This window comes from Pinus tabuliformis, chromosome 4_1, assembly GCF_031772625.1.
Source record: "Pinus tabuliformis cultivar Carrire ecotype Pingquan chromosome 4_1, CPIR1, whole genome shotgun sequence".
NCBI lineage: Eukaryota > Viridiplantae > Streptophyta > Pinopsida > Pinales > Pinaceae > Pinus > Pinus tabuliformis.
Window position 1 is genome coordinate 374387098 of NC_142303.1, and position 72089 is coordinate 374459186.

General features: G+C 38.9%; 1 protein-coding gene across 1 annotated transcript; it reads left to right on the top strand.

Annotated features, from left to right (window-relative positions):
- Positions 1-1741: 1741 nt before the first annotated feature.
- On the top strand, positions 1742-44064 carry LOC149175871 (uncharacterized). Its single transcript, XM_089419767.1, is given in 12 exon segments — positions 1742-2488; positions 2727-2909; positions 3090-3201; positions 3303-3336; positions 38279-38307; positions 38512-38543; positions 38643-38795; positions 38908-41212; positions 41336-42857; positions 42860-43114; positions 43234-43320; positions 43431-44064. Coding segments are annotated over 12 exon segments (4836 nt in total). The 5' UTR covers positions 1742-2429; the 3' UTR covers positions 43496-44064.
- The last annotated feature ends 28025 nt before the right edge of the window (positions 44065-72089 follow it).

Below are 72089 nucleotides of genomic sequence, written 5' to 3' on the forward strand. Positions count from 1 at the left end.
TCATCAATATGATGCTAAAAGGTCCTATTATTAAAAGAATAGAATATATTTTACAAAATTAGAAGAGCACTTGCTCTTTCATGTTCTTTGCCACCTCAAGAGGGACATTGATGAGCTACCGAATCATGGAGCGCTTTTGGGTGCAAGTAAATATGATGTCAACGGAGAGAGATCTAGGCCATCTTCCCATACCTTAACATAAGGTTGGTCAGGGCAATAATAACGACAATCATTAATGGTGTCAACATAGGGATGATGTGTGGAGGTATAGTCAGCAAATGGGACAAGTGGGGGAAGGTCATAGCGCACGTAACGCTTGGCATCTTCTCAGATTCCCAGGGCAACAAGCTACAAGGCATGAGAAGGGTATTAACTCAGCTCATGGTAGGCGTAAAGAAGTCGTAATTTCAACGATTTGGGAGGACTGCATATCACAATGGAGAATTAATGGTGAGGGGATGGGGTAAGGATCCGTCTCGTGTCTCAGCGAATTGGATGCACGGATGGTTTGGCAAATCCCTCGGACAGGATGTCTATTTAATGGGTATGAAGATCGATAATTTTCATGTGATAATGGCATGAGCAGATGGTAATTGCACGGAGAAGGAAAGTTGTTTATTTAAGGATTCACGACCCTCCCTCAAGTCCTTCGTTGTTTCAAGCTTGGAGCGCCAGTTTGATAATTGCACGGTCTAGAGTGACTTTGGTATGGATATGCGTGAAGGTCAAGAAAGGAAATCCCCTGAGGATGATTTGGCTCGCTAAAAGAGGGCCATCGAATTCTTGTTTAAATTAATAATGGGAAGGCTAGACTTTATTACTCGTCAGGTTGAGATGTTGGAGAAAGATCATGCTTCCAACGTTGAACGTATTAATGTTAAGATTGAGAGTGTTGAGGTGTCACTGGAGTGAAAGATAATGAAGATGGATACTGACTTGCTCACTTCCAACAAGGATTTGATTAGTGACAGTATATTTGCAGAGGTGAAGGAGATCATGACGAAGTTACATGAGATGGTTGTTGCCAGTTGTAAAATGATGAGGAGAAGCCGAGCAACCGAGGCAAAGAAGTCAGCGAGGAGGCGAGGAAGTTGAACCCTCGTTAATGTTTTTTCAAGTATTATCGTCATGTGTTGATATTGGGTTTGTTCTTTTGGGTATATGGTATATAACAATGTTTTGTTATAGTTTATAGGCTTCGTAAGGGGAATAAAATAGTTTTATGGTTTTACTGAGATATGGAAGCAACTGTACAAACTGAAGCTAGTTTTGATATGGTGATGTAAAAACAATTATAATCGTGTAACAGAGATTTTGAATATAAAATATCCTTTCTGTTTAAAAAAAATGAATAAAATATTCATTCTAAAAATTCAATGTCAAAAACTTTCCAACATTATAAATATAAATTCTCAATAAAATTAAATTTATATTAATTTAAAAATAATATTAATATATATATATATAAATTTTTTACCAACTCAAGTGAATAAAATTTATACTATTATATCAATATAAATTAATAATTAAAAAAAATATATTTTTATAGTATTTAACATTATTTATAATAATTAAAATTTAGTTGTGATAAAATCTCATCATATATTAGTCAACTACTCAACCAACAACACTATACGGTACATTGTTGGAACAAATTTGTGGTGGGGTAAACCACAAACAAATTGCCCTGGTGGGATTAGACATGAAAACCTTTGGCAATGAGTGAGTCAGTCCAAGGACTACAGGATTGAGTCACTTTGAAAATAATTTTCTTTCAAAACAAAATTACAGAAATAAAGCCAGAAATTAAAAAATAGGGAGAGAGGGGAAATGGGAGCATTGGGAGCATTGATTGGATAGCAGTGCGGTCCGGAAAATAAATGGACGGATCTGCTGTGGCTCGTAGTATCAGAGCTCGAATGGTGATCTGAGGGCCTTACCGGAGCCGGATCGCTTCTAAAATGCTGAATTTGCTTTTATCTGGTACGTGATCTGAAAGCATCGGTGGATCACCCTATGTGTTGGCTCCGGTTTTGTCTTATTTTGCACGCAAGTTCGGTATTTTATATATATATATATATATATATTCTATCTCCATCAAATCTCTGCCAGGGTTTCCATGCATTCCGCCATTAAATAGTGAGCTCATCGGCTCTCTTACCGGAGGAAAGCGTTCCGATTTGAGCTGCATTGGGGGTCACAGTGTTAAATCCGATTTGATGAGCTTCAAATCGCTCGGCATTTAAGCTGCGATCGAAGCAAGCTTTTGTTTAGCAGTGGATCCGCCTCTGCTGCGGTTGGAGGATCTTTAATGGCGTGCTTATCGATTTGAAGGATTGGAGCTCTGTAATGGTGAAATTAGCAGTTGCAGAGTCTATGCTTTAAAGTTACAGGGAATCGGGCCCACGAGAGCTCCGGTACGAGAGGAGATGAAGGCGGATACGCGCCTAGATTATGCCGCTTTTCAGCTCTCCCCCAAGCGTACAAGGTGCATTTGAAAGTTCTGTTAAAAATTCATGTAAATTATCTCTTTTGTGAAGGTTTTACTGTTTTGTTCGGGATCCGCGGGGTAAGTGTTGAAATTCGAACGAGATAGATGTCTTTATTCATGAAAAACTTAAGGTTTGGATTCGGCGGTGAGAATTTAATCCGTTAGAGCACTTTGAGAGCTTTTCTATTTTTGGAATGCGATGACTCGATGCTGAGCTTCGAACCTGTGACGGCAGGTGCGAGTTGTTCGTTTCTAGCGGTGGCGAAACGGAGAAGCTCGCGTCGGGGCTTCTGAAGCCGTTCGTTACGCATTTGCGAGCAGCGGAAGAGCAGGTTGGGAGAGCCGGGCGTTTAATCAAACTTGAAACAGATGAAATTCAAAATGATGCCCCCTGGTTCACCAAAGGCACCTTGGAAAGGTCAGCCATTGCGGAATAAAGGAACTTGTTTTAATTTTTAATGAATTCTTTGTATCACGGGGTAAAGATGAGTCCAATTTGTCTCTTTTTTCTTTCTCTGTCCTTTGACATCTTTAACTAAATTCCCTACACGGACGAATGATAGCTAAATTTTACCAAATTCCCTAATTCTGTGGATAGATTTGTCCGGTTCGTTAGCACTCCCGAGGTGCTGGAGCTGGTCAACACAGTTGACACCGAGATGTCTCAGCTGGAAGCTGCCAGAAACTTCCAGAATACTCTGTATTCAAAGGTGGGAAGGATACCAAATTCTTGCTATTTTATTTGGAACAGTATTTGGCTTTGCCTGGGGTTAAAACCGGAATATATTTAATGTATTTTTAATTTTAACAGGGAGCTGGCGAACAGGCTTCTATTTCAGGGTCAGGTATACACTGGATCTTATCTGTTTTATGTGTTTGTCGCTTATTGCCTCACTGCTATAAAGTGAATGAGTGCAAAACCAATTGTAACCCTCTTGTAGCTTATGTTAAATGCTACTTCATCAATCAAAATTTTGTACTTATGATCTGTTCCGATTGTTATGGTTGTCTACTGTTTGGAGTTATAAACACTTAAACTTCTCAGATCTTGGGTTGCTACATACTATTGAACCATGAATTCTCCATAAACGATTTTAACACCTTTCATGCCACTTCAACTACCTTAACAACTTTGTAGCAGCTGCTTCATCTGCTTTTCTAATATTCCATATCACTCTGCGTCACTGAAGCGAGAATGTCATAGAGCAATTGATGTCAAAATGTTTTTATTAGTATTTAGTGTCTATTTAATCATAGCAAACCACTGAGAGAATCATAAAAAATTATTGACAACATACTCATCTATTTCTGTAAATTGAATTCTTATATTATAGATAATAAAAAGCAGTATAGTTTCTGCGGATATCCTACCAAGCTGTAAGATCAAGCAAAAAAAAGGGAAAATAGGGCGATTTTTTTGTCTTGTAATGGAATGTTAAGGCTTACGTTTACTGCGGTTACCCATTCACTTTTATAAACATACATATATACTCTAACTTACAGTCCACGACAGACACCATTTATGGGGACATTGGCTACAACAGCGAGACCAAGTAATGCACATTTCAAACCACAATGTGCTGATCTATTAACTGAAGCTCATCTGATTAAACCACTAATTACTTACAATGAACATGGTGATTATTGACAGGTTACTGTAAGTATTTTGATAAAATATATGTGCAGTAGAGAGACTTGACTCCACCTTTGCTTATTCTTTTAAGTTTTTCCAACCCAGAGATGGTTCACTAGATTTTTACTCTGTTCATTCTTCCTTGCTTTGTTTTGTTTTCTTTCTCTTTTCTGTAATTTGTCTCTATTCTTCTTTTCTGTTTCTCATATGGAAGTGATGCCATGCACATAATCACGGAACAAATATCATAGAATCATCTCATCCTCTCCAGGAAGCTTGGGTTCCCTCTATTCTTAATCCTACTTTGGATTATTCATCTAAAAAGTCACTTGGTTGGTGAGGGGAACTTGCAAGCTCTATGAAATCATATAAACTGCTTATTAAACATTATATATTTGTATATAATTTGTTCTGAATATCCCACTTAGATCTTATTCCAAATAGGTGATGGGATGTTTGGATATAAACCATATTCAACATTACATAGGCATACGATTGTAATGCAGTGGGTTCTAGATCTTCACAATCCTCTCTGTTGCAATAAAAGACTTTCAAATACTGTCTGAATACACTTTCTAGCGATGGCATTGGCTGTTTGTTGGAGTCCAACTGAAAGAGGGTAGAATTATCTAATGAAGTCCAGCAGCCTGCTTCGCAGTTATGAATGCATCCTTCAAAATGCCTATGTCCTGTTAATATTTCAAATATGAATATTTGAATATCTTGGTTGGGCTTTTAGTGCTGGATGTAATCTCTAGTTCTTTTGGTCTAGTTTGGTCTCTTGTGGATGCTGATATAAATTTCAATTTAACCATACTGTATTGAACTCTGTTGTTCATCTGTATCGTTTAAGTAAACTTGTGATGAGAGAGTGGTGACCATCTGAAAATATTCTCTAGAAGTTGTAGGATAAGAGTCTACACAGTATCATTATTGTCACTTTATATGTCATCTTGAAAATTGGTTCTGGTTGCTCTTTTTCATATCATAGGTGGCCTTACCAAACTTAAAAACACACTTCCACTTATATTTTTGGAGTATCCCTTGTACCTTCAAGGTAGCATTAACTCAATTGATTATTGACCTTGATACTGGCATTTGGTTTTCATCCATCTATCAGAATCATTTCGATGACTACACCCAGGTTTCCAAGCAAGTTCCTATCCAATGTCGTTGCTTGTTAGGATTATTACAAGTAGTTGGATTTCAATACCTACTTTCTTGAGTACATCAATGGTGCAACCTGCCAGGGGTCAAATATGGTTATTGCATTTGATCAACCTGATATTAGGTTATCTTTGGAAGATCTCAACCATCATTTATTGGCTTCTTCTGATCAGAGCAATTCAGACCAGATTTCTCTTCTAGTAAGGCTACTGGTATAACAAAATTTCTGCACAATGCCTGTCAGTTTTATACTTCATAATTGAAGGGGGCTGATATAGCATACAATAAAATATGCAATCTCTATTAGTTACATACCTCAAAATCAGAGAGGGATGAAACACAACCTTTACAAATATGCATTGAGATTCACAAAAGTCGCAATCATGATGCACACAGCACTAGTATGTGAGTGGTTTGTCACAAAGGACGAGTTACTATGATCCACAGAAATAGGGCAGCTTTTAAGAATTAACATTGCTTTCAGAAATAACACTTACATGGACTCAATTCCAGTGTGGGAGCTATCAGAGTTTTTGTTGAGATAAACCTCATTGTTGATGTTAAGATAATATAATATAATTTTGTTAATGTCTGACAAATATCCACAAAAGTAGGTCAATGAGATTAAAGGAGTACATCTGGGTAACAATATAGAGCGGGAGTGCGAAAGCAACTTCTAGATCAATGCTAAAAGCAGGAAAAGACAGAGATCTAAGTGTCTAGATAAAAGAAGAAATGTTTAGCCGATAGAGAATACATGGTATAGTGTTAGTATAACAAGAATATTATAAATCAGAAGAATTCCTATAAATAGAGGATTGCAAGGCTTACTGGAGCTGGCTGTCGAAGATGAGTGAGATTGAGTGGTGGGTTCCTTAGATGAGTCATCAATAACTGTGCAAGGGCTGATGCGCTAGCAGATGATGTCTCTTGGGGAGTGGCCGAGGTTGAGGGGGTGACACTGTATGATCCCTAACATCCAGGGTTGTGGAAGAGAAATTTTCGATGGAAACTTGACTATTTGGTTGCACTTGTGGAGTAGTGTGTTGTGTCAAGGGAGCCCAACTCGGGTTGTTTGGATCTGATCCTTTTGTTGGTTTGCAAGTGTACGTCTTGTGTCTTGGGATGACAACTCCTCAAGGGTCTCAAGGAGGTCAATTGAGCACCTCTAGGAGGGAGGTGAAAAAGAACTCCAAGGCGTAATTGATCTAGAAGCTAAAGTATCATGAGTTGTTTTTTGTTGGCACGAGTAGACAAGACAACTAGGAAATATGAGGTGGTTCTCTTGTTGGCCTCCCACTAGAGTAGGGTGCAAAGAGATTGAGATCTTTGTCAAAGCACCTACCTCATATAGGGAGCAAGGCATATTTGATTGGGATAGCAAAAGGTGGAAAGGGAGCTTCCTACATTTCAATTTATGTAATAGTACCTCCCTTGGATATCATAGTAGAAAGGACATTAGAAGATGAGATGCACTTCTAGTTGCGACTCTTGTAAGGGGCAAAGCTAGCAAACTTTGACTGACAACAAAATGTGATGTTTGAGTTGGAATCTCTAAGAGCCCACATGAAATTGGCAAATGGGAATCTTGAGGGCATGCATCCAATGTTTACACATGTATGAAGGTTGGACAATAAGGCCACTTATCAACTCTAGAAAGTTTTCTTCATAAAAGGTCATCTTTGGATCAAGGTCCTTAGGAGGTGTGATCTAAGTGATTTAGATGTATAGTCTATAAATCTTCTCTTTGATTGCATTGTTTAAGTGTTCTTTAGATGACAAGAGGTGACTTGGGACAACGAAGGAATAGTTGAAGGTGGAATGTGGTTTCGAGAGATGATCATGGATTAAAGACGTCGAGAGACTTCTAAGAACTAACAATGGTTGAAATGCCTTGAGGGGTTGATTGAGGTAATGGTCTCGGAAGAACAAAGTGCAAGGTATGGATATCGATCTCTCTCAACAACTAATTCCCCAAATATTTGGACTTTGTAAAGGAATGTGACCAATTAGAAGATGATATTGAGGTAAAATTGATGAGCTATGAACTAAGCCCCATTGCTTGCATTGGATGATGTGTTTGAAGGGGTTCTAGGTTGCTTAGTCCTAGCCCAATTAGTTTGGAGTGTCCCCAAACCTTAGAACAATAAAGGACAATTGCTTTGATGATCATCTCTAAGAGGTGCATCTCAGATGAGATGTCACGAAAATGGTTTTTGAAGCATTATCTCTCAAGAAGGTCTAGGGAGCCATAACCATTGTTTGAAATGCATGTCACATGTTGAATGAGGCCCTGTAAAACGAGTCCCAAGATAATATAGAGATCAAAACAAAAACACATAACCAAGGAGGTTATAAATGGCCTCTACAACAAAAGTTTGTGATCAGTACTACTGGCTACTGATGGAGTTGCCAACATCATCTGGCTCAGTGTTACTTGGGAGCGGGAGCGAAAGTGGGGAGCGAGAGCGAAAACGGGAGCGGGAGCGACATTTTCAGAAGCTCCTGGTTTGGGAGTGAATCCCGGAGGAGTTCAACAACCAATGTCACTAACATCAAGGTCCATAGAGGGATTGGTGCTCTTGATTAAATACGAGTTCCATACCCTAATACATGACAAAATTCAATGGAAACAGTGCAATCCTCCAATCCTGAAATCCTGAAAAACTGATAAGTCTGCTGGATTTTGAATGAAATCTAAAATTCTACTTTCTCCATATGAAATCCAATGAGGCCAGAACCACTTTCAAACATCTTGAGTCATTTCATGGTAATGTTAAAAATTGAAGTAAAAGGATGAAAATGAAGATTAAGGAGAATGTCACTTTTACTTTAAGAATTTAACATTACCATGAAATTTGAATAGCATATCAATACTAGGAGAGGGGAATGGACCCCAAATAGCACTTAACCAATTTGGAAAACACCTTGGAGTCCCCAACAATCAGCTAAATGTTAAAAAGTTAAAAAAAATTAGAAAAATCGCTGTTTTTTAGGTCACTCGCCGGATTTAATGACTCGGCCGAGTAGATGTGGAAACGCCCGGGTTGACCGAGTCATGACTGACTCGGTCGAGTCATGCAATAACTTGGCCGAGTAGATGCGGAAACGCCCGAGTTGACTGAGTCATGACTGACTCGGCCGAGTCATGCAATAACTCGGCTGAGTCAGTCATGACTCGGCCTCCCGAATTGGTTTTTCTACCAGGTCATAAAATTCTTCAATGACTCGGATCAACTCGGCCGTTTCGGATTCGATTCAGCCGAATCTTAAAACAATGATCTAGATAGAAGGCTATATCATCCAAACAAATGACATATATCCTAGATTAGATCCCCATGCACTTCCAAATCCTTCAATTAGTCATTTGTCATGAGTTTCTTTACCTTGGCCTTAGATGTTAGGAGAGTGGAGGGGTGACTTGTGCCTCTTAGGGTACCATGTCACCCTTGTTCCCTCACGATGGGTTTTGTTAGTAGGATTCTTAACAATACTTGCATGATTTTACATTATTACTTTGCTTCTTAGTTTCATTGTCTTAGACCACATATTTATCTAGCATGACATACTTGAGACTTACTTCATGCTTTATATGCTTTAATACTATATAGAATCAACCTTTGTGCTCACACTTGTATCTCATCTTAATGTCCTTAGCAATCCCTTTGGCCTATTTGTGGCCAATAGTTGGGCATTAATAAAATGATCTTCTTTTATCATTTCACTCGATATATATTTGGAAAAGGTTTCATCTTATCCATTGAAGGAGTAGATTTGGTGGAAATTATATATGGTAGAGGAGTTAACTCTTATCCACAAAGAGGGTGCATTGGTTGAGGTGGATGTATGGAGTCTATTCCCAACTCAAATTTATTTATCTAGTCCTAGTTGATTGTTCTTTCCATGAGAGGGTTCTCTAGTTCTAGTTGAATGTGAGTTTCAATTAAGATTTGCATTCATAATTGAGGTGGAGGGCACACCACTTAGGGGCACAAGTTTATTTAATCAGTTTTTATAGGCCAAGGAAAGTATTGGTTCCTATTGTCCATTCTTTTTCTTTTGCTTATTCTCTTCCTCCTTTATATTGAATCCTATAAGTTGGGCTTCAAGGCCCTTAAGGATTTTTGGTAGATCAACAAGGTCATGCACATGATCTTATTTTGCATCCCCTTCAATTCGTTAGGATGAGCTTGCTCTTGAATTGTGTTAGAAGCATGTGTTAGGGCATCTTTGATTATAAAAGATGAGTTTGTTTGGTTTGTCAAAGTGGACTTAATATTTAGAATTATTCAAAACAAAATGCCCTCTTTGCTTTGCTGGACTAGATTGTAGGACATCTCCCAATTGGCAGGATTTGGGATTGCTCTATTGATTTTCTTCTTTACCATTTGACTCCTTCACCCATTAGATTTACCATTGATCAAGCGATGTCCTTTCATCTAAGTTGCATGAATGAAAGTTGGAAAGAGGTATGGCTTTCCAAGAGGGGAACATTTAGAAACATGACCACCTCAAAATGGGAATGTCAAGGAAATGTAGTATATAAAAAATACTATATATATAATTTAATTATTTAAGTGACTTGGAAATGATCTCAATCATTGATCCCTAAAATGTTTTGGAAGGGGGATTTGGATTAGGGATTTGAGCTTAATGAAGGTTATGAAAAGAAGCCTAAGGGAGAGGAGAAGACACAAGAGAGTAGACACAATAAGAGAAAACGATTTTCTCTAGTGTGAATGGTTTAGTAGACTGAAGCGCACTGGAGGAAGACTATCGGAAGATTTGAGGATGTATTCAAGAGGCCGAATTGTTGGAGATTGCAGGGCCGAGTAGCTGAAATGAGAGGAGGTCAGTTTGATTGGAGAAACCGATTTTCCAGAGCTAAATTTCCTGAGGTGCAGTGGAAACTCTAAGGGAAGGTGCAAGGTCAATTTTTTGGCGAATTGCTAGGTCGAAATTCTCCAAGTCGAATTCCTTTGGAGGCTGATTTCCTATAGGTCGAATTCATCAGTGGGGGCTGAGTTACAGGTTCCAGTAAATGTATTTTCCTTGTAATTCTTTGTGGGTTGAAAACCTTGATTTTCTAGATTAATGAATGATGGAGAATTGTTGTCGGTATTTATCTGTTTTTATGTCTGATTGATCTCCTAATTTTTATTTTGATTTATATATTTCTAGAGGTTAAAATACCAATGAATTTTTTTGTTGGTAATTTGGAATTTATTGGTTAAGTAAATAAATCCCTAGGAATAAATAATTGTCGTGAGAAAATAATTTTGGTATTGTATTAGGAGATTTAACATTTTATCAAAGCTTTCTAGATAACTTTGAGAGAGAGATCTGAGATCACTAGGGTTTGCTGCAACGAGTTTTTTCTTTGTATGATAGTAGAATTATTTTTAAATTTTGTAGTTGGGGTTTTGTGGCCAAGGTCAATTTGTGAAGATGGCATCACTGAGTAGTTTACGATATGAAGACAGGTTGGATGGTGCCACTAACTTCAGTCCCTAGAAGGAGAGGATAACCATGATTCTAAAAATGAATGGTTTGTGGGATTTTGTGAACGCAGACATTCAGGTTCCTTCAAATCCAAACCTAGTGGTCGAGCATGATCTCAAGGATATGAAAACAAGTTGTATAGTTTTGGATGGTGTGAGGAATCACATAATTCCTCACATATTAGGGAAGGACATGTCACGTCAGATGTGGGTAGCCCTAACCGATCTTTATCAGAGCACAAACGAAATCAGGAAGACAGTGCTGGGGAGAAATTAAACAACATCATGATGAATAGATCAAAGATCGCAACATTTGACATCATGAGGATCCAACAAGCTAGTAATGAGCTTTCAATTATTGGGGAAGCAGTGAATCATTCAAAGCTGGTGAAGGTAGCTTTGAAGGGTTGCGTTAAACATTGGACCACCTTTGTGGATGAGGGCCTTGTTAGGCAACAACTTCTTGATTGGATCCAATTGTGGGATGACTTCATCTAGAAGGATATTAGGGATAAATCATTGACTAGAGTATAGTGAAGGAGTAGTGAAGAGAAAGATGAACTTGCTCTTACTACACAAGCGAAAAAGGACAAAGGAAAGGCCAAGCAGAATCAGAATGGAGGTGGACCTTCACAAAATAAAAAGGAAAAGGACATGAGCAAAGTCAAGTGCTTTGCATGTCCCGTGTTCGGGCATGTTGCTAGTCAGTGTCCAAACAGGAAGAATACCAAGGGAAAGACAACCGTGGTAGTCTCTGCTCAGATGGATGAGATGGCTAAAATGTTCAAGAACTTTGCCTGGGTGTCATGCCTTTTTGGAACTTCATGAGAGGTGTTTGGTTTTTGGACAGTGGAGCATCTCGTCACATGACAGGATCTCGAGAGATTTTCACAAGCATGACCAGGGAGCCTAGGGATATACATGTAGAACTTCCTGATAATGCTAAGTATGCAGTAGAAGGCATTGGTAACATTGAGTTTCAAATGTAATCAAGAGGCATGATGGTGGTGAATGAAGTATTGTTTGTACTAGGTTTGGAGGAGAATCTCCTTTTATTTTTGGTAATAGAAGACAGAGGATTAGAAGTTAGCTTCACATGAGGTGAAGTGGTTGTTGGGACAAAAGGAACTGATCACAACAAGCATGTAATTGGGAGAAGAGAGAAGAATCTCTATCTGTTGAGTGGACAACCGTTGAAGGCTCTCATACATGAGGAGAGATTTGGTAGAGGAGGATGGGACACCTACACTAGGGCTCTTCCCATGTTGTGGAGAATGGTTACAGGTTTTCCAGAGATTAGTGTGGAGCAGGATGGAGTGTGCAAAGGGTGTGTGCTTGGCAAGCAGGCCGGGGTTGCATTTCCTCATAGTGAGATTAGGTCTAAGGGAGTGCTAGACTTGGTGCACTCAAATACTTGTGGTCCTATGTCTGTGGAGTCGATTATAGGGTCTTTGTACTTTGCGACATTCATAAATAATTTTTCCAGGAAGACTTGGATTTACTCCCAAAAGACTAAGGGAGAGGTCTTCGGTCGGTTTCAAGAGTTCAAAGCTCTTTTGGAGAATGTCTACTGAGAAGAATATTAAGGTGTTGAGATCAGATAATGGAGGTGAGTATACCTCCAACGTGTTCCAGGATTTTTGCAAGGCAACAAGGATAAAAAAGGAGCTCACGGTACCTTACAACCCTTAGCAAAATGGGGTTGTTGAGAGGAAGAACAAAACCATAATGGAGGTAGCAAAGGCAATGATATATGATCAGGAATTGCCTATGTTTTTGTGGGCGAAAGCATGCAATATAACTATTTATGTGTAGAACAGGAGTCCTCACAGGATATTAGAGGATGTGACTCTTGAGGAGATGTTTACAGGAGTGAAAATGGATGTGAACCATTTGTGCATCTTCAGTAGGACTAAGGTAGAGCCCTTGTTAGAAAGGGGCGTATTTGTGGGCTACTGTGAGGTCTCAAGGCCTATTGAGTTTACATTCTAGGATAGAGGAAAGTGATAGTCAGTGGGATGTCAAATCTGATGAGGGCAAGACCTCTAGGAGGTCTCATGAGAGAGAGAGCCAACATAGGTAGTGGATCGGGAGCAAGAGGCTCCTAAGGCTGAGGAGGGACTAACAACAGGTACACATCTTGTAGATCTAGAGGAAGAGCGAGATGTTCCTTTGAGCTTTATTAGGAGGAGGATGGTATGGGTCGAACAAACCTTGAAGGATGTTGAGGAGCATGTGGAGGCTCCTAGCATCACTTTCATGCAAAGTAGACCACCAACGAGATTTTCTAGTTATTTGACCTTGTCGAGTAGCATCAATGAGTTCGGGCCTTCCACTTTTGAGGAGGCTGCAGATGTGCAGGATTGGAGGGATGGCATGGTGGAGTATAGCTCCATCATGAAGAATGATGTGTGGGAGATAGTGACAAGACCACAGGGAAAGTCTGTGGTCACTTCTTGATGGATCTACAAGATCAAACATGTAGTTGATGGTAGTATCGAGAAGTACAAAGCGAGGTTCCTGGTGAGAGGGTTCTTCTAGCAGGAGGGAGTGGATTACGATGAGACATTTTGCACCTGTTGCTAGATATGCATCCATCCTAGCAGTTATGTCCATTGCTTCAAAGATGGGGTGGAGGATACCTCAAATGGATGTGAAGACCTCATTCCTCAATGGTGTGATTGAGGAGGAGGTGTATATTGAGCAACCTCAGCGCTTTGAGGTGCATTGGAGAGAGTCTCGTGTATGCAGGTTGAAGAAGGTTCTTTATGGGTTGAAGCAGGTTTCTGCGCGCATGGTACGCTAGGATTGATGGATATCTACTTGGTTTGGGATTCACCAAGATTGAGGTAAAGTCTAACTTGTACTATGTACTTGTTGAGGGTGAACTACTAATCTTGGTACTTTATGTGGAAGATCTTTTCTTGACAGGATCAGAGAAGCTCATAGGGATGTGCAATGAGGCTCTTGCTTTGGAGTTTGAGATAAAGGACATCAACTTGATGCACTACTTTTTGGGATTAGAGTTGTGGCAATAACCAAAGAGATTTTCCTTGGGTAGGGAAAGTATGCAATTGAGACCTTGAGGAGGCTCAGGATGGAAAATTGCAGGCCCATGTCTACACTGATGATCAATAACTTGAAGAAGTTGAGCGCTTTTGAAGGCAAGTTGGTGGATCCCACGCTATATAGGCAACTGATAGGTTCCTTGATGTATTTGGTCAATATTAGGCCATATATTTGTTTTGTTGTGAACACACTCAGCCAGTTCATGGTGGAGCTGAGACAGGTTCATTGGGTGGCAATGAAGCATGCGTTGAGGTACCTGCGAGGTATGATGGACTTTGGACTGAGATATGTTAGAGTTAGTGGAGTGGAGTGGAGCTGCAAGTGTACACAAATTCTGACTGGGTTGGGAGTGTTGTGGATAGAAAATCCACTTTTGGATGTTGTTTCAGCTTGGGATCAACCATGATCTTGTGGTACATCAGGAAGTAACAATTAATGACACTTAGTTCAACAGAGGCAGAGTACATGGCAGCGAGTATGGCAAGTTGTGAGGTAGTATGGCTTCGTAAGATGGTTGTGGGATTATTTGGTCTAGAGATGGGGCCAAAAATGGTTCATTGTGATAATCAGAGGTGCATTAAGCTCTTTGAAGATCCCATGTTTTATGACAGGTCCAAGCATATCGGGATTATATATGACTTCATTAGAGATAGGTTCTAGAGAGGTGCTATGAGATTGCAGTACATTTCCACAGAGGAGTAGGTGGCAGATATTCTCACTAATCCTCTAGTGAAAGGGAAGTTTGTGAAATACGAAGATGAGCTCATGGTTGTGGAGAATCCCTTCCTTGCTAGGAGGCAGTGTTGAAACTTGTGGTAGCTTTGAAAGATCTTCTGAATAAGCTTGGTGTCTTAGCATGCAGAAGATGATTTATTTCCTCTTTAAGTGCTTGCTTGGTGGAGTAAGTCTAACTTAGGAAAAGTACAATAATTAAAGTTAATGAATTATTGTGGACTATTATGTCATTTTCTAAGGATAAATAATTTAATGATTTAAGTGACTTAGAAATGATCTCAACCATTGATCTCCAATATCTTCTAGAAGGGAGATTAGGATTAGGGATTTGGGCTTAATGAAGCTTATAAAAAGAAGCCTAAGGGAGAGGTTAAGACACAAGAGAAAGTGATTTTCTCTAGTTCAAGTGGCTCAGTAGACTAAAGTACAGAGGAGGAAGACTATAGGAGGATTCAAGGGCATATCCAGGAGGCTGAACTGTTGGAGATTGCAGGGCTGAGTAGCTGAAGTGAGAGGGGGTCAATTTGATTGGAGAAGCTGATTTGCTAGGGTTGAATTTCCTGAGGCACAATGGAAACTCTAAGGGAAGGTGAGGGTCGATTTGCTGTTGAATTGTTGGGCCAAAATTCTGCAGGCCGAATTCCTTTAGAGGCTGAATTCCTTAAGCCGAAATCATCCAGTGGGGGCTGAGTTATAGGTTCCAGTAAATGTATTTTTCCTTGTAATTTTTTGTGGGTCGGACGCCATGGTTTTCCAAATTAATGAATGATGGAGAATTGTTGTGGGTATTTATCTGTTGTAATGTGTGATTGATCTCCCCTAATTTTTATTTTCTGCTGCATATATTTTTAGAGGTTAAAATACCAGTGATTTTATTTTTCGTAGTTCAGAATTTATATGGTTAATTAAATAAATTGCTGGGGATAAATAATTGCCGTGAAAAAATAAATTTGGGCGGGTATTAGGAGATTTAACACCTGATCCATGACAATATGGAGCTTGCCATCCCTGTAGTCCCTTGGATCATAACTTAAACAAAACAGTTCAACGAAATAAGACAGCAACCTTTCACAAGTTAAATCCACCCTTTATAGGCATACAAGCAACTTGAATTCTCACAAGCCTCATGCCTTCCATCATTCCAATAACTAGGGCTTATTTGGAATTACACCTGCTGAAATTCTCCTCAGAATCAACTCCTTCACAAAGCGCAGACATTTACATCCATTGGACAAAACAACTCTGATACCATTTTAAAATTTCAACTTATGATACACGGATTTGATTTGAGAGATCTAATGGACCTAACTCTGAAACTCTATAACTTATGATAGATTACGGAAAGAGACAACATATCTAAATTTCATATCAATCCACCAAGTAACAGGTGGTAATCTGAGAAATACTACTTCTGTAAAGAACCAGTGAGCTTGAAATCTGTAACAGCAGTCACATAACTTCAGATTAACCATGGAAGAATGATTACAATGATACAATACAAGAGGGAGACACCCAAGGAAGGTATGATCTCCATTTGCTTGAGTTCTTTCAAGTCAACTTGCACCCAAACTCACCACATGCTCATCTCAGGCATACAGGTGGTGGAGGGAGGTGAACCGCAGAGAAATAAATCAAAAGTTACACTTAACTCTTCTAAACTGAGAAAATGTCTATTTTAAGAGGGGGACCCTACTTGAGATAGCAACAGATTAAAGACTCGCCAACATGTGTGAAGGGATCTTGAGTGGATCTAAAATTTTCTTTTATACAAGGCACACTAGGCATGAGGTGATGTTCATGCTCAAAGAGAATATTCTTTCTATTTAAAGCATTGGACCTTGTTATCAGATCGAAAATAGTCATTGATGACTAATCACTAGTCTAGTAGTGAACTACAATATAAAAAATATGCTAAAAATAGACATTCTAAATTAGAATCCCTAAAAGATAAGAAATGAAAGAAATGGCGGATTAATCACTAATCTATCTCCAATCTAAAAATACATGCTCCAAAAAGGTAGGAAAACCTAATTTTTAGGTTCATAGCAACAAAAATTAACCTATCTTCTTGCATTGCTAATATTAAACTTTAGATGGCTCATGTTGCAAGAGGCACCAGTAGCAAATCCTTAATAACTAGGTTTAGTTAGGCATTGTCCACTCCAAAACACTTAGCCTGTAGATGATAGGAAATTTCATCACCCATGTCTCAAGCATGGATGTCGAGAGTTGGTGGTGTTGAGAATTCAATAGGGCAGTGAATATTTTAATTCTTTTTAACTTGATATCGTTTTACCTTATTAGCTTTGTTCCTTATTATTATATTGTGAGCTACATCAAACAACTACCAAAACACTAAGAATAGTGACACAGTATATAAGCTGCAAGCCAGGGCCAAAACCCCTCCTCTTGAGGGGGAAACCCTTAAATCTCCTCTTCTTATAGATCCTTTAATTGACGAATACCATGACCTAGTGACTCAGAGAAATACCATCCAAGATCAAGATTAACTCAGCCTCCTTCTGCAAGATCTTCGACCTCTTATTTTAGATCCGAAATTTGTCTCTTGGCAATTGTTGCTGCTCCTCAAGAAGACTTCGATCTTCTTCATATGGCACCCTTTCCTCTTCGCTTGCCTTTCCTTGAGTCTTAGGGCTAGTGAGACACCCTAAGACACCTTCTCTTTTACTTTTCTTTCTTCTCCCCAAGATCGAACCAAAGATAGCCCCAATGCAGAAACCCTAGCTTCGATTTTCACGTTGGAGAGAGAGAACTAGCCCAAGCACTTCGACTTCCTTTGTCTTCCTCTTTGTCCTTCTTCTTCGACCTCTTTTAGTCCTCTTCTTCGTATAGAATGAGATGTGAGTGAGTGAGTCTAATGGAGGATGAGTTCCTCTCTATATATAGGCCTCTTCAAGGGTAGACATGGCTCTTCATGTAGGCCGACTTGATCTTGGATGGCATTTCGACACTTTAAAGACAAAAACAAATGTTTCTTTACATGATACAATGTGCCCATAGGGTCTTCAATAGATGACAATGACTCTTAAACCTAGGACAAACCCTAGAAGCATTCAATGGGTGCTTGACCTATAAAATAAAAGGACTTGAGCATGACACCCATGCTTCAATAATAATTTCTTTTCATTTTATATTTTACAAGAATACATTTCATACTTATGAACACTGAACGTAGTTACACATTTTTCAACACTCCCTCTTAACTAGGGAGTTATTCATAAGAGGTACATGGTCATTCTCAATATGGAGATCTCATAAAAAGAGTCGGATTGGTAACCCATCTATCGAGCATCATATTTGACCAGCATTGTCATATAGCAAGGCCTTGACTAACAACTTTATCTCTCCACGAGATCAGAGCACAATGCTGAAGAGACCAATGACTTATAGACGCCATAATCATCATCTCTCAAGGTACATACTCCACTCGAGTGTTCACCGAGTATGACCTTCGTTGGACTATTCTTATCTTGGGTCGCTAATCCTCAAATAATATCGGTCCACGACTACTCTTGTCTTGAATGCCCTACCTCATTCTCAAAGAGTATCGAATGCCAAAGGGTTGCCCAATCCTCCATTCTTTTTTCCCAAGTGAAGACAAGAATGTAGTGTCTATCTCTCCCTCTCAGTTAGGGACGATACATCAACCAAACCAAGCTTGTCTCTCAATAACACAAGCTTCTTGTTCGGAAATGACTTTGTCAATATGTCAGCTACTTGCTCATTAGTGGAGATATACTGTAGCCGCAACACACCATTTTGCAGTAGCTCTCGAATGTAGTGATAATTGTTGTTTATATGCTTTATCTTTCCATGAAATACTGGATCCTCAGACAAACGTATACAACTTGTGTTATCACAAAGTATCACTGTAGGGTTCATCGGTCCTTCAAATAGGTCGGATGGCAGCTTCCTTAACCATACTGCTTCTCTGCTTACTTCATAGGTTGCAATGTATTTAGCCTCAACACTACTTAAAGCAATTATGTCTTGCTTTTTGCTCATCCATGAGATCATGGACGATCCCAAACTGAAACATCCTCCCATGGTCTCCTTCCATCTTGCTCACTGCCTCCCCAGTTGGAGTCTGTATATCCAATCAGTTGGATATCATTCCTTCTATCATACTCCAAACAGTAGTGGATGGTTCCTCGTAGACATCTTAGAATATGTTTCGCTGCTGCCCAATGATCATGCTTCGGCTCCACTTGGAATTGACTGAGAACATTTACTGCAAAGCATATGTCTGGTTGAAAATTCACCAAGTACATCAATGATCTAATAAGTTGTCTATATTTGGAAGGATTCACAGGGCTAGATTCAGAACTTCTTAGTCTCTTCAAATTTGTGATCATCGAAGTAGTCATAGGTTTGCAATCCATCATGTCAAACTTCTTCAGCAGCTTGATCACATACTTTCCTTGACCCAAATAAACTTCATCAGGCCCTTGCCTGACTTCTAGTCCCAGATAGTAATGCATCAGCCCAAGATCCTTCATGTCAAATTCTGCTGCTAGTTGCTTCGTGCATTCTTCAATTTGACTTTCTACATCTGTCAAGAAAAGATCATCTACATACAAAATAATGATTACAGGTTCTCCATTTGCAACCTTAATATAAAGGTTCGGATCTGCAAAACTTTTTGTGAACCCTATTCTTTGTAGATATGCATCCATTTTAGCATACAATGCCCTTGGTGCTTGCTTGAGGCCATATAATGTTTTCTTTAATCTTCAAACATATGCCTTCCTATCTTTAACATCGAACCCCAAGGGTTGTTCTATCTAGACCTCTTTGTCTCTTGTGCCATTCAGAAATGCAGTTTTGACATCCATTTGGTGGATGTTCCATCCCATTGATGCTGCCAAAGAGACTAATCATTGAATTGTTGTATATCTTGTTGTTGGAGCAAATGTCTCTTCATAGTCGATGCCTTCAAGTTGAGAGAAGCCCCTAGTCGTAAATCTTGCTTTAGACTTGTCTATGCTTCCATCAGCCGCATGTTTGATCTTATAGGTCCATTTGGAAGTAACCGCAGATTTGTCTTCGGGCCTAGGTACGATTTCCTGGACTCCATTCTTCATTATAGATTGATACTCTTCATTCATGGCATCTTTCCATTCCCGATTATTTAACTCCTCTTCAGAAGTGGATGGTTCTGCTTCTATTAGTTTTGTCATGTATGCAGCATACCCATAATATCTTTTGGGTTTCTTGCTTTCTCTAAATGATCCTTTTGCTGTCTCATGACCTTCTGCATCAAGTAGAGTAGATTTTAACCAATTAGGTCTTTTTCTTGTTTCAGGGATGACTACAGGTTGAACAGGCTCACTGGGACCTTCTTCTTCATGGTGTGATTCTTCTTTCTTGTCTACTTCTTCCTCAAATACGGGAAGTTCTTCATCATCAGAGTCTATGGAAAGTTCCTTTGATTTCTTGAAAGCTATGCTTTCATCAAATATGGCATCACGACTAACTTCTATGAGATGTCCATCTTTCATGTAGATCCTATACGCTTTCGATGAGTTGCCGTACCTAACAAATTTTCCCTTCATTCTTGAAGGATCCAACTTATTTCTTTTGTCCTTAGGTATGTGGATATAATATATATACAAGACACCCAAAGATCTGGAGATGATCTACATATGGCTTCTTTCTAGTGAACACTTCTTCTAGAGTTTTGTTGTCTAGAGATCTATGGGGATTTTGATTCTGAATGTAGACAACGGTCTTCGTGGCTTCTCCCCATGGAAACTTAGGTAGATCTTGATCGTGTAACATTGCTTTTACACATTATTCAATGGATCTATTCTTCCGTTCTGCAACTCCATTTTGCTTGGGATTGTATGGGACTATCAACTCCCTCTTAATCCCAGACTCCTTACAGAATGCTATAATCTCTTTGGATGTATATTCTCCTCCATTATCAGATCTTAATATCTTGATTCTTTTTCTTGTAAGGTTCTCCACTTCAGCTTTGAATTCTTGAAATTTTGAAAATACTTCATCCTTGGTTTTCATTAAGTAAACCCAAGTTTTTCTTGAATGATCATCAATGAATGTGACATAATATAGATGACCTCCAAGAGATTTAGGAGTCATAGGGCCACATACATCAAAGTGAATGAGATCCAAGATTTCTTTTGACCGTGAAGCACTGCTTCCAAATGGTCTCTTGGTATTCTTTCCCAATGCACATCCCTTACAAACTCCTTCATGATCTTCCTTTAGATTCAGAATTCCATCTACTATGGAACTTAGAGTTGGAAGGATTTTGAAATGTAGATGACCAAATCTTCTATGCCAAAGTTCACATGGGCTAATTTCAATGTGAACTAGGGCTTGGGCCACAGGAGACATTAGTCTGTAGAGTCTTCCTTCTTGAATGCCAATGACTTTAGCTTGATCTATACTTGAGTCTTTACTCCATACAACGACCTTACCATCAATGAAAGCTACTCTATCACCCTTTTCTTGTAGACTTGAAATGGAAAGTAAGTTATTGTGCAAACCTGGAACAAATATAATGTTGTTGAGGTGAATGTTGCTTCTATCTTCCAGCTTTATGGGGGTTGATCCATTACCTTTCACATGATAGCTCTTCTTATCTCCAAGTTCCAGTGAATAAGTGGATTTTCCTTTTGATAAGGTCTTCAATCGATTGGAATGGCTAGTTACGTGCCTTGATGCACCACTATCAATTACCCAAATGTCTTCATCTTGGAATGTGCTAGAGAGAGTCGAGAAGAGACCTTCATCCTTTTCTTTGATTGATGCCTTCTTTGAAGAAAATAAGGAACTCCATGCTTCCTTGATACCTTTCTTGAGACGGCTTGCGATCTTCTTGATGAATTTCTTCATTGTAGAGGATATCTTCATGATGCTCTTAGATAACCTTACCTCTGATATTATGTTGAGAATTCAATAGGGTAGTGAATATGTTAATTCTCTTTAACTTGATAACTGTTTGTGTTATCTTTTTACCTTATTAGTTTTGTTCCTTATTATTATATTGTGAGATTCATCAAACAACTACCAAAACAATAAGAATAGTAACACAACATATAGGCTGCAAGCTAGGGCCAAAACCCCTCCTCTTGAGGGGGAAACCCTTAAATCTCTTCTCTTCTTATAGATCCTTCAATTGACGAATACTGTGACATAGTGATTGAGACAAATAACCTCCAAGAACAAGATTAACTCGACCTCCTTTTGCAAGATCTTCGACCTCCTATTTCAGATCCGAAATTCTCTCTCGACAACTGCTGCTGCTCCTCAAGAAGACTTTGATCTTCTTCATATGCCCTCCTTTCCTCTTCGCTTGCCTTTCCTTGAGTCTTAGGGCTAGTGAGACACACTAAGACAACTTTGCTTTTACTTCTTTTCTCTCTTTTCTCCAAGATCGAACCAAAGATAGCCCCAGAGCAGAAACCCTAGCTTCAACTTTCACGTGGGAGAGAGATAACTAGCCCAAGCACTTCGACTTCCTTTGTCTTCCTCTTCGTCCTTCTTTGACCTTTTTTAGTCCTCTTCTTCGTATAGAATGAGATGTGAGTGAGTGAGTCTAATGGAGGACGAGTTCCTCTCTCTATATATAGGCCTCTTCAAGGCTAGACGTGGCTCTTCATGTAGGCCGACTTGATCTCGGAGGGAATTTTGACACTTTAAAGACAAAAACAATTTTTTCTTTACATGATACAATGTGCCCATAGGGACTTCAATATATGACAATGACTCTTAAACCTAGGACAAACCCTAGAAGCACTCAATGGGTGCTTGACATATAAAATAAAAGGACTTTAGCATGAAACCCATGCTTCAATAATAATTTTTTGTCATTTTATATTTTACAAGAATACATTTCATACTTATGAAGGTCGAACCTAGTTACACATTTTTCAACAGGTGGTTGACAATTTTGTTGGTTTAGGCCTTCTTCCTTGGTGCTCTTCAGACATTTTCCCATTTTGCTACTTCTGGGGTTTATAATGTTAGCTTGTATCCCTTTTGTCACTAACTGTTGGTTTAATCATGAGCCAATGATAGGGTAGTTAAGATAACTTTGAGTTAGTCATTGATGGGTTTACTAATGGTGGTTTATGAGCGCATTGTTTTACATATGATGAAACCTATTTAATGGCTTGATAACTTTGTTGGACATTGGATAAACCAATGCTCCTTGTGTGTTTCGCAACATGAACTAACCACCTCTCGTGGATCCTTATCTCTGGAGATCCGATCGTTGATTAACACCTGTGGGTTTTGGTCTAACGACAATCGTGATTCCCAACAAACTTCATTGAAAGTTTGCTTCAATTGACCATTGTTGGCTTGGCTTGGTCGATTGAGCCAAGGATAATATATATCTATTAGGTGTTGGTTTTCTTGGTTAAGGGTTTTCAAGGTAAAGCTCTTATGTCTATGCATGCATTTTGTGTTTTTTTGATATTTCTCTCTCCTAGTTTTAACACGTGGTATCAAAGCATGGGTTGACCTAGATTTGTAGCGAGAGTGGTCTAAAACATTTATTGTTACATCCACTATTGCTTGTAGGGTATGTGTAGGGAAGGAGTATTGCACTAGTGCATTAGCTTGTGGATTTGTAGGGTTGTGTTTGCTGCAAAGGTTAGGAGCAATGCAAAAAGTCACATGTGACAAAGTATGTGTTGAAGCAATGAAGGAAGCATTCGATTTGTTGAGTAAAAGGCAGTTTGTCTCGTGTGGCAAATGGATATACATATTGAAATGATAAAAGCCTTTGGGGGATGATAAACATGATAAACATTTTGGATGTATTTAGTGTTGTCGAACTATGTCAAATATTGTGTTATTTAGCGTGATGTTGTTAGGTGGATGACATTGTAGAAAGGTGGCATGATTTGGAATATCTAAAAGCCATATAAGGATGTTTTTACACAATGAAGTATGTCTACTCTCTCACAGTTTTCATAGAGGCTGTGAGGATTTGGGTTTTGATTATTTTTCTTTGGTGCCAACTCTAGGAGAAGGAAAGACCTTGGTTGATCTATTGGTGGAGATTGCTAGTAGGAAGATGTTCAAGGGAAAAAGGCAAGAATTTTTGCTCGAGAGGTTAGTGCCATGGGAGTGACTTGATGTGAGGAAGAGTCTTGGACTAGCATGCATGGATTCATTGCGATGAATTGTGCAGGGAAAAACCAAATGGAACTAGAGGGTATGATCTTTTAAATTGATCAACCAAATTGTTGACTATTGGACTTGATGCTTGCTTGGTGTAGGAAGCATATTATATGCTTGTTGACTATGGCAATGGTGTTACTATTGGTGTACATGCAACAAGGAAACCTAAGTTTTTCAATTGAATGTAGGTGGGGCTCACAGGTTACGTGTTTGAGGAAAATGGCGAGGTTGTGAACAACATCATTATGCGGGATCAAAACTTTTTGTTCAAAGTTCAGTGAGAAGGGGGACTCAAACACCCCAAGGTTTCGATATGAAAAGCGAAGGCTCCATGTACAAAGGAGACATTAACAACAATGGTGATGGTAAAGTCATTGTTGGATTTGTCGAAGTAGCTGGAATGTTTAGGTTTGGGCTATCATGTTGGGTTTTAGGCATTAGTTGATTGCGCCCTTTGGAGGGAAAAAAGCCACAATAGAGTTGGAAATTGAATATTTTCAATGATTGATTAAGTAGTTGAAGCAGATTTGGATCAATTGGAGTTGCAATGATTATAAAACTATAAGAATGGGTAGGAAGTTGTGGGCACAATTACATAAGGGCAATGAGGGTTTCAAGAGTGCTAAGAATTCTAAGTTGTAAGGGAAAAAGAGAGGAGTCCGTAATAGACTCGTGCGTACAAATTGAAATGATGGTTCATGGGTTCATGAATCATGGTGAATGGCACATGGAAATAGAGCATTGGTGTAAGCACACAAAGGACAACATTTGAAGAAGTACCCTATTAACGAGTGCTTGTGTTCATTGTATTTGGAGAGAGAAGAATGCAGGTAGATGCTTTAAGCATTATTTGTTTGGGTGTATAGTTGTAATCATTTTTATATGGAAATGGGCATATGGTTGTAATGTTGAAGGATGTAACTAGTTTTGGTCTTCATAATTATGCCTCTATGTATTTATGTAAAAAGCAAAAAGAAGAAAAAGAAAAAGAAAAAGAAAAAGGTTTTTCTTTTCAAGCATGGGTTTCATGCTAAAAAATAATTTTATTATTATTTTTATTTTTATTAGATATGCATGTTCTTCATGCTTCTAGGATTGCCAGAGTCAAAATCCTATTTGGACTTGTTGTAAAGAAAAAGAGAAGAATTTTTATTATGCAATTTTGGGTCAAAAACCCTTCTAGATGCCAAGTCAGCCTTGCCTCAATGGACATGTATGTTCGCACTCCTTGAGACAGTATAAATAGAAGATTATATGAGCTTATTTGGACACACACTTGGATGTGTTTTTGGTTTGAAATTTCGCAGAAGAAGAAAGATGAAATGGAGGGACGAAGTCTGAGATGGAAGTAGAGTATCTTCTTGAGATGGAGTGTATGGAAATGTTGCCTTGATATTTCTCTTATTGTTGGTCCCTTGATGATGATTTTGTTGAGCATAATAGAAGATTTGACTTGGCATCTAGAGGTGGTTTTTCATTGCCATGGGTCTTGGACATCTCATTTTGAGCTGATTCTAGAAGAAGATATTTTGATTGCGTTTTCCCCTAGGAGAGGGGTATTGCCTTGGCTGAGAGCCTATATCTTGTGTCCATTGAATTTTCTGTGATCTTCATGATGTTTGGTTTTTGGTAATTGTTTGATGACGGAACATAAATAGTAATAAGATAAATAAAAATCAGTCACAAGCAATTATCATGTTTAAGAGAAATCATCTAATTCTACAGCCTCTCGATTTCTCAATATGGAATCAGAGCTTGGTTCAAAACTAGTATGCCTTAAGATCACTATATTAGCCCTTGGATTAAAGATTTGGTGCATCTAGTGGAGTTAGACAAATTTTGAAGCTTGAAGGACCCTCGCTTTGTGGTTGCTACACTCTCGATCTCCTACAGGACTGTGGCTTCACACTTATTGGCTTCACTCTCTATACTAGGAATATGGTTTCGCTTCAGTAATTAAATGCCTTTCTCTTTTGATATGTTCTATTGGATATACTCGCTCTGCCTATGCCTCAGCTTGTTCTTGCTCCTCACATGATCTCGCTCACTGTGACATTCGATCAGATTTCTGCTGTTTGATCTTGGTTACAATACCTAATGTTCCTCTGCACATGTATAATGGCATCCCTTTTCTGTTGTATATATATGTGTGTGTGTGGTTTAGTTCACAATATATATTTGGTCCAGTGTTATCAGAACTGGATTGGAACCAACCGTTTTTGGCCCATAACCGGGCCTTTGAACTGGAATAGGCCGGTTCAGGATTGATTTTGTACATTTTGTACCTATGTAGGCTAGTGTAAAATTTTTTTATTTTTATTTTTATTTTATTATTATTATTATTATTTTTTTTTTTAATTTTTTCAATTGGTTGTCCCATTCTAATTCTCCCCTAGGCTAGCCTAATATTCAACCCGTGGCCCTAGTATTGTTATGCAATTCATGCTAACGTTAAATTCTTAAAGTAAAAGTGACATTCTCCTTTATCTTTCATTTTCTTATTTTTACTAAAATTTTTAACATTACCATGAAATATGTGCGAGAGTGGTTCCAACCTTATTGGATTTAATATGGAGAAAGTAGATTTTTAGATTTCACTCAAAATCCAGCAGACTTAATAGTTTTTCAGGATTTCAGAATTGGGGGGATTGCAATGTTTCCATTGGATTTTGTCATGTACGAGGGTATGGAACTATTATTTAATAAAGAGCACCAAGCCCTCTATGTACTTTGATGTTAGTGGTATTGGTCGTTGAATTCTTCTATCGCGACTCTACTAAAAATGTACCCATCGCTCAAACAAAATCTTGACATGACATGCTATGTTTTTTCTATCTTATTTTAATGCCTAAATGGTTATATTGATGATGAAGACCCCAAAATAGGCAATGACTTTGATGATATGTAGGCGTTCGTTGTAACATGATTTTTTTTTGGATGCTAGAGGCCATCTAGAGCCTATTTGTTAATGTATTTTTAGTTCAGAGATGGATTGCATTCAATGCTATTTTGGTTATGTGCCCCCTTACATGCTATTTAAATGAAAACTATTGCATATTTGTGTATAAATGGTTTTGATTCATATGGATGCACATGAATATAAATGTTTTACTTCAAAATATGAATATTTTGTGTTTTTGGTAAACCGCTTTTTTCCCTGGTTTTTTACCGGTTCTGGTCAAGTTCTGACATGTTCCCGGTCCACAAAGTTTTTCAGTTCGATCATCGGTTCTGTTATTATAACATTGATTTGATCTTGCTCCAACAAAATTATAAACTCGCACTCAAAAGTCCCGCTCCTGTAATTAGAGTGGCATCGTTGTTTTATCTATGACGATGAACTTGATGACCTCCCTAGGTTTGCCATAACATACAAAAGCAACGCTCATCATTGTACTGACTTGTGCTCACATTAATTGTGATTTGCATAAATATTAATGGCTCACATAGAACTTATGAAGGTCGCCTTTTTACTCGCTCTCTGTAATATGGTTCATGTACAAGGTCGTATGATAAAATTATTTCAGTGACCCGTTGGCTTATTACAACACTCTTTGTGGCATGTATTCGCCTTGAATAGTGACTCACAAAATTACAAAACAATTTGACATGTAGTTATATCATATAACCGACAAATTCATAGAGTTCTATAAATTTGATTAAAAAACCATGTTCGGTGGTTTATTGCTCATATCTGAGGCACGTATCACCATTGGCACATTAATTGTATGCAGTGTGGCTCGTTTGATATTGCATTGACTCACGTAACAACATTGCACATTGGGTCGTAAAGTACGCATATATTACACTTGTTTAACATCATGATATGACTCTCATTGACACGTGTTAATTGTGGCGAAGTAACATCATTTAGATATAATGATATGGGTATATACGACAACAACTCGAACCTATGTGAATATTTTTGCGCATCACTTAACTATATAATGGCGTCACACGTCTTTATGACTCGCATTATTTTTACAGTGGCTTAATCTCAATCTTTGAAGGCCACATTCATAAATTGTAGAGGTTCGTTTGGTTCGATAGCTCGAATTAATGATTAATGGCATGACATCGTTATGTATCAAAGACATCACAATATTTGGCATAGACCTGTTCAACGACATCATGTAAGGATCGTGACATGAAACTTATGAATCATGGCATCATATACTCTGCAACATCAATGGTATGACAACACTTAATAATGACCTTGCAAAGTTGCGGCTCAAAAGTATCATGGAAAAGAAAGACGGAGACTACAAATTGCAGATAGATAACGTTAAGTCCATCTTGTGGGAAGCACCAGTATGAGAAGCTACGACATTGTCTTCATACCAAATTCATAAATAGTGGATATATCAAGGAAGCTGACCCACTAATAAATTTGAAAATTCAAAAAGAATGGCTATATTAACATACTACAATAGCTCGTGTCAACATTTCTTGGAAAAAAATCTCATTATACTATCCTATGGCTCGTTTTGTTGACAACATTGTTGGCAAAGGAGAATGATGATCTTGGTTGGTAGCAAATTAGCAATATGACTTGAAGACTATGATAGTGACCTTATTACAAAAAGAAGAAATAATGGAGAACGAAAGTGACAAGTATCTGGGAGAAATATCAAAGCCAACTCGTAAGGACTCTATTGAAGAATCCTTGAAGACATCAAGGAGCAAGTCAACTTCTAAGGTAAAATTTGCAGAGGTACGTATAATTACTATATGCATTTCTTGTTTGTGTAAAAGATAAAGGGTCTATAATGGCATTAGGGTCTTTATAATATTCTTGACTTTTTCATTTGTGATAAGTCTTAATGACTATATGACTTCTAAGTTTTCAATACCCTACACTGAATTAACCTTAGAAGTATAGGATTAAGCTAGAAAACCTTTACCGTAACCAAGTTGTTCCCTCTAAAGAAAACCCTTCCTTTTGGGATATGAGATCTAGGGTATATAGATTTTATAGTTTTGAAGATTCTTGGTATCTAGGGTTCGTAATCCCTAAATGGGACTTGGATTTGAAAACCCTAGAATATTAAAAACCCTAATTCTAATTTTTTGTTCCCTCTTATGAAGTCCTAGCTCTTGATTTCTAGGAATTGCAAGATATGTGGTAAAACCCTAGCGAGGGTCGATGTAAAAGTGAAACCTAGGGCTTGAATGTCAAAACCCTAGGTGTAGAAGTTTTCGCTCAAAGTAAGAACCCTAATAAGGGTTAGGTCATGGGATATCTAGGGTTTGTAATCAAATCCCCAGATGCACACTTTTTGAAGTCATGATAACCCTAGAGTGATAAAATCAACATCATGCTCTTGTACATGTATATTTTGCTTGATTATACTTGTTGGTAAAATTGCAGGAATATAATGGAAGCTTTCAAAATTGTGAAAGCAAGATAAGAAAGATGAAAGAACAAAACAAAGAAAATCTCGTGCTTGATGATAACTTCGTAATAAGCATGATAGAAAGAGGGAGGTGCAGAAACCCTGCTAATATTGAAGTTTACGATTGAAAGCCGAAGCCGAACTTTGTTTCCATATGAAGATAAAGCGAAGGAATGATGACTTCAAAGGGTTGTGGATTTTAATGGAGCAGTTTAACTTCCAAGTTTCAAGGTATGTCTTTAAGTTTTAAGGTCCCAAGTGTTAGAGGATGGCTCCATGATGTTCAGGAAGGTTGAAGTTCTCTGATGACATGATGATGCGAAATGAAGATTCTGTGTAGCTACTACTACTATGATGTCCATTGGAAGAACAAAGTAGCTAATGTTGGACACATCTCCCTAGTTGAGAGGGAGCTTGGATATATTCCCTGCGTAAGTGGAGGAAAGTGTATATCCGCCCTAGTTGAGGAGTGATGTTGGACATACTTCATGTGTCATGCACTAGGCTAGGACTAACAACCATACATCTAGTGAAGGCCATGAGGAAAGCATGGGATCTGGAAGATTGAGTAAGCATCTGAGATTGTTACTCCTTAAGGATGGATGTTCCTAGAGGTGCTGGCAAAATCACGGTGACAAGTTGTTGTACCTTATGTTGAATAGCCCGTATGATGGTATTGTTAGGGTTGGTATCGTGGTAGGTAGCTTAGACAATACCTAGATCCCTGTTAGGGTTGGTGTCTTGGCAGATACCATAGATGACAACTAGATCCTTGTTGGTATCTTGGCAGGTAGCCTAGATGATACCTAGATGTTTGTTGGGTTGGTACTTTGGCAGGTAGCCTAGATGGTACCTAGATCCCTATTGGTGTCTTGGCAGGTAGCCTAGATGATACCTGGTTCACTGTTGAGTTGGTGTCTTGGCAGATAGCCTAGATGACGCCTAGATCCTTGTTGGGTTGTTACCTTGGAAGGTAGCCTAGATGGTACCTAGATCCATTGATGGGTTGATACCTTGGCAGTTAGCCTAGATGGTATCGAGATCTCTAGCATTATATATGCTGATTGTGATACTCTTCTTAGAACTTTTCAACTTGAGGTCATCCTAGTACCATTTGTACAGTTATGAATACTTCCCTAGTTGAGAGGGAGCGTTGAGTTGGTATCTTGGCAGGTAGCCTAGATGACGCCTAGATCCTTGTTGGGTTGTTACCTTGGAAGGTAGCCTAGATGGTACCTAGATCCATTGATGGGTTGATACCTTGGCAATTAGCCTAGATGGTATCAAGATCTCTAGCATTATATACGCTGACTGTGATACTCTTCTTAGAAATTTTCAACTTGAGGTCATCCTAGTACCATTTGTACAGTTATGAATACTTCCCTAGTTAAGAGGGACTGTTGAAGGATGTAACTAGTTTTGGTCTTCATAATTGTGCCTCTATGTATTCTATGTAAAAAGCAAAAAGAAGAAAAAAAAAATCAAGCACGGGTTTCATGCTCAAAAAGAATTTTATTATTATTATTTTTATTAGATAAGCATGTTCTTCATGCTTCTAGGATTTGCTGAGTCAAAGAGTCAAAGTCCTATTTGGAACTATTGTTAAGAAAAAGAGAATTTTTTTTATTATTATGTAATTTTGGGTCAAAAACCCCTTTAGATGCCAAGTCGGCCTTGCCTCAATGGACATGTCTGTTCGCACCCCTCTCGACAGTATAAAATTTAAATAGAAGATGGTATGAGCTCATTTGGACACACCTGGATGTGTTTTTGTCTGAAATTTCATAGAATAAGAAAGATGAAATGGAGGGACAAAGTCTAAGATGGAAGTAGAGTATCTTCTCGAGATGGAGTGTATGGAAATTTTGCCTTGATATTTCTATTGTGGCTGGTCTCGTGATGATGATTTTGTTGAGCAAAATAGAAGATTTTCCTTGGCATTTAGGGGTGGTTTTCTGTGGTCATGGGTCTTGGACATCTCATTTTGATATGATTCTAGAAGAAGAGATTTTGGTTGGGTTTTCCCCTAGGAGAGGGGTTTTTCCTTGGATGAGAGCTTGTATCTTGTGCCCACTGATTTTTCTGTGATCTTCATGATGTTTGGTTTTTGGTAATTGTTTGATGATGGAACATAAATAATAATTAGATAGATAAAAGTCAGTGACAAACAATTATCATATTTAAGAGAAATCATCTAATTCTACATCCTCCCAATTTCTCAACATGTATAACCTATTTAGGCATGCATGCTCTTAGTTTAATAATTCATTGGTATAAATTCTAGATGTGGACCTAAGTGATTTGGGGGGAGGGGTTGTGGGGCATGTTTTATTCTTGGTTACCCAGTTTATAAAATTTGAGCGGGGTAGGCGTTTATCCCAAGTAAAGTTTAAAGGGGGGAATGTTGGGTTAATCATAACTCGGTCATACAGTGGTTAAGATAACCTTGAGTCAATCATTGATGGGTTTACCGATGGTAATTTATGTGGTTTTGGTAGCCCCATGGTATTGTGTATGAAGAAGCCTATTTAATGGCTTGAGAACTCCATTGTAAGTCCACCTCAATTGTGTTGGCCTAGTTTGGTTGGTTTGCCCTAGTTTGGTGTGTTTGGCCAAGGATAATAGATATCTATTAGGTGGTGATTTCCAAGTTAATGGTTTCTAGGGTGAATCTCTTGTGTCTCTATGTGCATACATTTTTGTGTTGTTTTGATATTTCTCTCTCCTGGTTTTAAGTTTTAACACTCACCATGTACTCTTGTATTTTTTTGCTTGTGTGTCAAAGGTGCATTAATACTCTCAATACTCATTCATCTTCGTACTTTTATTTGGCCAATTATGACCATTAGTGGATATTAATATCAATTAATTTGAACTAAACTTAGATTAATGGTCATGCGGCATGCGACATGGTCATAACTACATGAAATATGTACATAATTCTAGTGATTGCACTATATCAATTTTTAGCTTCATTCATAAGATATTGATCCTTACTGCTTTGGATCCCCTTCCAACAAAGGTAAGAAAACATAGGATTGTGGCATGTGCTATACGCATAACTCCTGATTTACAAATTGTGAGTTATGTAGTAAAATATTATATAAAGAACTACACCCAAGTGCCATAGGCTATATGTATACCTAGACTAGCACTCACCATTATACACTGACTAGGTTGTTAGTAACTAGCTTAGTCCTGACCTTAGTCATTGTATTCTACAGAATTTTAGGAAGAAACTTCAAAATTTGACAAATATCATATTCCGAGGAATGAATTTGATTATGTTTGATCATTAAATTCAATTAAATCTAAATTCTTCTGTTTCTTTTTGAATTAGATTCCTCTTATCATGATGTGGCCAGCGCAACCAGAATTAAAATTTCTGGGGAACCACTAGCACCATTCAGTTTGGTCACCTTCATCCTAGAAGCCGTGAGTGGGAGATATCTTTTCTGTCAAAGTCACATAATATTTGCACCTGGGCCCACCATTGTTGTGTGCATTGGCGTGTAACCACAAGCATTATCCCAAGCATGTGCATGTCATTTGTAGGATTTGAACTTTGGTGGGGTCTATATTGGCTACCTGCTTTCACTAACTTGACATACTACTGTGAATTTAATTCCGGTGGGCAAATATTTTCAATTAAATTCAAAATATTTCATAAAATTTCAATGAAATTCATGCTATATAAGGTGAACATAAAAAACAAAACCAAAAAAACTTAAAACGTAATGTTCTAATTATAAATGATAAATTTATCCTATGTTTATATGCCATAGTTTAAAACATAATTTGGAAAATTTTAAAATTTTGAAATATGTATTTTCTCAAAACTTAACGATGAATTTTGTCATATCCTCTTGCACTGGAATTTCTTTTTGAATTCCATTGTCCTCAAATTTGAACTAGGTGACTCAGGTTTAAGCTATGAACTTATGAAGGCTATGTACCAAAGTTACATTTATCGTCTTGGTAAACTTATCACCAAGGGTCTGTGTTGAGAAATCTAGGGCATAGCAATTAGGTGATTTCTCTCCTATTGATAACTTCTTGTGAATGCTTTTTACTTCTTAGATTAGAATCTTCTTTTACTTAGGTTATTATAGAGTTATTCTTCATCAAACAGCTATCAATGCATGAACCATAAAGAGACAAGAGACACAGAATATAGGCTATCAGCCAGGGCCAAAACCTCTCCCACTTGAGAGGAAAACCTGAACAAAATCTTCTTCTTATAGAGACTTCAATTGACGAATGCCAAGACCAAGAACCTTGACATATTTGCCACTCCAAGACCTAGACCCTTGACCTATTTGCCACTCCAAGACCAAGACCCCAAGATCCTTCTTCACTGCTTCTCTTTCGTGCCCAAGGCAATACTTGATCCAACTGATTGCCTTCTTTGTACTTCGGCTATACTTCAGATTTTTGGTCCTTGGTTCAGCACTGCACTCCTTGTCTTTATTTCAGAAACCCTAGCACATGTGTTTGACCAGCTTTGACCATTTATCTTCCTCGCTCTAGAAGGAGTCTTCCTTCCTTCAACTGGGCTACCTATTGGCTAGACTTCTTCCTATATTCGGTTGCCTTAGAGGTCTGCAATATTTTTGCTCTTCTTCCTGCAATCTTTAGGTCTGCAATCTCGCACATGTGGAGGTTATTTTGGCCCAAAAACAGTCCCAAAACAATACTAAAAGACCTCGCTGCTCCTTCCCTTCTCCTCGCTGGTTATAGGGCTTCTTTTAGATGACCTTCGCACTTCTTAATAGCTTCAGACCCTTGACCGAAATTCATGCTCTGAAATGAGGCTGAGCTGCCTATTTATAGTTGTTGCCCATGATAATAAGCAGACATAACATGTATGTGAGCCGACGTGTCCTTTGGTGAAGATCTTTTATTCTATCTTGAAGTCGACTTGAAGGAGTTTCTTGAGGTTGGTCTTGGAGGGCTATTTGACACTTTCATTGACTCATATACAAATGTAACATGCCTAAGAAGGGTCCTTGATACATGACTTTGAATCTCTTTGACTTTATGACCAATCCTAAGGGCTCACAATGGCAGCCATTACTAAAAATAAAATTCCTTGCTCATGAAACCCATGAGACAAGTATTACAATAATAATTTTATTTTTTTCTTCTTTCCATCAATTACATAAAAATCCCAATTACACGTCATTATGAAGACTGAACTTAGTTTCACTTTTCAACAGTCTAAAATATAACTTAACAATGTTGAGGAAAGTATTGGGGAACTTACATACAGAAAAAAATCCTTTTTCAATTTTTAAAAAATCTAAAGCAACAGCATCATCAAACAAACACATTGCTACATAAATTAAGATGTCAAGTGCTACATCACACATTGATATTGAAATATGATATCTGTCCTGAGTCATAAGTCCTGACAGGATGATAAAAAATCACATCAAAACAAAAATAAGTTTATCTCATGAGCTGAATGCTGGCAATGAAAACATTCGATCTCCCCTTGTTTGCTTGATGGAAATTGATGGAAATTGGTTACAGTGTCCTTAGAGCTCAATCACCTAGTTCACTTACGCAAAATGAGGGCTAAAGGATCAAGAATCTGGTTATAAGGTGAGATTGATGTGGACAGGACAATACTTTCCATTGACTGATGACAATAACAGGATGAAACAAAATCACATCAAAACAAAAATAAATGTGTCTCATGAGATGAATGCTGGCAAATAAAACAGCGGATCTCACCTTGTTTGCTTTGGTGGAAAATGGTTAGTGTGCTTAAAGCTCAATCCCCTAGCACACTTTTGGAAATGAGGGTTAAAAGCCCAAGAATCAGGTTAAAAGACGAGATTAATATGGACAAGACAATACTTTCCATTGACTGACAATAATTACCGAAATTATTGCAATAATTTTAGTAATTGAAATTATCACCGATATTATTGGTTTGGGGAATGACTTGCAATACATCATGATGCATGCAATATATTGCCAATAAATGTCACACTGGTATGTACACATCTATAGGTTTAAGCAGTTAAATTATTTGTGGAGGATTCCCTTGTCCCACGAACAAGGGGATCTTGTACATCAATTTGGTGTCTAGCTAGGCCATGACCTTACATTTAAAGTATTATTATATATTTCCCAACTTAATACATCATGCTAGGGCATAATTCCACTTTGGCTCATAATGATGAAAATATTCATGCGATAATTAACACCAATGACACATGTAATCCAAATATATGTCACATGTAGCATTATCATACCTACCACCGTAGTTGCAAGGACCGGGAACACAAACCAGAAATATACTATTCAACTGTGTATTAGGTCTTCAGGCAAAAATTCCTTACCAATCCTACAGTTGGTAAAAATAATGTTGGAATTCAATCAAATCTCAAAAACAATCCTTCTTGTCTAGGCTGTTTCTCCACTCAATCTGGTTTCTACATAAGTTTGTACCGAATATGTGGGTGGTAGTTCTTTTTCTCATACAAGTGAATGACGTAGTCCAATTCCATAGTGCTGCAGGCTACAGGCCCTACACCATGTCTTGGTACTTGGTAGATTGCAGTCCAGTTATGTAGTGTGCATTCCCAAGTATGCTGTGTGTAGTCCAATTCCAGAATAATAAGTTCAGGCTGCTGCTCAACTTCCACATTTAATGCAAATTGCAGCGCAAATATACATTTTGTTTTCTCATTGATGTAACCTTTAATGCGGCCCACATTCCATTTATGCCTCAATTTTATTGGCCACCTTTCTCACAATCAAGTCTTCCCTTGTTTAATGTAGATCACTTCTGCAGCATAGCAGGCTACCACCCTACTCATTCAGCAATAGCTTTACCATAAATGTGCAATAGTTGCCCCATAAATGATATCACAAGTGAAACTCTCATACAAATACATGCTTTACTTTAGCTTGATGAGCCAGAAATATTGTAATAATTGCTCATGCATATGCCAATGAATGATGGTGAAGTGAGAAAAGGGGGGCATATAAGCTATTCTTTTCCTTGACACCATTTTGGCAAACATGGAATATCCAAATAAACTTCATTTTTGGGGCTCTATGTAAACGATGATTATGGGCCTAACAGGGCTGGCCGGTTTAGAAATTAGTATTTATGGATGTTTTCTTGGATCATTGTGAGCTCCTTTTCTAAGTCATTCCTCTAATTATGGCTTTTGTGCCTCATTACTCTTAATTTTGATAATCAAATTACAAGGAATCTCTGCTTATATATCTGGACTTTGAACTGATAGTTGTGGATTCTGGACCAATATCTTACCTGTTAGCAAATAATTTCAGATGTAGGCTAAGAAACAGAACATGTTGACACACACGACACACTGCCTTATTGTATTGGACGTGTATTGTTTCAGGACACATGTCAAACATGTCAAACATGTGTATTGTTTCAGGACACACATTACCCCCATGTCTCAGTTTTTGTGATCTATATGTCCCATGTCAGAGACCTGTTTCCGTGTGTTCTCATGTCATCTGAATTCGCATGTTGGTATGCTCTCTTCTATATGCAAGCATCTAATTTCTATGTTCCGTGTGTTATATGGATCAGTTTGTATTCTAACTTTTAAGGTCGTTTGACAATAATATTCAGGCCATAAAATAGTTTGAGAAAACACTTAATTGTTGTGGTGCTGCTATCTCAGTAGAGGCGAATCATGCAAATCTTTAATAGGCATAAAAATAACCTGCAAGTTCATGCAGAGATGTAAATGTGCACTGTGCTTGTAAGCTCTGGGTGAGCATGTACATCGTTTGTATGTTATTGAAAGGGCACTGAGTTCTTTCTAGATCAGTTGGATATTAGTTTGTTATGTGTCATGCATAGGCCCCTTATTGTTCTCCTGGCCAACAATGCTATCATGATTTATCTCATAATGCATCCTTGCTGGTCTCCATGAGACTTTTGAGGAGATCTAGTTCCAGATCCCATTATGGATCCTACCATACAGACTAGCTCGGGGAGGTCCTAGGGATGAACTTGCTTTGCATTGAATAATGATTCTCAGCTTTGTCTGAGCTGCCAGTCTTCCATTTACAGATTCTTGCCCTCGACCTTGGATGTTAGGTATGATGGACCTTTGAGTCAAGGGCTCCATTCAAGATTGCACAGCCTACTCAGCCCTGGATATTCTCTGGACAGCATCATAAGGCAGTTCATTTGTCCCTTCACTATAATTGATGATTCAGATGGGGAACTCACCTTTCTTTCCTGATTCTGCTTCTGCAGTACTTTTTGTGTTTCTATTAACTAGTTAATTAGTGCTTTCTCTGCTTTTAGTAGAGTGGTAGTAGGAGTTGCTTTTGCACTCCCACTTCATATTCACATTGGCTGTACTTACTTGTGAATATCATCGATCAACTTTGTGGTCACCCATTGGATGTTAAGAAAATTATCTTATTCTATATTATCTATGTTTTTGCATGATTTTCAGTCAGCAGCATCACAGGTATTTGTTGAATATATGTTACACAGGAGAGAGGTGGTGACTTCCATTTTAAACTTTGTTTTTTGACAACCTGGTACATTTTGCTCCAGGCATCTACCATCCATAGAAGGTTCAAAACATGTCTTGTATTTATTACTACAATCTTTCAATTTGAGCAAGTCACTTGACATCTGTTCAAAGCTTCCAGGTCACAGTGTCTTGTCAAACAATTGTATTTTCTATTTCTTGTCAAACCGTTTTTAGAAGCATGCATCCTGGGCTACATTCCCAAGTTTTCAAGGTTATGATCCAGCAGGAACATGTTTTCATTCCAGTTCATTTGTCTGGGATTGGAAAGAGATGGAATAGTGAATATGCAGAGAATAAATTAGAAATACGGATAGATTCTATAGGCAAAGCTTTTGTTGCTAGTTGAAGTAAATATTTTTTGCAGTTGAGATTTATGAATTTGTGAGAATCTTATACTTGTTTATTGAGTTCTCCAAGTTTTCAGGAGGTTGAAAGGACTGCTAAACGGCCCTTTTCTTTGCATTTAAATGTTGTTTTCTTACTATTTTAGGATCAATACTATTATTATCTGTGGTTTCTATTCTGATGAGAGTTTTGTCTTCTGTTTGAAATAGATGCTGGTACACTGGGAGCAGGGTCCAAGGTAGTCAACAATTATACTTTACCAATTGATAGTGGTTTTTGTTTATGTTTTCCTCTTCAAAATTTATTTGATTTATGATATAAAAGAAGCAAATATCTGTCTGTTGTAATGATAAGGATCCTCTGTTGAAAAGATATTTCTTGATTTACTGTCTGCCATTATATCAGGAACTGATCCGTTATAAATTGTGTGTCAATCATACAGTCAAGTGAATCAGAAGCAGCAGATACATCAAAGTGAGTAGTCTTTCCAGGGAAGAAGTGCCATAGCATTGTTCACATTTTATGTAATCGGGTTAAACTTAAGTTAACCTGTAATTATATTGTCCTTTTCAGGAAAGAATTGTTGAGAGCCATAGATGTGCGGCTCATGGCATTACAACAAGAGTTAAGCATGGCCTTTGCTAGAGCTTCTGCTGCTGGTTTTGCAATAGAACATATGGCGGGTCTTATTGTATTTGCAGATCGCTTTGGAGCAACTCGTTTAAAGTAAGCTTCCCACCTGTGACCTAGGGAGAAAAGGAAGAAATCCATTTCAATAATACTATGCTATGTTATTTCTACAAATCTATTCACACTTATATGGATATGTTCTCCACAGAGATGCGTGTAGCAAGTTTATGTCCCTGTGTCAAAAACGACAGGACTTGTGCCCATGGAGAGATGATGGGGACACCCGATCTTCAGGATCTGACATGTCCATCGAGAATGGTACAGATGGAGAGTTGGCATTTGACACTTCATCTGATCCTTTATCCAAGAAAGGTGATAAACCTTCTGGCTATTGGTCTTATGCCCAAGGTGAAGGCAGAGACATGGGGTATGGAAGTCAAACTTCAGCTTCTACTGGAGCACGGTCTCAGGAGGGTCTCCAATGCATGAAACCATCTCATTCTCGAGCACAATCTATTGGTAGTCATGAAAGCATTTCCTCTTCGACTGGTGGGGCTAATGTCATCAACAACCGGGAAAGCATGTCAAGGACAAAAAATTCCCTATTTAAAGGTGATAGCATGAACAAATCAGTTACTGAGGTGAGTCCCGAATCTTTAAAGATTGGCTCAGATAACCTCAGACAATCTCAAGATGGTACAAGCAGACTACAGTTGGGTTCCCCTGGTAGAACATTCTCTTCTCCATCACAAGGAGTTCAGACAGGGAGAACTGGATCTGGAGTGATTAAAAATAATAGCCATGTGGATGACCTGTCTCGTAAAGTTAGGCATTTGAATAAGGAAAATAGTGATAGCGACACTGAAAGTAATGGTGGTGACAAACATGAGCCAGAGCCTGTTCAAAAAGCCCAGCCCTCCAGAAGGCTTAGTGTTCAAGACCGCATCAACCTCTTTGAAAGCAAGCAGAAGGAACAACAACGAGATTCAGGTGACGGCATCAAAAAGATTGGAAAGGTAGAAAACAAAAAGATATCATCTGAAAGTGGCAATTCCAGTGTCATAACAGAGAAGGCTGTTCTTAGGAGATGGAGTGGAGCTAGTGACATGAGTGTTGAGCTTCCCCCTTCTGGGCAAGCTAAGAATGAAAATAGTAAAGAGGTTCCCTCGTCATGTGCCAAGAATAGTTCAGAAGTATATGTTACTGCATCAGAAAACAGTGTGCAGACTTCACCCACAGAAAGGGATCAGGGCCAAATTGAGGGATCAACTCCTCAGAGTGAATTCAGACCACTTGCTAACAGCCGAAGCATGGTTGAGGAAAGGAGAGATGCGGGCTCACGGTTCTCATCTCCTCCCAAGGTAAGAGGACATCAGCGTGCCTGGAGTACTGCTTCAGATTATTCAGAATCCTTCAGCAACCATCAAGTAACCAAACCCAGCAATAACTTATGCTCCGAGGAACAAGTATCCAATGTTATTAAGCAATCTGTACCACCTACACAAATAAAATTGCAGTCATCCATGAACTCATCACATGATACAGCTGTAAGATCTCCGGAAAGATTTAGGAGGAATGAATCTTCTAAAACTGCTGGGCAGGTTTTAGATGCGACGTATTATTCTTCCAATCCAAAACGGACTGGTGCTTCCATCCAGGGACCAGATATAGTTGATGGTTCTGTAGACACTAAACGGACAGGAGTTACTAGGCAGGGATTGGATGTAGCTGATGGTTCCTCAAATGGCAGAAGGTTTGGAGTTGGTAGGGAATTATCAGATATAGTTACCAGTTCAATGAACGTGAAAAGATCTGGAGAAGAGGAACTGATGCCTAAAGTCAAGCAGTCCAAAGGAAATCAAGAACTGAATGAGGAGCTTAGGGAGAAAGCCAATCAATTGGAAGCAATTTTTGCTGCCCACAAGCTAAGAAGTCAAGCTGCTATGGGGTCTTCAGATGAAACAGTGATTTCAGGAAAGAAAGAATCCTCCTTAGTTGTCAAATCTGAAGCACAGATTGCTAAAGAGAAAATGTACATGGCACCAAAGGAATTGAAATCTGAAAATGTTAATTTTACAAGTGGAGAGCCAGAGAGATTCTTCTCTGTGCCAGTTCAGAATGTTGGGAGAGAATCACTGGGAAGCTCATGGAGCAATGGGGTAGACTTTGATATGCATGCATTGATAAACATGGCTGGGCACAGTCACTTCAACAGTTCTGATAGGAAACTTGGGTTAAATGATGATAGAACTTCAGATGAGGTTAGAGGGAAATTCTATGAAATATATACGGAGAAACGGGATGCAAAGCTTAGGGAGGAATCGATCACCAAAAGAGCTCAGAAGGAAGCCAAACTGAAAGCTATGCAAGAAGCCCTTGAGCGTAGCAAAGCTGAAATGGCTGCCAGGACTGCAAGATCTTTGGAAAAGCAAGATCCCATACTCCAGGCTCGATTCCGTGCTGAAAAGTTGAGGTCTTTCAATGTCCGAGTCACAGAGAATAGACAACAGCAGGTAAGTTTTTCAATTTTGTAGGCATGCAATCAACTTTTGTCTGTTTCTGCCATATGTGCAGTTTTCTGTCTACAGTCTCGCTTGGGCAATGGTTATTCCTAATGTTTTTAGTTATATGAGCAGTTTGAAATGGAGCAAAGCGACGATGAGGAGGACACTAATGATGTGCATGAGCAGGCATTATACAGACAGGATAGGATAATGGCATATAATAGTCCAAGTCCTGCTGATACACGTTCTCCTTATGCATCAAAAGAGCCACCAAAGCCCAGTTCTGGGAAGAAGCTTTCATTGAACAAAAGCATGCCTTCAACAACACCACGTAATTCAACGCCTTTGACATCTCCCTCACCAAGATATTCCGTTCCTGTTAAAGTTCCAAATATGAGCGGTAGCTCTTCAGGCCGACGCAGGGGTCAGGAAAATCCCTTAGCTCAGTCTGTTCCTAACTTTGCTGATCTGAGGAAAGAGAATACAAAGCCCTCTTCTGGCCGAACAGGTTCAAGCTCAAACCTGGAAAAAGTTGGTGCATCTCGTGGACAATCCAAGAGTGGCAATCGCAGTAAAAGTGGTAATGAAGATTTTTCTCTTGAGGCCAATGGATCTTTATCTGCTGCACGATCAGTGAATAGCAAGGAAGAAAACCCACGCCGTAGCCATTCAATGAGGAAAAGTTGTGCAAGTGTGAGTGAGCTGAAGGATATATCTGCTCCAACTTATGACGAAGCAGTTTTGGCTCCTTTGAAAGCTAGTAAAGAAACATCTGAACCATTCTTCTATGGTAAAGGGACAAAGAGAAATGCTGGAGCTTCATCAGAGGCTAAACCATTTCTCCGCAAAGGCAATGGAATAGGCCCAGGTGCTGGACCAGGCATTGCCAAAATGAAAGCATCTCTTGTTGCTGAAAGCTTGAAAAATATGGAGGATGAAGATGATGCTGATGTTCAAAATGGAGAGGAAATTGTAGATGAGTTGGGAAATGTACAATCACGTGACACTGTCGGAGGCATTGCAGAAGAAAATGAACTCAATAAACATAGAGCTAATGTGGTGAAAACTTCAGATGCTCAGAATGATTCAGATACATCTCAGAATGAGGTGGAAGTAAAAGAGGAGTTGAATCAAACAGTTGATAAATCAGACGATGGTGTCTCTGATTGTGAGACAATTTCTCGGACTCCATCACTAGTACATGATTCAGGTTTCTCCGCTTTCCAAATGGCATCTTCGTTTAGTACAAGAAATCAAGGGTACAATGGAGAAATGGCTTTAAATTCAGGGAGCAGGACAGGGCATTCGACATCACTCCCACAGAAGCATTTGCAGCCCCCTGCTTTGCACCTATCTTCTGGTTCAACCCACTTCAGTCCTTCCATGACTGCGGGACTAGATTCTCCAGCGGATAGTCCAGCATCATGGAACTCACATATGCATCATTCTCTTTCTCAGATGTTGGAGGCATCTGATTTTGATGCATCTGCAGACTCTCCTATAGGAAGCCCTGCATCTTGGAATTCTCATTCGATTTCTCAGATGATGGATGCTTCTGATACTGATGCAGTCAAAACACGCAAAAAATGGGGCAGTGCCCAGAAGCCCGTTTTGGCAGTGTCTCAACAAGTCCACAAGGATGCCCCCAAGGGATTCAAAGGCTTCTGAAGTTTGGTAGAAAAAGCCGTGGTTCTGAAACTGTTATGACAGATTGTGTTTCTGCGTCTGCTACATCTGAAGGGGACGATGACACAGAGGATACAAGGGATCTTGCTGTCAGATCTGCAGATGATCTTATGCGAAAATCAAGGATGGGCTTTGCACCAGTACAACCTTCATATGACAGAAGCTATGATTATGGAAGCTTAAGTGGGCCTGTAGAAAGTGACAGTTTCCATGAAGAGGGCACAAGTATGTATCATGTTCCTAAAGAGTATACCACAAAATACAGAATGTTGAAATTGCTTGATTAAATACTAACAGACATTATTGGTACACACACTGAATGGTGGTTTGATGTTATGTTACAGTTCAATCTCTTCGAAGTTCAATTCCAGCCCCACCTGCAAATTTCAGGTTAAGAGAAGACCACTTGTCAGGGGGCACCTCTCTTAAAGGTGAATGCCATGAGCATGTTCATTACGCAAGTATTGCTTCTTTGGAAATTTTTGTGTTTTCAATTTTACCTGTTTGACAACAACTTTGTAACTCTACTGTTTTTGCACAGCACCTCGCTCTTTCTTCTCACTTTCAACATTCAGAAGCAAAGGAAGTGATTCAAAGACTCGGTGATCACCATGGTTTTTTGGTAAATGAATCTTGCAGAACATTTTCAATGCTGAGTCTTTCTTTCTTTACTGACATCTCTACAATAGAAAGGACTGCCTTCAAGTTGTTAGCATTCGGAAATGCAGTTCTGTGAAGGAAAATTGTAAGCATGCACAATATCCAGCAGATGAAGGTTTTCTGGTTCATACTATTTTAAAATTACCTTAGACAGGAATTTGAGTCGTTTGGACAGATTTTTTTGTGTTAGCATGTACACAGGGCTCATTGTTAATCTGTACTTTGTATACTAAGTTATTTTTCTAAAGAGTTGGCATGCCCAAAATAGCAATTATCAAGTATTAGTTATATCTCGAGTTGGTGTGAAAATAATAGGAGATTTCAGGTTTCGGATTAGTGTAAGTTTATGTATTCATCAGTGAGGACAGGTTGCCCTCTAGTTCATATCACAGTATTTTATATGTATTCAGAAAGCCAAGCTGCCAATTGGCGGTGGTTTTTCATTGTGATTTGTAATTTTGTATGGCCCTTGGGCCATCTAGAAGATAAATAGGTAACAATGATACTTATCATCAGCTGGGCACCTCATGGTATATTATTATCCATTTTCAGAAAGTCAAGCCGCTAATTGGCGCTTGTTGATTGTAATTTGTATGGCCTTTGGGTCGTTTGCAGATACATGGGGGGCAATCTGGTATGTTGCTGCCAGTTTTATTGATTTTGATAGTGTCAGGTGCAGAAGATATATAGCAGGATAAAACCTGAATATACCTAATTGATCTAGTCAGGGACAAACATTAAAATTGAGTTTACAATGTCTGTGATTTGCATAATGATTGCCTTGAGAGGAGAGGAAACATTTTAAAAGTTCCAGGTAGGTGGGAGATCCTCAACAGTCTGTATATAGTTGTGATAATGCTTAAACATACAACAAAAAGCTGTCAATTTAAAACACAAGCAAGCGTGACTAAAGTATAAAAACAAGTGGATATGAATACAATAAAAATCTAGCATAGCTCCCTCATAACCTTAGTTCAATTAAATACACCTCAAGGTTTTTGATTGCTCGACCCTCACAGATCTGGGTCTATGCTTGCATTATCTACGATAAAGTTATGGAACCGTCATGAGCATAAATTGTAATTACAGATTTAAAAAGCAGAAGTCAACTTAATCTATACATTTTTCTTGGTAGATGAGTAAAATAAAGTTTGTTCAATAGTTTGAAAAAAAATATACAAGGCTTTTTCTTGTTATTATGGACTCAAAAATTACAACCAAGTTAGTCAAAGGTGATGTTTTTGCTAAAAAAATCATGCATGGAAACCATAAAGATCAGGAGATGTAGACTCTTTTTTCATCTATCAAGGTTTGGAAACACGAATTCTCTAGCACTGCAAAGAAGTGGCTTTTGTCTTTCTGTCAAACTGCATTTTGGAATAGCTTTTGGCAAGCACACAGTCTAAGAGTTTAACCCTCAACTTGCGGTTCAGTGGTCTACCTCCTGTTACAATGCTCTAATTTTCCATCTCGAGGCTGGAATTTTATTGATGTTTATCTTAATAGATTTTTATTAAACACTTTCAAAATGAGTTGGTCTCATGGTTAAGAACATGTGTTTCCTCTTAAGAGGTCACTGGACAAAAGTTCAAATCCAAACTGAGGTAGAGTATGTGCAGCTTACTTTCACAATCAAATTGCTATGCAGAGTGAGGTCCCTTGTCTCACAAACAAGGGGGTCTCACACACCAATTCGGTGTGTGACCTTAAAATTCGACTATTTTTTGTTGTTGTTAAGCTTGGCATGACCCTTCATTTTCTATTTATAAATGAAAAATTTACACCACATATATGAGGTAGGTGGCCTCAACTTGCCCAATGGGAAACCAACTCTGTTGGTGTGTGACCTTAAAATTCGACTTTTTTGTTGTTGTTAAGCTTGGCATGACCCTTCATTTTCTATTTATAAATGAAAAATTTACACCACATATATGAGATAGGTGGCCTCAACTTGCCCAATGGGAAACCAACTCTGTTGGCCACCTATTCTCGTTATAAGCCATCCAAAAACAGTAAAGTTTCAGTGTTTTTAACCAAGCTAAGTATGTCTCAGTTTCATGACAAGATGTTATATGTCTATCATAAGCATGCATAATGTAATGTAAATGCTACCCGCATAAAACAAAAAGAAACCATATTAACTAACTATTCTTGTTGCTCTTCCGATGCCAATTCCATCGATGCTAGATCTGTGATAGTTTCCCTAGGTATCTCAGTTAATTCAATGATGCATGGGATATGCCTTTGGATTCTATCCAGACGGATGTCCTGCTTATGGAGCTAGAATTGGATTGGCTGTAAATCATGTTTGTAGTTGGGCATGTCTTGGAGGGATAGAGCCATCCCCATTGGAATTTGTTCCATGGCTTTCCCCAGCAAGCTTTTCATAAGCCAGTACAGATAGAGGGTTTGCTTAAATTGAGTTATTCTTCCTCTGGTATTCCCAGAATCCGGGACTAAAGTCCTCCAGTTCTCTATCTCCTCCTCTGTCTCATTGTTTTGCTTAATTTCTTCCTCCCATTCTTCCAACAGATTACAGATTCCTACATCCGTTCCCTCCTGGTATGCCGCGACAGCTTCACTAATGAGATGTTCAACAAACTTCCTTCCTCTTCGCGGTTCCGAAGTGCTCAGATCTTTGGCCTTTGTAGGCTCCCTCCCACGTCTGTCGCGACCCCTTCCTCTCGCTGGACGAGCCATCTCCACTCTGTTCGAAACCTGTTCACAGGAAAGAGGTGTTAACCTCTGGCTTTGATTCTTATTGCCGACGTTCTCCTTAATCCTTATCCTAGCCCAATTAATCTCGGAGCAAGTCGCAGGTTGGGTGACAGCCCAGTTGGAAGACAAGGCCAGTCTCCTTATCTTGTCGGGCTTCTCCCTTCTCCCTTCCTGGTGCTGCTCATACCCTAAATGGTTGGCGGTCCCCTCTCTCGGCCATGCAAGAATCCCCGTGCTCAGGTAAGCCTTCCCATTCCCCTCTGCCCAGTCAGCCTGCGCCGCTCCTCTGCTTTTCTTATACACATTCATTCCCCCTAGGGTCCTAATAGGTTTCTCTGCATGTATCATATTCCCCATTCCCCAAGTCTTACCTAGGTTACCTTCGCTGCTTCTCCCAACAACCCCTACTTTTAATTGTGTATCTGGAGCCTCAATTATCGGGTTGTAATCTACCCATCCCCAGTACACAACCTCTCCCTTTCCACCCCAATTAATGCGCGAGGTCACAATGCAACTCTCAGAAGGGGCTTCACGACCACTGGCCAGGTCAATACTCGGATGCCTTATAACCAAGACACAGAACCAGACAACAACCATGCAATGCCTGCGACACTTTCCCCAACAAGTCCCCCAATTCCCCTTCCTAGGTTTCTCCCAATCCCTCCAGCAAGAAACAAACCATGTCGCCATTGCAAGAGGGTTGCAGGGCCAAGATACATACCCGTTCTCGCTTTGCAGGTGCTGTCGATGGTGTCGTCGCCTTCCAGCTTTGGTGCTCCAGCTCCAAACTCCGCAAACAACAATACAATTTCCATTCACATGTCTTGCCTTAACTGTTGCGCCTCCCTCCTCGTCCCTGCCGTGCCTGCCACCTTTCCCACCACCTTGCATGTATGTTGGGCGCAGGATCCCCCAAGGGAAGTTTTGGGGCTAAAAGCCCAGATTTTGGTTAAAAGTTGTAAATCCGATGTAAAGTCTCCACATTTTGTGGGCGCGGAACACGTAGCTTGTAAATGAGTCATAGGGTTGTCCACCCTCAATTTTGTAATGTAATGTTGGCTATAGAGATCTACCCATGGTCTGTGGACCATGGGATTGTATAAATAGAGCGAGGCTCTAAGTTGTAAAGAGATAGAATTAGAATGACCATGGAATAGAAGCATAGCGAAAGATCTAAGGGTAAAGTCGAGTCTTTGGGTTGTAGAGTAGGAGAAGGCTTTGCGGCTGAGTGTGCATAGGTCTAGTAGCCTGCAGCTGAGTGCGCAGAAGCCTAGTAGTCTGCAGCTGAGTGCGTAGGGTGAGTCGAGTCTACTGTTGAAGCATTAATAAAGAGAAGTTTTACCTCAATCTTGTGTATTTATTTCCTGTTTTCTGTATCGAATATATTGGGTATAAATTGCATTTCTGTTGTCTATATGGTGCGCGAACATATATAACTGTGTAGATTAAGTGAATGTGAGTTAAAGTATCTGGTTATGCGAAGTTGTTTAACATCTATAAGAGGATAATTAAGATACGCGGCGTAACTCGGGGAAATAGCGCAGATCGCTGCCATAGCAACATGAAATCACCTCAGCCCCTTGGTTAGGGCTGCGCGAAGGACAATTATAGCAGATCACGAAGGTATTGCAGGTCAGAACAGTGCGCAGAGTGACCTGCGCGAAGGTAGGCACAGTTGGACTAAATCGACCCCTCAGACATCTCAAGGGTGCGAAAACTTGGTTCCAACATCCCCCATACTGCTTTGGGTGAGACTTCAGTCTGTGTTGCGCAGGTTGATGCTGAAAGGGCCAATAGTGTAGGGATTTGTTTGGCTAATTAACTCTAAACCTGGGTCAGGCCCCCTCAAGCTAACAAATGGTTTTGTTGCCGAGACGAGAATCTGCATAGTGATGTTTGATGTCGTATCATTGGAATCCAACTAAGAAGAAAATTGAAGGTTGGTTGGACAGAAAAATTCACGAGTTCGTAGCGCAGGAGAATAGGGACTCGCGACTGACAGAAGAAGAGTGGTTAGACTGCTACTTGTACACAGAGATCCACTAAATCTTCTTCGCGTCTTTCCCTACTGAGCTGTATGAGTGGATCGCTAAGCTAGTAGATAGCCAAGGAAGGTGGAAACTCAACAATCCTATTGTGTGTACCCCAGAATTAGTACGCAGGTTGGAGGCATCAGAGGATAAGATCGCGTGCGCCGTTGATCACTGACTCGATCGAATTATAGGAGGATTCATTACCGAGTTTGCGGTTGACAACTCAGTTAGCTACAACGAGGTTGATCACTGACTTGATCGAATTATAGGAGGATTCATTACTGAGTTTGCAATTGACACTCAGTTAGCTACAACGAGGTAGAGCGACGCTTTCTCAAGGGACCGCGAGGTAAGTACGTAAAGTCTTTGAATACTTGTATTAAAATGTTATTGTGCAAAAAGAGGATTATGCAATTACCTTGACGTTTGGGGCTACATGAAGTGGAAAAACTTACAGGAACGAAGGAAATAAGGGACAAAAAACTAGCCCCTTGATTTCACCTCTGTGAGGGGACGAGGAAGAGCTTGCGAAGGTCTCTCCGCAAAGTGCGATCCATTTGATAAGACAAAGAATTCCGCGAATACCACCACCACCCACACCGCCTTCACCTCCATCTTCACTCGTACCACCTCCACCACCACCGCGAGTCAATATGGAAAGCACGTTAAAGTTTCTTGTGTTCAAGGGAGTGGGAAATGAGGATCCAGACCAATTTTGGTTTGTCATACGAGCTGTATGGGAAGCGCAGGGAGTTACAGAGGACAATATAAAAAAAATGACACTGGTTAGCGCACTGCAGGACCGCGCGCTAACTTGGTATATTAAGCACTCCAATGATAATCCAAATGCGGGAATCATGGATATCCAAGCAGCGCTAAACAAAGAATTTAGCACGCCAAAGTTTGAAGCACAGTCGATAATTGGATTCAAAGAAATCATGATGCTATCAGGGGAAATTCCTTGGGAGTTGGATCAGAGGTTGAAGTGTACGATTCACTAAGCTAATATGAATCTGATGGATGGACAACATCGCGAGTGGTTTGTAGCATCGCTAATGCCACATTTAAGGAGCACGCTATCATAGTAGAAGTTAACGACTCAGGCAGAGGCCTTAGAGATCGCGATGAGGCTGCATGAGACCCCGATGCAGGATCCTAACTTAGGGGTTCAACAGATCCATGCGCAGCTGAAGAATTTATGCCTGGAAATGCAGAGTCTGAAATAGGACAGGACAACTCAACCAGAAGTGTGCAAAGAAGTGTGGTGCGTAAAATGCAAAGGTCAAGGTCATGACAAGGACCACTGCCCGGTTTTCGCAAATTACCTCACGAGAGGACTGCCGGAAGCACAAGCAGGACCTAGTGCGACGCCTGCTTTGTGGTGCACGATTTTTCAAATAGGTGGAAAACACGCTACGGACAACTGCCATTTGTTACAAAAGTATACACAAAATTCACAGTAATTGTTCTGTAACTTTTGTCAGTCAGTGGGACACGATGAACGCACTTGTAGAAGCTATGAGTTGATGATGGATAGAACTCCCACCTACAGAGTTTAGGCCGAATCGCGGCCCCTAGACCAGAATATAGGAATGGTGCGAACAAGATTTCAAGGGCACGGACGAGGTTGAGGCGAAGGAGGACCTAGAAGAGGTCGCGGTCAGTTGATATACGACAATTGCGGAGGGCCAGGACATTATGCCCACGATTGTACGAATTCGATGCGGCTGTCGTGTTTATATGGCACCATGTTTGATCATGAGACGATAGATTGACTTACACTGATAGCTAGGATACGTGACAAAGAAGCGCTACCACCTCCCCCGACTTAGAACCTACAAATGATGAGGTCTGAGCTGCGCGAGGAAGATCCAAATGTGAACTTTGTGCTCTAAAGTGGAATTGCGACGGGAGATGACAAAGGCAAACAATCGGAAGAAAGTACTTGTGTTCGCAAATCCCCGGCGAAAGAAGTGGAGTTTGACTTGGAGCACGCTTGGGAAACCTTCATGGAAGCTAAGAAGAGCTTCGCTGAGGCCTCCACTTCAGGGAGCAAAGATAGACTAGAGCCGGAGATGGACCCATCTATGCTCACAACGTTCTTGGAAACATGCATGAAGTTACTGCGCGAAGGTAAAGCTGTAAAAGGGTTACATGAACTTATTAATAGATGCTCTGGGACTGCGTCAGGAGAACCACGCGTGGTCAGAAAGATTGGAAAGCATAAGACAAGGACGAGAAGAGAAATGAGGTTAACTGCACAAATTGGAGAATATGAAATGGACCAAGTAATTCTGGATTTGGGATTGGATGCCAATGTTTTGCCGAAGCGGACATGGGAGCGAATGGGGAGACCTACGCTGTAATGGTCTCCTATTCAACGACAAATGGCGAACCAACAGAGGATAATACCCATGGGGCGATTGCAGGGAATTATTGTGGATATTGCGGGAGTGAGTGCGCTAGTAGACTTTGAAGTGATAGAGATTGTTGATGACAACAATCCCTATCCCGTGCTCTTAGGAATTGATTGGGCCACTGACATGAACAAGGTGATTAATCTGATGAAGCGCAAGATGATTTTTGAGAAGAAGTCACTACGCGTAGTTATACTTTTGGACCCTACCGAAGGATCGCACTATACAGAGCCGGTGCGCGACTGTGAAAGCGATGATGATTTGGACTGCATCTATAAGATAACAGTGCGAAACCAAGACTTGTTGAATCCCACTGCGGATGGACGGCTTGCATGGGAGCGCGAGAGCTCCTGTACTTCAAATTCGGATGAGGAAACAGAGCGGCAGCATAATCGGTTACATGAGGTAACTACGCTTAATTGTAATATGATGACAAGGTCGTTGTGCTGCGTATCGACAAAAGTAAGAGACCCGCCTACTTATGATGGCATAATTGAGGTAGATACCTTCTTGAATAAATTTGAAAGGGAGGTGCTAGAAAAACAACGCTTCTAGGCCTTGAATTGGGTATTGCGCGCTACACCTGCGAGGTGGTGTGGTATGCACAAAGGGAGCTTTGACAACTGGCGCGGATGTAAAAGGAGTAAAGAAAGGAGGAGCTGTATAAGGTGGGAATCTCATGTACGGTTTTGAAGCGGAGATCATTTCAATGGAATGAACGATCGTAACGAATGTCAGCTCAATCGAAAGGGGAATATGCGAAAGCTTTACAAAATTATTATGAAGCTATGCGACTGGAAACTGATCCTTATGATCGAAGTTATATACTATATAATATAGGTCTTGTGCATACAAGTAATGGGGAACATACGAAGGCTTTGGAATATTATTTCCAAGCATTAGAACGGAACCCATCCTTACCACAAGCTCTTAATAATACGGCCTTGATCTGTCATTACGTGTGACTATCTGTACCATAGAATAACTTAGTTAATAACAACTACGAGTAAGGACAAAAGAAAAGGCTTTCTACATCTGCACCGTCCCAAGTAACGGTATTTTATCAGCTACACACAATTTGGGAAGCCTAGGGTGCGATTGACAGACAAATGCAATGGACGAAACGATCTGCACGCAAGTTTCGCCGGGTGGATGCAGGCATATGGAAAACACCCTGCGCGGATGCACATGAACTTCGCGCTAAAAGGGATGGTCAAGAGGTATGTGTTGGGGGGACAGATGTGCAAATGCCTCTTCAAGCTGGAAAGATAATATGTAGGAAGAACAATCGCGCAGAAGGTTATCCACGTGGAACCGTTCAATAAGGTATGCAAAGTGCTGAACAAGGTATGTAACGCGTAGCGAAGTGATTGGGCCCTGAGCGTACCCGCCGTATTAAGGGCTTACAAGACGACATGCAAGAAATTGACAGGACAGAACGTTTTAGGCTTATCTATGGAATGGAAGCTGTAATGTCGGTGGAATATATCATGCCTAGTCCATGCATAACAACACTCACAAGTATGACGGGCGGCGGAGCCTTGGAGGAGAGGCTCGCGCAGTTGGAAGAGCTCAAAGAAGAACAATTGCGACAAGATGAAGAGATCTAACAGGGTGATCTTAGGCTCCAAGAACTCATGGATGAAAGAGTTCGGTTGAGGGGAAAAGCACCATGGCGGAAGCAGAATTCAAGAAGCTTGAGGAAGGAATAAAGGACTTTCTTGGTAGAAAGACCGTGGTGATAGAGTAGGATGAGCTCGATTCCATTAACAGACATTGGGACTACTGTAGAGAGTTTACCAGTGTGATGCATTGGTTGGGACCGTATGTTATTAAGGAGATCACAGATGGTGGCGCGGTGCAGTTGGTAAAAGTAAATGGCAGTGGTTTGAAGCTATACACAAGTGGCCAAACCATCTAACTAGCCGCAAGAAGTACAATGTTAGCGCTCCAGGCAGCTGAAAGGAGGCGTGGGACTATAAACTACTCTGCCTGGGAGCTACGTGGTGACAGGACTACCTGCAGTAGCGAAGTATCACAAGGTCTGCGACAACGCGAGGGTAGTTGCGTTGCTGTGCTGGTTGATTGGAAAGTGACCGTTACTGTCACTATTCACGATGTGATGCTTGGTTTGAGACCAAATGGAGTGAGGGACAGGTATTTAAGGCGAACTTTATGGGCTATATTTGGGAAAATCTGTTGCCAAAGGACCATTAATGGACCGAAAGTGGGGGGAACGATCGAATTCAAATTCAAAAGGCGCTATAAAGTGCAAAGCGTTGCCCAATGAACAACACTTGGCAATTTGAGAATTGAGTTATTGCGCGGCCAGAGATTCATGAACCCCGATTTGTTTTTTATTTTGAAGTCGAAGGCATTGTTTGAGCACTTGCCTGAGCCGTTGAGAGAATTGTGGAATAGCAGTATGGCTGCGCTAGAGGAAGCCATGGATATTGGAGAGATGACCACTGAGGAGGCCCCGCAGGCCATAATAGTAGGAGAAGCCCCATAAAGCGTTGGGATAGTTTCAAAAATCCCTAAATCGCTGCGCACACCTAGACCCAAGAAAGATACGTAGCCTATGGTACCGGTGCGTTTGTCCCCCACGAATCCGTTAAAGACGAAGATCACCATGGAAGAAAAGGGGAAGGCGATCAATTTGGAAGCCAGTGAGGAGGAGGAAGACTTTGAAGAAATCCTGGTAGAGGAGGAGGACAAAGAAATGGAGGAAGAAACCCAGGTGCGGACCCTCTGACTAGGCTGCCCGCGTATGTTCCTCTGCGGAAGGGGAAAGCAAGGGTGCCCAAGGACCTAGATGAGAGCGAGAGCTCTCTGCAGACTCCGCTGCTCCCAGATGACATCATTTTTTATGGAGCGCATTTGGGACAGTGCCAGTTCTAAAATTTGAACACTGGGATCTTGCGGACCACAAGAAATTCCCACATCTGGCAACTGTGCAGCTAATGCGCCAAAAGAAAAACACACCGACAGGAGTCATAGAGTTGGAACCGCACCAGTGGTTGCGAGGAGTAGAGAAAGCAGGACTGTTAAACCTGCTCTAGGTGCCGCATTACCATCGAGCCCAAGTGACTATTTTTGTCATCAGGCAGTGCTCTGTCAGGTGCATGATGGGGGTTTGTCGCTGGAGGAGCCCATCCCCATCACGAATCATCTGATTCACAGAATTACCCGGCTCCCTTGCAAAGGGGAAGATCCAGCGAACATATTCGAGGGTAAAAGTGATGATTTGGCCATTGCGGAGACCATGAAAAAGAAGTTCAAGTTGGAGAAGAAAAAGAGAGGGTACGCAATCTCAAGTATCAATAATGCTGCTGTCAAAGTTGTGACGTAGATATTGGATGGGAAAGTCATGCGGAAGTGCCGCGCGGATGAGGTGCCCGCGCCGGTGGTTGCACTTGTCGCGCAGTGCGCAGAGGGCGTCCAGCTTAACTGGACGGATTACTTGTGCAGAGAATTCCTGGAAAACTGCCGCGAGGCATAGGAGTAGGGGAAGACTTTCCACTATGCATGGCTTATGCTATCCATAGCGCTGGTGGCTTAGGAACTGCCCAAGGACAACCAGTTCCCAACGATTGCGCAGGATCCTCCGGAGGCAGCGAAGTACGCTTTGTTGTGGGCAACTAAAGATGTGCAAAGGATCACAGATAGCAAAATATTCTGGTGTTCATGGAGATGAACATCAGAATGGGGATTAACCGCAAGCTGCGGTTATCACCTATTGTCTATAACAGTCTGTAGAGCTTCGCGAAGTTCAAGGCAGACTTTCGTCATGTGTACGTCAGGGCGAGGAAGGACCCCGCGAAGGCATGGAAGGAGCTACCTTATCTGGTGACGGACAATGTGACGGACAATGTCATATTTGTTGTCCTTGAGTCGTGGCCGCCAGAGTGGCGCGCTCCAGCCAGTGCCGCGGTGGAAGCGGAGAAGTCCGCTGCACAGAGGAAAAGGGAGGAGGCAAAACTGCGGATGGCATAGTTGGTAGAGAAGAGAAGGAACGAAGCAGCAACAGCCAAGGCGCGCGACGCTACGAAGGCAACATAAGAGCAGTAGAGGGCAGTCGAGAAGGACCGCGAGGGAGAAAAGTCGCCTTCGCTCGCACAGGGGACAGATTCAGAGGAAGGTGGCGCGGACCCGTAGAGATCATCCACACAACTCAAGCGACAACGCCCAAGAGAGTAGGTGGGGCCGTGGAAGAAGTCAAAGGTCTCAAAGACTTCTTTCGACTCGATCACCCTCACTGAGGGGGATCTCCATGACATTGGGGAGACGGTGTGTGATGTCACCGCGGAGGCCCTCTAGCAGTTCGTGGAGGAAAACCAGATAGTGTTGGGGGCCCTCCAAGCACAGATACATGAGTTGCAGGTGCACACTCCTCAGGCTAGTACTCTGTCGACCAACCTCGCAGTAGGCATGACCACAACTGAGGAAATGCTTTGCGCCCGCATGAACAACACTATAGCGCTGCCAGAGGGAGAACTGGTTACAGAAAATGAGGCTGACAGGCCTATGGTCAGTGCGCTAAAGGGAGTTGGAATAAACATGGCTGCGCTCCCTCGGGAGACACTTTATGTTCTGCAGGACGAAGTGACTGCAGATTTGTGAGCAAGGGAGGGTTGCACACTCCAGGTCATAAGCGAGCAACGAATCAATATGGAACAGTTGAGCTTGTAGCGTGACGAGGTAGTGGCGTAGAACCGAAAAATTGTGTAGGTGGTCGAAGACGCTTGCCAGATGGTCCCGGAGTTGGCCATCCCAGCAGAAGACCCAGTGGAGGCGTGCATCCTGAAACTCGCAGCAGGGGTGCGCAAGGCGAAGGAAGAGATGGCCAAGGTGCAGCTGGAGTTGAACCTTCAGATAGCTGAACTCCAATTGAAGGCGCAACGTTCAACTCCGCTAAAAGTGGAGGAACAGCGCGCCAACGCCATTACAGAAGGAATAACGAAGATCAACAATGTAGTGAAACACTGCACCTAGCTATTTGAGGAGTCGTTTGAGGTTCTCACTACTCTGCAGGAGGACCCGAACATACAACGCTTAGAAACAGAGGCGTGTGAGCTGCAACAAAAGTACGACGAAGTCAAAGGGACCGTGCAGACGGTGGCCCTTACACAGAGGCTCGCGCGGATGCAACAGGCAAAAGCGCTCAAGGAATAGGTAGACGCTGCACGACATAAGGAAGTCGTTTTGAAGGTGTGCATACAACCATGGATTGATGAGGCATTCGTCATTACCACCTCTATTGAAGCAAATCTTGTGCAGATGCAGGGAACACAGGAACAGATTCAGGGAAGCAATTTAGGTACAGCGGTTTCTGAACAACGAATCTAGGAAGTGCAGTAGGCAGCGGCTCAGTGTGCTGCCGACCTTGTAGCAGTCTAGGCAGAGTTGGGAGGTCTGCGCGCAAAGATCTTCGCACCGACAGAGTGATTTGATGGCGAGTCACGATGTTTGTGTTGGGGGCCTGTTGGGCGCGGGATCTCCCAAGGGAAGTTTTGGGGCTAAAAGCCCAGATTTTGGTTAAAAGTTGTAAATTCGATGTAAATACTCCACATTTTGTGGGCGCGGAGCGTGTAGCTTTTAAATGAGTCATAGGGTTGTCCGTCCTCAATTTTGTAATGTAATGTCGGCGATAGAGATCTACCCATGGTTCGCGGACCATGGGATTGTATAAATAGAGCGAGGCTCTAAGTTGTAAAGAGATAAATTAGAATGACCATGGAATAGAAGCATAGCGGAAGATCTAAGGGTAAAGTCGTGTCTTAGGGTCGCAGAGTAGGAGAAGGCTCTACAGTTGAGTGTGCAGAGTCCTAGTAGTCTGCAGCTGAGTGCGCGGACCCCTGCAGCTGAGTGCGTAGGGCGAGTTGAGTCTGTAACTGTTGAAGCATTAATAAAGAGAAGTTTTACCTCAATTTTGTGTATTTATTTCCTGTTTTCTGTATCGAATATATTGGGTATAAATTGCATTTCTGTTGTCTATATGGTGTGCGAACATATATAACTGTGTAGATTAAGTGAATGTGAGTTAAAGTATCTGGTTACGCGAAGTTGACTAACATCTATAAGAGGATAATTAAGATACATGGTGTAACTTGGGGAAATAACACAGATCGCTGCCATAGCAGCACGAAATCACCTCAGCCCCCTAGTTAGGGCTGCGTGAAGGACAATTATAGCAGATCGCGAAGGTATCGCAGGTCAGAACAGTGCGCGAAGTAACCTGCGCGAAGGTAGGCATAGTTGGACTAAATCGACCCCTCAGACATCTCAAGGGTGCGGAAACTTGGTTCCAGCATCCCCCCATACTGCTTCGGGTGAGACTTCAGTTCGCGCTCCGTGGGCTGATGCCGAAAGGGCCAGTAGTGTAGGGATTTGTTTGGCTAATTAACTCTGAACCTGGGTCAGGCCCCCTCAAGCCAACAATGTACTCATGCGAAGGGCCACCGCACCCATCACCTTGAGCATGTGGGGGGCGGTGGGTGGTACCTTTCCTTTACTCTTCATAACTATCCACTGTCCCTGCTATCCTCTCGCACACACCCCGATCGAGGTGACCTTAAAATTCAACTATTACTATTATTGTCCCAATGATTTTATAACTTCACTTTCTTGTAATAATGCACCAACTACCCCTTCTTTATTTAAATATATAATCAACCAATTTAATTCGAGAGCTATTTTTCCCTTAAATTCAGATTTGCAAGTGTATTCCAATAAATGAGGCATGTACCCCAAATTTTTGTGTTTTTAGGCTCTACTTATATTAAGTGCCTTTTAATTCTATTATGTTTTGCTACTATTTTCCGTACATCAATAATTTTGGAGTTATGCCACCTTTGCATTTAGCTACATTGCAAGGTGGTATTAAAGCATTGGTTTGATATTTAGACAAACAACCAGTGAGGATGATGACTGCTTTGAGTGACAAAGACATTAACATAGAGCGTTAAACTGAAAATTTTAGGAACAAGCATGCAATTGTAGAAGATTTGGATGGTGTACATTCATAATTTGTTGAAGTTGCAACAAATTCAACTAGAAAGAATCAAAACACTTAAAGGGTTTACATATCACCTTGGAAGGTCATGGGATGGATGAAGTTGTGGTTGGAAGAAGAAATGTCAACACCGAGTTCTCTTATCAATTTCAATGGAAGATGATGTAATAAGAAACTAGCAAACCATTTAGAGCATTTGGATGTTTTTCGATCTATTTTAGAACATCATAAGCTCTACACCAAATAATTTAAGGTGTCAATTTGTAAAGTTATTTTTTGGAATCCTTTGGTCATATTATCTCTAAAAGGGGCATTTGCACTAGTCTTGTAGAGATTCAAGTTATTTAAGAGTGGCTAGTGTCTAAGACCCTTATGAGGCTTTGTAGATCTTGGATTTAGTTTGTTCTATTGTAGATTCATGATAAATTTCTCCACAATCACTCTTCCATTGACTAACTTAACAAAGAAGAATGCCTTTTGTTAGTCACATAAGACAACTTTTAATTGTCTAAAGCAAACCTTTGCTTATGTTCTAGGGCTTGATATGGTTGATTTCAATGGCCTCTTCATATAGTGGTCAAGTAACATCAATTTCTCCTTGATGCTACATTCTTTATCAAAATTGATGTAACACACCTAGGCCCCTCTATGCTAATTGAGGGTATGAGGTACTAAGCCATTACTTTTTCCGACTCACTCAAATTCACTCAAGGGATCTAATACCACCTTGAGCTGACCTAATCCTTCGATCCCAATTTTAATATCATGAACATGCATTTGCACACCACGTTCCAAGGATGTAATTCTACAATATGCTCTAAGAACTTTGACCAAGGTGATGAGGTTTGAATCCATGCCTTCTTGTTGCATTTGCCTAAAGAGTTTTAAGCCTTCAATTCCATGTCTAGTCAACACATATTTGGCTATCATCACAATCCACAAGACACCATCTATTTTAGGTGAAATGTCAAGGACTTTGGAAGCATCCAATAGATTCTCATAGATAGCCTACATATCAACAATGCCACTTCTCACAACAACATTCCACTCTAATCTGGCATGGATTTATTGCCCTTATTCCAAATCTTGTATGGTTGTGTGTGCCTTGAGGACATTGGTGTAAGCTCATTAGCTTGAATTCTCCCCTTTTGCTTTCAAGAAAAAATAGTTTTAGGGCCTCCTCAATATCTTTGTCTCTGTGCATGATATAACCAAGACAAACATAATAAGGAGGCGCTAAACCTATTTTTTTTCCATAAGGAAGAGGGTGGATTCATGCTAACATGTTTACTTTGGCCAGTTTCTTCAATATGGCCAACAAGTCTATGCCATGGCGAATGAAAGTGGATTAGAGTGTAATGTTATGAGAAGTGACCTTATTGATATGTATGCCAAATGCGAGTCTATTGAAATCAATGGATCAGATTAAGGCATCCCCTTTGAGAACTCGAGCTTATATGTTGGCTAGGAGCTAGCAGCCCATAACTTGAACCTTAGGTTTTATTTTGAATTGTACCCATTGTGGGCATCCCTGTCTACTTAAGGTCTACTAGGTATAATGTGGACAATTTATTTCTCTTTAACTTGATCTTTTGGTTTCTACTGTAGATCCATCTCGAAATTGGATCTATCAAGCACCTAGAGAGATCAATTTCTTAACATGAAATTTTTTATTATATCACTTAATTCAATATCATGTATTAATTCTTTCATATTAAAGGATAAAAACATTACACCTTAAGAAATTTGATTCGTCTTGGTACTTGATAGGTCTTGGTTTATGATAGATTTTCATTTGTTTATTTTTTTAAATGTTTTCATGTGCATATGTAGTTATTTATTTTTTGTTATCATGTAACATAATATTACATGACAACATTTTCCAAAATTGGGTTGTAGAGTGCCTCATTATTGATGCAACAAGGTGGACAATATTTTTTTATCCTAGTTTTCTCCAACTTAATAATATTCCAAATCATGAGTAGTAGTATAAGTGAGCTTCATCATTAGTTTTATGCCCTCTTAAAGTAAGGATACTATATTTAGTATAGTCGTTGTTTCAGCATAGCACGCCCATTTCATCCATTTGACTACCACGTTTATGAACCCTAGGATTACTGATTTGTTCTTTAAGCATGTCTACAATTTTTGTAGTCCCTCACAATTAATATCCTAAGTTGACAAGGCACTCATGGCAAGATTCTTTCAGATTAATGGGGATCACCTTCAATATGGGCATTGTTCATCACCCTTGGAGTGATTGGAAATCATAGATAGTTTGTTAGTGTTTCAAGGGCTATATTTGAATGTATACAGTGGACAAGAAAAATAGATGAATAAGGTGGTTGCATTTGGCTAAATATTAGTATAATTTGTACATATTATTTTGAAACCAAAGTGACCCTCTTGAAGGTGTTGCATGGCTACATGTCTCAATCACATAAGGACTGGGTCATCCAAAACTTCAAAAGTCTTTGTAACAATTAACAATATTAAGGAAGTGCTCTATATTTTGAGTGAACCTAGAGGATGACTTGTCCACATAAACAATTATAATAAAACAATGGGCTGATCAACGTCATTCAAAAGACCATATATGAATTGACAATATGGTGTTTATGTCTTTCCAACGCTAAAAGGAGACAATTGTCAAGCAACAAGGTAAGAACAACATCATTGTACATTTCATTTTAAAATCAAAGTGATCCTCTTGAAGGTGTTACATGGCTACAAATCTCAATCACATAAGGATTGAGTCATCCAAAACTTCAAAAGTCTTTGCAACAATTAAGAATATTAAGGAAATGCTCTATATTTTGAGTGAACCTAAAGAACAACTTCTCCACACGAACAAATATAATAAAAAAATGGGTTGACCAACATCATTCAAAACACCACCTTTGAATTAACAATATGGTCTTTATTTGTTTCCAAACCTACAATTGTCAAGCAACAAGGTAAGAACAAGCTTCAAAACAAGTTTTATGATACCTATAGTTTGCAAGTGAAAATAGGTGATGTGATTTATGCCTCAAATATACCCCAAGAAGGAATAGTCCATAGTGTCCTCGACGTGTCATATTTAAAGAAGAAACTAGGCCATGAGATTATTTGAGCTTGTATCGTTCAACATGTAGATCTTTTTTGGCAATAGCATCACCATAGAGGTTGAGTATCTCAACATGAAGGCTTCCATGCAATAACATATCGTGAACAATATCTTTTAGGGAAAAGTCCATAGAGTCCTCAATGTGTCGTATCTAAAGAGGAAACTATGCCATGAGACCATTTGAGCTTGTATTGTTCAACAAGTAGATCTTTTTTGGCAATAGCATCACCATAGAGGTTGAGTATTTCAACATGAAGGCTTCCATGCAATAGCATATTGTGAACAATTATCTTTTAGGGAAATTGGCTATTGTGCTTTTTGCCCAAATTTTCACAAGAACACTTCACCCATTTTTAAGGGAAAAACAATTGTGAACATAACATAGAAGTGCCCCCTTCCCTTCAAGATGGGTGACACTTCTCTCTATTATTTTCAAGATGCTTTTTCACTTGAATCTAGGGGAAGTGTTGTGCACAAAAGTATAAAGACACAACTTTGTCCAAGATAATTGTTCATGATATCTTATTTTGCAAAAATTATCATGTTGAAATAGTTAACCCCTTAAGTGAGGCTATTGGAAAATAAATTCAAAATTTTGAATGGATCGAGGTGAATCGAAAGAGATATGCTCTAGACATTTTTCTAAAACATTTTGGTAAGGTTTTTACCAAACAAAACTTCTTCTCATTAAGGGAGAGCTCACACTGACACGAGACATTGAAGGCATTCTTGAAGGGAAGGTGATTGATTTCTAAACAAAAAAATTGTGAGCATAGAATTAAATGCAAGAGCCTCCCATCAAGGGGGCAATTGAGAAGCTCGAGGAATTTTTATAATAATATCCAAATTTGCAGAGTTGTAAAGAGATTCTCTCATCTCTCTTTCTTGTAGGAACCATCCATAGGGAAACACATCTTTTTCATTCCATTCATTAGACATATAAATATTTTGGGTGTATGTTTGGTTGAATTCTTTTTTGTTAATATAAAGTTTTAAGGTTCAAATCTTGCTCCCCCTCACATTGAATGAGTTTGATAGTTTATTTTGAAACCTCAATTATTGTTATTATTTTCATCATCATCCACCACCATTTCACATATATTTGCAATGCAGGTTCCTAAAAAAATTCTATGCCCTCTGGAGTCACGAATCATTTGGGAAGTCAAAAGTCAAAAGGTTGGTTAAACAAATATGTTTTGACTATCTAATGCTTATCACAATGCAATAAATCCACATTTTCATGTTTTGAGCTATCATATGACATTAGGCCCCTTTCATAAACTGTCCATTTTTTAATATATATATATATATATATATATATATATATATAAAACTAACCATCACTTTTTACCTTGAATTTTGTTTTGGTCACTCTTCAGATAGTTGGAGAAATGTGAAGAAATCTACAAACTTGTTAAGTTTTTGGCATTTCAACAAGGAATATTTTTTTTCTTTTTTCAAAAGACTAAAAAATAGAATTTTTAACATTAAAATGAATCTTTCTTTATTTTTCATAATTTTTTGCACCAACTTGCAGGTTGGTGATACTTGGATCATTAAAAAATATTTTGAAAGGAGATATAGCTTTCATGATGATTTCCAAAAAAATGTTTCAAAATTTTAAAAATAATAAAAAAACATGCTTCAAAAATATTCATCTCTATTCTTTTACAAATCTGAAACTTTGTTTGCAGTCATCAAACATCTAGAACTACAAAGTCGTGGTCTCTTCTGTTGAGAAATCAACAAGGGCAACAATTAGAGTGATTTCTCTTTATTTGATAATTGCTTGTGAAGTTATGTTGGCTTCTTATTACTTTTATTGTGTTATGTTCATCAAACAATTACCAAAACCATAAACCATGAAAATCACAAATAGACAATGGACACAAGATGTAGGCTCCAAGCTAGGGAAAAACCCCTCCAAGGGGAAAACCCAAAAAAATATTCTCTTCTTATAGAATCAGATCAAATGAGAAATACAAGACCCAAACAACAAGACCAAGACCTCCAATAAGACCCAAGTCAACCCTCCTCCCAAGCTCTTCCAACAAGTTATAGTCAACTCAAGTCGAAACATTTCAGAATTTTCGCCACCAGCTTTAGAATTTTGGCCCCCAACTTCAGAATTTTGGACCTGTAGTGAATATGTAACTTCAACCTCTTTAACAACTTCAGAATTTCGCACTTGAGAGATCTAGGGAAAATTTTAGGGTAGAAACTTTGTTTTTCTTCTTTCTCTCTCTTGCTTTCATGCTCCTCTTGAATTTCACTCTTCTTTTCTTGGAGATCAAACTTTCTTGAGTGGTGCTTCAAATGAGGTTGAGCTCTCTCTATTTATACACATCCAGGAGGTCGAATTATCCCTTCCATGGCTGACTTAATGACGCAAGGCCAACTTGGTCATGTGGGTACAAAAATTACATTTTTGACACAAATAATTTTCTTTTTTCATTTTCTTTTCAAAATCCAAATGGGACTTGACTTTAGAACAATAATTTGACTTATAACAAATATTATTTTGACTCAATAAACCCTAGAATCATGAAGAACATGCTTGACCTAGATGACCAATTGACTTGAGCATAAAACCCATGCTTGAAAAATAATATTTTTTCTTTCTTCTTTTTGATCTTTTATATAAAATATATGATGACATAAATACAATAGAAATTATGAAGACCGAACCTAGTTACATTTTATAACACTCCCTCTTAATTAGGGAGGTATTCATAATCCATTAACAGGTACAAGGATACTCTCAAATTGAAATATTCTCATAAGAAGAGTCAGATTGGTAAGCCATCTTTTTAAGCATCAACATCATGACCAACATTGTCAAATAGCAACATAGTAAGGCCTTTTGACTAACAAGCTCTAACTCTCCACAAGATTAGAGCATAATGTTGGGAGGCATACATATGGAAACCTCAGCCTCTCAAGGCACATACCCCATCCGAATGTTCACAAGGTATGTCCTTTCAAGAATTATTCTTATCTTGGATTCCCAATCCTCAAAGAATATTGGTCCTCTTCGACCACTCTTATCTTGGATACCTTGTTAGGTCCTCAAAGAGTGTCATCCACGAGACTGCTTCCCGTCTTGGATTTACAATCCTCAAGGAGTACCAGTGCCCATATGCTTATCCAATCCTCCATTCTCCCTCCCAGTGTGATACACTAGACATACGACGATTAGTCCTGGCCTAGTGCATGACACCTATGGAGAATATGGTGTCCACCATCACTCCTTAACCAAGGAGGAGGTCCTTACTCCTTTTCAAATATGAAGGATATTTCTTTCTCCCTCTCAATCAAGGAGACTTCATCATAATCTTTAGTTAATGTCAAACATATGCTTCATCCTTTATTTCTTTCATTAGCTACTTGTTCTTCCGTGGAGATCATAATAATAGCTACAAGGGCTCCTCTCTCTTATCATTATATAATATCTGAGCTTCGGCCTTCCTGGATGTGGTGGACCCAAAACTCTTTCTTGATCTTCCTTCGTGACATATTTCTTATCATCTTTTTACATCACTTTCCAGCAATCATCCCTCAAAGTATCTTCATCATCAATAGTCTCTTGCAAAACCAATTAATGTAGAGCTAATCATAACTCCCTTTGTCCATCAGGAAAGTGAATATCATCGGATCCAACATGACCAACATGTTGTCTTGTGACTTTCTATCTTCTTCTTCATGCTCTCTACCATTCAAGTATCAATCAATGTGGAGTGAACTAATCAACAAGCTTCAATATCATATTTGTCATAGTTTATGCAGTTTCCTTTGAAGTTGTCCATCTTTCATTCTTCAAGTGACTAAATTGACTGTTGATCAATATCATTATATGTTCTGCCTATTCATCATATTGCTATATACCAGATAATCATATGGAAGAGTTCCAAACCATATCATCATGCTGATCTATCATGCTTCTATGTATATGGAAGAGTTCTTTCATATTCATCATGCTTCTTTGTGTTGAGCTATTGAACAATAGAGTTATGTCCAAACATATCATGCTTGTGTTTCCAAGCTTGTTTCTACAACGAGCTCTTCCTGCAATATTACTTGAAGACATGAATTATACTTCTTAATGAGAATCTCTTAAAGATATACATACCTCTTCCTTTATGCTTGCCATCTAGTATTTTGAACGAACTGCATCTCTTCTTAAGGATGATGTTGAGGATGTCATTCCTTCTCTAAGATGAGAAGTACTCTATTATATCTTTGTGATGCAACTCGATTACTTTCATTTTTGGCTAGCTTCTTCGGTGTTAGTTTCCATAATTTTTGTAGAGATATACATTTTATCATGTTATAAAGATTCTTTCACATAGTGAAGAAGCTTCATAATCACTATCAAGGATCCTTGTGATCCTTTCTAGCTAGTAACTTGCTTCTATAATGATGTGAATGCCAAAAAGTAACTGCATGAATGGTGGAGTGTTGGATGATACAAAATATTCTATCTTTGCTTGATGATTGCTACCAATGAGATGCCATTGACGATGTAGACTTTAATCATTTCTATGCTTTATGCTTCTTTCTATGATGCCGTGATTCAAAAACCAAACTTCTTCTACAAATGTAACTATACATGCTACTATAACTGCCATCTTCTAATGAAAAAGAAAACATACTGTAACCAGACCTGATAGTGGGAGAGTCCTTCAATAGTATAGATCCTTGGTGTCTTCATTCTTCGGTTTCTTTTTGGGTTCTTCATTTTCTTCAATTGTATGTGCTCCACTTCTTTCCTTCCTCTTATTGTTCTTCTTATTTTGTGGGTCTTTGGGACAATCTCTCTTAAAATGTCCATATTCATTGCATCCAAATCATTGTACTTTGGACATATCTAGATTTATTCATGGTTGATTGTTGTTCCTTTGATGAGGCTCAAACTTTCCAAACTTCCCTTTCTTCTTCTTTACTTTGGTAGCAAAAGCTTGAGACTTTTCATTTGGTTTAGTGTCATCCTTTGCCTTCAATCTTGTCTCTTCTATCATACATAAAGACCATATCTCATCAAAATTCGGAGTGTCCTTTCTTGAATAGATGCTTGTCACAAAGCTACTCCATTCGGGAGGTAATGCATTGAGTATACAAGTTATTAGTTCAGAATTAGAAACAACTTCTCCAAGCCCTTGTAATTGATCCCTCAATTGTGAGACCTTTAAGAGATATGAGGTCAAGTCTTCATCCTTTGATAACCTTGTCTTGTAAAGCTTATTCCTCAAAGATATATTTTGACCTGTAATACTAATTGAATAAAATTTCACCAAATTGTCATGTATTGCTTTAGATTTGCCCAAATCTGCAACAAAAGGAATGAGATGATCCTTAATGGATTCAATGAGAATCCTTTGAGCCCTCACTTCTCCTTTCATGTACTTATCCAATTCTTGAGTCTTATCCTTCTATTGTTCTGCAACATTGCCTAGAACATGGTCCATGACTTCATTTTCTACAATTACCAAGTCTATTCTTTTCTTCCATGCTTGAAAGTTTGTTTACCCATCAAGCTTATTTCCTTAAAAAATGAAGTTATTTGATTTGATGATTGAGACATAAAGAATAATGTGGTACTCACTTGATATAAGAGTGTCTAGCTTGATAAAGAGATTTTCAAATACCTTGATGTTATGAAGACTTATAGACTTCAAAGACGCCCTAGAATGATGACTTCTAGGATGCTTAGAACAATAGTGACTTCAAGTTGCTTCAAAGGGCGGGATGATGCTCTCAGGATTCTTGATGCTTACTTAAATGATGCCTTCTATAAAAATGTCTTCCAAAGAACCTTCAAAATGATAATCTTTAAGAGAGAGAGATCATTTTTCTTCTTCAAGATGACGATGTCTAAACAAGAGCCTTCAATAGAGGAATAATAGCCTTTCTTGAAGATGAACATTTTGAGTCCTCTTCCATGTATCCTTCCTTGTATCCTTTCCTTATATCTCTGTCAAATGATATCTTCCAAGGTATCTTGTATGAATGTCTTCTCCTTATGCTAACAAGAGTGATCTTCAAGCCGCCTATTCCTTCACCTTAACTCTGATACCATGTTGAGAAATCGATACGGGTATCAATTATGGTGATTTCTCTTTACTTGATAATTGCTTGTGAAGTTATGTTGGCTTCTTATTTCTTTTATTGTGTTATGTTCATCAAACAATTACCAAAACCATAAACCATGAAGATCACAAATAGACAATGGACACAAGATGTAGGCTCTAAGCCATGGAAAAACCTCTCCAAGGGGAAACCCCAAAAATTCTTCTTTTCTTATAGAATTAGATCAAATGAGAAATCCAAGACCTAAACAACAAGACCAAGACCTCCAAGAAGACCCAAGTCAACCCTCCTCCCAAGCTCTTCCAGCAAGTCAAAGTCAACTCAAGTATTTTTTTTTGGTAATTTTTTTATTTGTTTATTTATTTATTTATATTTTATTTGTTTATTTATTATTATTATTATTTGTTTTTTTTGTTTATTTATTTATTTATTTTATTTTTATTTTAATTTTTTAATTTTTTAATATATATATATATTTTTTAATTTTATTTTATTTTATTTTTTTTAATTAATTAATTAATTAATTTTATTTATTTATTATTTTATTTTATTTTAATTTTATTTTTTTTTATTTATTTATTTATTTTTTTTTTTCCGAATTTCGGTCCCCAACTTTAGAATTTCAAACCTACAGTGAATCTGTAACTTTGACCCTTGTAGTAGCTTCATAATTTCGCACGTGTGAGAGATCTAGGGCATATTTTAGGGTAGAAACATCATTTTTTTTTTCTTTTTCTCTTTCTCTCTTGCTTTCTTGCTCCTCTTGAATTTCACTCTTCTTTTCTTGGAGAACAAACTTGCTTGAGTGGTGCTCCAAATGAGGTCGAGCTCTCTTTTATTTATACACATTCAAGAGATCGAATTACCCCTTCCAAGGCCAATTTGATCTTGTGGGTACAAAAATTACATTTTTGACTCAAATAAATTTCTTTTTCCTTTTTGTTTTGAAAGTCCAAATGAGACTTGACTCTAGAACAATAATCTGACTTGTAACAAATATTCTTTTGACTCAATAAACCCTAAAGAATGAAGAATATGCTTGACCTAGATGACCAATTGAATTGAGCATGAAATCCATGCTGGAAAAATAATATTTACTTTTCTTCTTTTTGATCTTTTACATAAAATATATGATGACATAAATACAATAGCAATTACGAAGACCGAACGTAGTTACATTTTCTAACATCTTCAAGATATTTCCAGTGGCTTATCGAAATGAAGGCCATAACAAAAGGTTATGGAAAAGTTACTAAATCCTCATTCAACTTTTCAAAGATTTCCTTTATTTTTAAAACTGGAAACAATTTGTGTATAAATGTGAAAAACTATAACAAGAAAGTTCTAGATCTTTGAAAGAGCTTTCCAATGATCTAAAGGGTGCTCAAAGTAAGTTAGAGCAAAATGTTTTGTGAGGAAATTCATGCACTCTTTTAGGGTCTTTCTTGATTATATTACATGTTTTAGACTTGTGTTATGATGAAAATGTCTTTCACATGTATATCATGTTAGTGTAATTTATTTCTACATCCCAATATTTTTGAACTTTTAACTGTAGAGGTAGCTTCTAAAAAAACATGTTTAGTACACATATATATTCTATGCAAGTTATCTCAATCTCTATACAAACTCCATGGACTAATTTTTTTAAGTCATAAATGTTTTATTGCAAATAATATAAATAACATTTTCTTATAATAAGATGTCTCTTCTTAATGGTAACTTGAGCCTCATATTATGTTTCATTCTCTCTTTGGGTTTTATTTAGATATACTCAAGAAAGATTTTTGGAAAGTTCTTCCATCATTAAATAAGTATCCACCAATGCAATTCACTTCACTTGTATATGAAGGTGACCACCATTTTTCTCCTTTTTAACACTTTATGTTATTTGTATAGAGCTTTTTAATGTTGATATGTGGGTTAATTGATTATTTGTGAGGTAATTAATATTAATAAAAATTATGGCTAAAGATAATTTGATTAAGAATAATATAGGGTTAATTAAATAAGTTAGTAAAATTTTGATTCGTGAATTAATTAATATTTATATAGAACTAATATAAGTGTAATAAAAAATAATATAAAAAATAATAACTAGTTTCAATTAATTAAACTAATTTTAGCTCTTTGACCATTTATTATGGGCACGCTAGTGAATTACATAGACATTTTGTTGCATTAATGTTTATAACATATAGACTATGATATAAAATAAGAATGATAACTCAAATTCAAAATAACTTGGAAGCTAATTTCAATGAAAACTATATATTATTATTATTATTATTGTCAATTAATTTTTAAAATTGTTTACTTTCACAATTATATTGTTGGAAATATGAGAGGGGTGAATCAATGTTTCATTATTTTCAACAATTTTTCACTTTATTAGCCTAAATTCTCATCACATAATCATAAACACTAAGCATGATCACAAAGATTAAAGTGCAAATCTAAATTTGAAGAAGAAACACTTGAAAGTTTTTTAAGCAATCTTCAATTTATTGCAATCACTTGTGAGGACATCAATCCTCTATAAGAACCAACTTACAAAATTAGAGTTTCAAGCTCTCAAGAAGATGATGACACCAATCCTCAATAAGCACCAATTTACAGTTGTTAAAGAGACAACATCTAGGATGGGAATCTATTCAAAGAAAGTTTGCCTTCCTCACAGCTTACACAACTTAGTCTAGAACTTGGCCTCCAAATAAGACTTAACCTCCAACAAGTATATAACTCAACCTCTAACCAAGATTTTAACTCAACCTCCAATAGGTTTGAAACTTGGCCTCTTACAAGGCTAAAACTCAGCCTCTAGATCGACCAAGAATTCAACCTCTAGATTTGACTAGAATCGATCTCCACATTAGAAATCAACCTCCTTCAAACCAAAACCAAAAACCTTCCCAAAAAGTGTGCTAAAAACCTTTTTACAACCTAGATAGGGCAAATAATAAGTCCCACAAAAATTCATCCAACTCATATACAACTTGATTTTACTTCTTTTCTCTTTGGTTCATGAGGTATGAACCATAGACCTGCTCCTTCATTGCCTTAGAATATAATCGATTTGCTTGAGTGAGTGACTAGAAATGCTCCTTATCACGTCTATTTATAGTGCATTGGTGTCTAGACTAGATTAAATTGTCTATTGGCTGGGTTGTCTTGTGAAACTGGTTGAATGTATAATGAATATTCAATAATTCATTTCTCCTCAACCTTGAGGAGTTAGAGAGAGTGCCATATATCATTGGAAATATTTTGGAATAAGCTTTGCAACCATGTATACTATGCTCTCATTTGAGATAGGTAATTGGAGTAAAAATGCATTCAAAGATAGGTTATCTAACTAGGGAATAAAACATCTAAAAACAATATTTTCAAAACCATATATCATTGGAAAGGTCTTGAAATATGCTATTTGACTATAACTTTATTTTTTCAGTTAGACAACCTTTGACATAAATAACAACCATTTTCAAGAATCTCCCCCTTTTTTATTGATAACAATGCTTTGATATTTTCTTCTTCTGACAGTTGCTCCCCATGTCTGCATTCTCTCCTTATTTGACATCAATAGCAAAGGGTTCTCCCATCGAGTTTGTGCTTCCTTTAATAAGGTAAAGTAGAGATCACTCCCAACTTCTACCCAAGACATCTAAAGATTTATCAGAGCATAGTTTTGGTAAAGATGCCAACAATCTGTTATTTGGTGCCAATATATTCCATCTTGACATTTTTCTCCACAAATTGTTCTATGAGGAAATGATAGTTGATTGGAATATGTTTTGTTTTTAATGCATGACAAGGTTTTTTGAGATATTAACAACATTAGTGTTGTCGTATAAAATAACAATGGGTTGATCATATTCCACTTTGATGTTCTGCAAAGTTTGTTTCATTTAGAGATCTTTTGTACGACAATGTGGCTACTATGTATTCAACTTCAATTGTAGAAAGATAAAATTACAATTGCTTTCTACTTGACCAAGACACAAGGCAATCTCCTAGGAAAAATGCACTCATTTGGTGCTTTTTGTGTCATCAATGCTACTTGTCCAATCAACATCCATGTACATTCTTAATGTGAAATTTTTACCGTTAGAATACCAAAGCCCAAAATCGAGTGTGCCCTTTAAGTATCAAAATATCCTTTCCACTGCTTGCATATGTGATTCCTTTGGTGTTGATTTAAATATTGTGACCATTCCTACTACTTGCATAATGCCCAATCTTGGAGTGTCAAGTCTAGTAGACTCCCAATAATGGACCTATAAAAAGTTGAACTGAGTTCATGATATTCATCATCCTTACTTAACTTGCATCTGGCAATGATAAGGGTACTAACTAGTGCACACTCTTCCATTCCAAACCACTTAAGCATCTCCTTGAGGTATTTGGTTTGGGCAATGAATATTCCTTCATTGGTTTGAGAAACCTGTAGTCCAAGGGAAAAGGATAATTCTCCAATCATTCACATTTCAAATTCCTTTGATATTTCCTGAGCAAATCCATGAGTCATATCATCGTTATTGCTTCCAAAAATGAGATCATCCACATATACAAGTGTAATCAATAAGTTGTCCTTTTCCATCTTGATGTATAGATTGTTGTCAACAACCCCTCTTTTGAAACCTTGTTGTTGAAGATAATGGTCCAGCCTAGCATAGGAAGTTCTTGGAGCTTGTTTTAACCCATAAAGAAATTTTCTCAATTTGCACACATAGTATTTATTTTCAGACAAGTCAAAACCTTTTGGTTGTTCGATGTATACTTCTTCCTTTAAATCTCCATTTAGAAAGGTTGATTTAACATCCATTTGATAAACTTTAAAGCCTTTAGAACATGAAAATTCCAAAAACATTCTTATTGCTTATAATTTGGCAACTAGAGAAAAGGTTTTTTCGAAGTCAATTCCTTCATTCAATGCATGGCCCTTACAAACAAGTCTTGTCTTATTTATGATAATTTGTCCCTTTGCATTCATCTTCTTTTTGAATACCCACTTAGTCCCAATCACATTTTTATTTTTTGGTCGTTGCACAAGTTCCCAGATTCCATTTTTCTTAACTTGATTCAATTCTTCTTCCATAACACTCACCCAATGACAATCCTTACTAGATTGTGCAAAATCATTTGGCTCTATTTTGGATGG